This window comes from Balaenoptera ricei, chromosome 10 (assembly GCF_028023285.1).
Source record: "Balaenoptera ricei isolate mBalRic1 chromosome 10, mBalRic1.hap2, whole genome shotgun sequence".
Classification (NCBI taxonomy): domain Eukaryota; kingdom Metazoa; phylum Chordata; class Mammalia; order Artiodactyla; family Balaenopteridae; genus Balaenoptera; species Balaenoptera ricei.
In genome coordinates this window covers 12023448-12086472 of record NC_082648.1, presented here as the reverse complement: position 1 = coordinate 12086472, position 63025 = coordinate 12023448, and the positions used below count along the sequence as shown (strand labels likewise).

At 37.7% G+C, this 63025-nt stretch overlaps 4 protein-coding genes across 5 annotated transcripts; 3 read left to right on the top strand and 1 right to left on the bottom strand.

Annotated features, from left to right (window-relative positions):
* Window positions 1-17189: 17189 nt before the first annotated feature.
* Window positions 17190-28093, top strand: ART4 (ADP-ribosyltransferase 4 (inactive) (Dombrock blood group)). Of its 2 annotated transcripts, XM_059934501.1 has the most exons (4): window positions 17190-17489; window positions 19879-20587; window positions 21140-21191; window positions 27778-28093. In XM_059934501.1, the coding sequence occupies exons 1-4, from the start codon at window positions 17319-17321 to the stop codon at window positions 27860-27862; spliced, it is 1017 nt and encodes a 338-aa protein (XP_059790484.1). In that variant the 5' UTR covers window positions 17190-17318; the 3' UTR covers window positions 27863-28093. The 2 variants fall into 2 exon arrangements, with proteins under 2 accessions (XP_059790484.1, XP_059790485.1); XM_059934502.1 differs by lacking the exon at window positions 21140-21191.
* A 2957-nt stretch (window positions 28094-31050) lies between these two features.
* On the bottom strand, window positions 31051-45591 carry C10H12orf60 (chromosome 10 C12orf60 homolog). Its single transcript, XM_059935352.1, is given in 6 exon segments — window positions 31051-31992; window positions 37938-37983; window positions 41050-41136; window positions 41555-42256; window positions 43979-44121; window positions 45270-45591. A coding segment is annotated over 1 exon segment (732 nt). The 5' UTR covers window positions 31969-31992; window positions 37938-37983; window positions 41050-41136; window positions 41555-42256; window positions 43979-44121; window positions 45270-45591; the 3' UTR covers window positions 31051-31236.
* Window positions 35916-44275, top strand: SMCO3 (single-pass membrane protein with coiled-coil domains 3). Its single transcript, XM_059935353.1, has 2 exons — window positions 35916-35987; window positions 42813-44275. The coding sequence occupies exon 2, from the start codon at window positions 42829-42831 to the stop codon at window positions 43504-43506; it is 678 nt and encodes a 225-aa protein (XP_059791336.1). The 5' UTR covers window positions 35916-35987; window positions 42813-42828; the 3' UTR covers window positions 43507-44275.
* A 296-nt stretch (window positions 45592-45887) lies between the features above and the next one.
* WBP11 (WW domain binding protein 11) lies at window positions 45888-60354 on the top strand. Its single transcript, XM_059935351.1, has 12 exons — window positions 45888-46049; window positions 47788-47914; window positions 48436-48467; window positions 48906-48999; window positions 51850-52046; window positions 52964-53097; window positions 53313-53512; window positions 54105-54296; window positions 56285-56389; window positions 56804-57091; window positions 58014-58196; window positions 59369-60354. Exons 2-12 carry the CDS (start codon window positions 47851-47853, stop codon window positions 59800-59802), a joined length of 1923 nt encoding a protein of 640 aa, XP_059791334.1. The 5' UTR covers window positions 45888-46049; window positions 47788-47850; the 3' UTR covers window positions 59803-60354.
* The last annotated feature ends 2671 nt before the right edge of the window (window positions 60355-63025 follow it).

The window sequence follows — 63025 nt, the reverse complement described above, 5'->3', positions numbered from 1 at the left end:
ACAAACTAGGTCCCTTGGACAAAATCAAATAATTTAATTTCAGCTTTGCAAGAGGAGAAAATGAACCTGTGCTTCAAAAATATGTTCAGTGTTGGGTTTTTTTTTCCTTTGCACTCAGTGACCTGGAAGATGTAAAGAAGGTTTCAAGCCAAACCAAAATATTTCCATGGTTTTCCACAAGCTGAACTGGGGCTCTAAATGCTGCCATTTGAATGCTTCAAAGTCACAATTCAGGTTTGTGCACGCCTGGTATACACATACCTTAGAATTTTGAGCAATGACATGATTTATCACCTTCATATTAAAGACAAACAGATATTTCTTGCAGAGGCTAAATAAGATCTTGATGGACAAACTAGGTATTTAGATACTCAAGCTCTAGAATTAGCCCTACCTATACTACAGTTTTTCCAGTAAGCATATTTATAAGCCTCTAGGTTTCCAAGAACTTTTGTACCTCTCTGTACCTCTCTAAGCTTAATTGGGATTTATTTTCAGTATACCTCTTCACGTCCTCTTCCATCCCAGTCACTAGAACCAAAGAATGCCTAAATTAGAAGAGTAGACCCCCTCCTATGTTTGACCTTTCCTCCCACCATAATTTCAAGGGACCCACCACTCCCCTTTTGAAAACTCAGATATATATGTCCCTTAAATCCAAATGGCTGTCTTTATCCTGGCTCATTTTATAGCCCAGAGATGAGCTCTGGAAATCAAGAGCACTATGTCTAGAGGAGAATAAACAAACAAACAAAAAAGAGACTTTAAGCTATATGACCAACGTTTGAAGAAGTGACTGCTGTTTGGTTTGGAGCAGAGAAGGTATGTATTACATCTAGTACAAAGGTGAAGATACAGCATGTGGGAACAGAAAAGACTTATACGTTATCCTAAGGGTGGGACTATGAACAAAGGGTAAAAGAAGACAGGGAGAAAAATTTTTTTCAAAGAATGCAAAATCTAAGGGAAAAGTTCAAATTTGAAAACAGCTGTGGAGTAAGCTTCTCATCATGGGATATATTTAAACATGGGAATAACATCACTTGACAGGGACAAAGATAAGGAGACTCCTGAAGTGGATTGTCACTTAGACCAGATGAACCTTCAAACCTTAATATTTTATGATTTTTACCTGTTCTCAAAAAGGAAAGATATATGAAGTCAATACTTATCTCCATAAAACCAGCTGTTAGCCTTCATTTCGTGCAGAAAAGGGAGAGGATTATACAGTAGAAGATACAAAAAAACAGGCCAAAGGAAGTAAAGTACTCTAGGACAGATATTGAGCATGTGAAGTTAGTCAAATAAGGAAATGATTATAATTGAGCTATTAGATTGGTGACTAATCAGAGAAATAAAATTAAGTAACTATTTGGTATTGTATCTTGATTTGTATCTTGACTCTTCGTTAATATGCACAGATAACATGTCTGTGAGGTAGGCATATTTGGAGCTTGTATTTTATTTTTCGGATGACTGATTTAATTCTTTAGGTCTCGTTATAACCTCACCCTGGGTTGTGAATTAAATGTGGTCAAATGCAGGTGACAGTTAAGAGTTTGACAAGGAAGGAAAGAATTTCTATTATTCTCTAAGCATCTCGTGTCTCATAATCTTAAACGTAATTAAACTAATAAAAACATGTATAGCACATTTTATTTTGCTATGGTCCATGCCTTGTAGTAGAAATGAACCTGGGCTTAAAAACAGTAAACAGTAGATGTGGGTCTTATGCCTAGTCCTCACATATACTAGTTATGTGTAACTTAACAAGGTCACCTAGCCTATTTGACCCACACCTGGAAAAAAACGCTAATAATGTCTGTTCTACCTACTTTATGTCCTATTATTAGAATCAAATTGGATAATGAAAATTTTTAAACTGCTGAGTGCAAATTTAGTATATGAGTGGGAAAAACAAGCATAAAAAGAATTCTTGACCCAGGTTAGATATTTTTATAGACACTATTGCATGCTTCTCTATATAGAACTTGTAAAAATATATACTCATCAACCACTTTTTAGCAGATCATAAATCAGTTCCCTTTTTTAAAAAATTTCTAACTCCAGTCTTTAAAATGGGAGTTTTCTCTATACTATACACAAAAATATGAAAATGTACTAATTCACGTATCTCTGTGTTTTCTAATAATTTCAATATTTCTAACCTAAATCTGAGAATGAAAGACTCTTCAGCACACAAAGGACCAACTCAAGGTAAAATCCTAAAATAGTTTGGTTTTCGTCAGTGTCTCTCAATTCCCTTTTGTTTGCACTTCCTTACACACACACCCCTTACTTCTAGGTAAAGGGTGACCCTGTGTCAGCCCCTTTAACCTCACCCCAATCAAAAATCTCCCATCAGGAAATAATCTGTGGTCAGTCTTGTGTACCTTGACACATGAAAGTCAATGTATCATTCTCTACATAGATAATTGCTTTTTGAGACGTATCCCTATAGTCTGAAATCCTAGCTCTATTAATTTAGGAACTATCAGGCACACGTGAGCTGGTAGAGAAGATCATGGCTTAGTTGCCCAAATCTTCTTCCCCAGCTGGCTCTGAAACCTCACAATGCAAATCACTGAGAGAATTATAGTAAGCTGTCTCACTAGGCCAGTAAGTGAACAACGCCAACCCTGAACTTTTGGTGTGAGTAGCTGTTTTCCCAGCCATTAGTCACATAATGTCAATGTTTATGTAACTACAGTCAAAATCCAGAGACACCAGCTTGACCAAAACTTTCCTTCTCAATATTACAGTACAGTTCTGCTTTTGTACACAACTTACATGAATGTCAAACTGTGTGGTTATATTAAGTTGGCCGGAAAATTATGTTTTCCTTGACAGTAATTAGGGTTCTACCCATAGATCTTCCCTCCTGAAACAACATTTAAAGGCATATTTTTAAAATTAAGGGGAAAAAACTATTAATTAGGCAATGAAGCTGTATGCCAGGTACAGAAAACCTGTTATATCTCAGTTGAAATATTCTTATTGCTCCCTACATGGGAACAGTGATATAGTGTCTATCAATTAGCAGTTTTACAATTAAATATACTAAATATTTATACTATTTATTGAAACTACAAAGCATCTATTTGCAAAATGTACATATTTCTTCTATAAGAAAAAAAATAATAGTCCCTGAAACATTCATGGTTACTTAAGAAAAGAAAAGAGAACAATAATAAAATGTTGAGCAGTTGCAACTTAAAGGATTTATATTATTTAAAATTTAAAAGAACACTGAAGACCCCTCTTCTGATACTTAAATTTCTTTTGCCTCCACCCATCTCCCCAAGGTCTTTGCTAAGCAGTCAACTGATTAAATACAGCTGAAAACATGGGTATATGAAAAGTGAGGTCCATTTGTCAGAAAATTATTGTGCAGATAGATGATTTTGACTGGCTTGATCTGATGATTAGTCTATAGTGTTAAGAACAATAAAGATATCAATTTGTATCTAGACAACCTCCCTCTAAACAATAAAAATTGTAGTAATACAAGCTGTAGTAATAATTGCCATTCACTGAGCACTCCCTATATAATAGACACTGTCCCAAACACTTTACAAACTTTGTTCATTCTGTCCTAATAGTGACCATTTCAGGTGGATAGTATTAACTCCATTTTCCAAAAGTGTAAGCTAAGACTCAGAGAGGATAAGTTATTTGCTCAGTGTCATCAGATCAGAAAAAGTAGAATCAGTGTTGAAGCCCACATGTGCCTGTCTCTTAAACACTGTGTCCTTTGATCAGATGGGACTTGAATGAGATGATGAACTTAAACATCAAGACTACAGAACTGGCCAAGAGGTGTTAAAACTGTGTCCAGAATTCATCAAGACTAGGTCAGAGAATCCCAAACTCTGCCCATCAGGGTTTGTGAACTTGACAAACCCTGTGATGTTCAGAGAAGTAAGCTGAGTCAGAAAGGAGACTCTAGGTACCATATTTCATATGGACAAGAATCAAACAGAAAAATCTGCTAGTTAGGGAAAAAAACAGGCTTGTATCACCACTTCAGGAAAATAAGATTCAGAATGCAAAGGGTCATAAACTCAAGTCAGGAGAGTAAGGACAAAACACCTCTCCACTGCCCTCACCCCAACAAAGGATCTGGAAATAAGACATAACAGAAACTAGGAAGAAGGCTAAAAGTTCCTTTGATTACTTCAAACCTCAGATCCTTAGTAAACTTGAAATAATGATAATACTATTACCAAAAAGGGCAACTGAGGGAATTAAGTAAGATTAAACATATACAGAACTTGGCACAATATCTGGTTTATAGAAAGTATTCAGTAAATGTAGGTGGTGGTTTTGTTTTAGAGGGCCATGTTCAGCTTTCTTATTTAGTGCGTTTAGTGTAAATACTCATTGACTGAGAGTCAGAAGACCTGTTTTGAATCTTGTTTGCTTTGCTCTAGCTAAGCAACGTTGGGCAAGTTACATTACCTATCTGAGTCTCAACATGTTCATCTGTAAAAAAGGGACTAAAATACCTACTCACAAAATCATGGGGAGGATTAAGTAAGAATATATTAGAAAATGCTTAGCATGGTATTTGGCAAGCATAGTTTGCTTCATTCACACATACAAGAAAAAAATGTATTCAACAAAAGTAATTCATTGAGGGCCTATTCAGGTGACAGGCACTATTACAAGCCAAAGTGATAGATCGGTGAACAAAAGATATGGTTTCTGCCCTCATGAAGCTTACACTCTGAAAATGCTACTTGAGTATTTGTTTGATCTGAACTGCATATTAAATTAGGGTGGTAATATGATTTTCTAAGGATGATAGACCCATAGGCCTTTACTTATTAGTAGAAACTAGTGTGTGGACCAGGCTAAAAATAGCACTAAAGAGGAGCAGAAAACAAAATTTTTTATCGCTGTTCAAGACAGAGAAGAGTCAGCACAGAGTCATCCAAGCCATTAAAAACACAAAGCACACAACTTTTTTTTTTTTTAGAAAAAAAAATTCTTTAAGAACAACAATAGGGCTTCCCTGGTGGCGCAGTGATTGAGAATCTGCCTGCCAATGCAGGGGACACGGGTTCGAGCCCTGGTCTGGGAAGATCCCACATGCCACGGAGCGACTAGGCCCGTGAGCCACAACTACTGACCCTGCACGTCTGGAGCCCGTGCTCCGCAACAAGAGAGGCTGCGATAGTGAGAGGCCCGCGCACCGCGATGAAGAGTGGCCCCCGCTTGCCACAACTAGAGAAAGCTCTCACACAGAAACAAAGACCCAACACAGCCATAAATAAATAAATAAATAAATAAATAAATAAATAAATAAATAAATAAATAAAAGTTCACGTTAAAATATTTCAAAGTAAATTTAAATTCTAAAAAAACAAAAAATAAAAAAAAAAGAACAAAAATAACAACATACTGAGTAGAAATCTATTATTCAGAAAAGACGACAAAGACAGCAAACCCTTAAAACACTGTCCATTTCCTCCAAAGCATATACATGTAAGTAAAGGTATACTTAGCTCCTAACACATTTAGCTGTTAAATATATGGGAAACTTGGGGATCACTTGGGCTCACTTGGAAATTTCAAAGGCTCATCTAAAACAAAAGTTCCTCTCTCTACTCAGCTTCATGGAACCTATAAAATAATTTGACAATAAAATGATGTCAAATTCTAGAACAAATTAAATATATTAAAATGAATGAACTATAATTGTTATAGTGATGTGATCCATAGTAATAGCTACAAAATACATAAGAAAAAATAACAGGAATGGGAGGGCAATTATAGCAAAGCTTAAAAAGCTAGAAAAGTTTCAGGAGGACCCAGGAGAGAATTAAGCAAACCTGTGGCATAAGCTAAAAAATATGGAAACCATGAGACATCCAGTGTGTCAAGTGATTTGGGAGACAAAGAGAAGAAAAGGCAGAAGTGATGACAATCAAATCAAACCAATACATTTTTTAAAGTTAAATAGAGAATATTTGATGAGTACCTAAACCAAGTGGTGAGGGAAATTAGAGAATTAAGCCAGACAAACAAGATGATTAGCATGAAGAAATCTGCTTTAATAAACTTCATAGACCAGGTTCTAACGAAGTAGGTTTCAAGAGGTTCAGAGAAAAACGGACCCAAATATAGAGAGAGACTTCTAAGATGGCAGCTGAATTAAGAGGGTTGAGATGTGTTATATTTAGACTTCAAGAAAGCATTTGACAAACGTTTAGCATGTCTTTAACCTCTTCATCATAGTTACATTCTTGTCCTCACCTAATAGCTCCACCATCTGGATCATCTCTAAGTTTGTTTCTGGGGATTGCTTTGTCTCTTGACAATGGATTGTTTTTCTTGGTTTTATGTGTGTATGTCATAATTTTGGGTTGAATGCTAGACGCTAGGTGTAGAAAAAACAATGAAGACAGAGGTCAGTTGTATTTGTGTCCTGAATAGACACACATCCGTCAGGCTTTAATGTTGGGAATATGTCGCCGTAGTCAGTAGTTGAGCTGCATTTGAGTTTTGTTTTGGTCCAGTTGCCTTCAGTGTACCATAGACCTCGCATCCTCCAGGGGTGAGCTGCTGTTAGCCTGTGCTTCCTCTGGGGTCTGAGGTGCCTGAGGGGTTTCCTCAGCGTTTCTGTTCTGCTCTCAGTTTTGAGCAGGCCCCGTGAGCCTGCACTCCCGGGACCTGGGGATTGTCTCTCTCCGCAATCTTGCTCTGCCCCATGCAGTGATCAGCTGTGGTGTGCTACTTGCTGCTCAGCTCCTGGTGAGGTAGGGGAAGGGGTTCTCAATTCTGGTACAGCCTCACACTCAGGAGGACTCTTGCACCTGACCTCTGGGATGGGACTATCTCAGCACTCATACCCCCTCATCCCCCCACCAGGGCAGACCAGCTCTGCCTGGTATCTATGAGGGGGTTCTGGCATGGAGAGAGTTTCCAGCCCTTCCCAATGCTTGTAGACCTCTCTTTGTATCACCACAGGCTCCTGAGACAGACAGGTTTCCTTACCTGTCCACTAGAGGCAGATGGCTTTGCTTCAAATAAGAGAAGTTTTGTACCTGTTTTCATCACCAAGGGGGGCAATTTCTCTGTTCTTTTGTCCTGCCTCCAATCTTTTTCATGAACACCCAGTGGAGGCTTAGAAAAGAGCTTGAGAACGGTGCCTCTTCTATCCTGTGACCCTGGCTGTTTCATGGATTCCAGAAATTTTATGATTTTGTGGATGTCTGGGTTTTTTTTTCTCATTTTTATCATGGTGATGACATTCTTTTAAGGTTTCTTTACCCTAAGTGGAATGATTCAGACAGGGCTACAAATGTCTGAAGAGTGTAGGTAAATAGGTAACATATATTATTAAGCTAGTCTAAGACTGAAAGGTACAAATTATGGCTAAATGAAGAATGCATGACCCGCCTGAATTATTTAAGTCAAAAACATCTTTTGAATTCAACTGACAAGTTGCGATCCCTGGTTAAGGCATGGGCAGAATTAGGTGTGTTCAAACCTGGTTGAACAACTGGTTGATGCATCACTAAAAAGAACCTTAAAATGTATCATTTTTAACCTAAAAGGAGATTCCTATTGTTATGCCCAGGAATCTCTACTTAACCCTGTGCTATTTTTAATATTTTAATTAATGTTTTAATGAAGGTATGAAAAGAATGGTATTCCAGTTTTTGCATGAAACTAAACCAAGAGTTATTGCTGTAATACTTTGTATTAGAATCAGGATTTGTGAAGGCATTGACAAGTTAAAATAAAGGGGCTAAGGATGCATAAACGTAAGGTCCTAAAAGTGAGCTTGCACTCATAATGAATAGTGGCTTGTGGAAGACTGTCTGCTCCATAAATGTTTTTTATCAGCTAGCATCATTAAATAGATAAATAAATAAATAAATAAATAAATAAAAGTGAGCTTGCTAAATCTACTTCAAATTTACAGTTGCATAGGATCAGTGATATCTGACTTAATAATAGAAGTTCATGTCCGAATGACTCTATGATTTCTAATAGGTACAAATTCAGCAAGTGAAAAAAATGACATAGCTACACAAAAAAGCTGCTTCACCTTAGGTTGCATCAGTGAAAGAAAGCATTCAGAACAAAAGAAGCCTTTAGCCCCATTGATTAGATACATGCGTGGTGTCCTATTGCCATATTTCCAGGAGTCATTGACTTACTGGAATTTAGAAAGAGGAAGATGGCCAGGATGATAGTCTGAGGAACAGTTGAGTCAGAACGTTAAGTCTGGAAAGGGAAACCTGAAAGAACAGACAGCATCTTCAAATACTAGAAAAGAACAGAGGCAGTGGAGGGGGTGTGTGTGGGATTTGGCCCCCAGAGATGAGAAGTTATTTAAAACAATAGTGAATGGATTGGGATTAGATGAAACTGATGTAATAATATGTGTTATTTGATATGTTATTACATTTGGGGTAAGGTAGACAAACATTTTCCCCTCTAGTCAAACAAAAAACTAATGATTGAGAAATGTGGTGTATGTTTGTACCCTTCATTGTTAATGTAAGAAGATTTGTCACATGTCTTAGAGCAGGGGAAGAGCAAATTTCTGTTAGCATAAGGACAGAGTTATGAATTTTATAGAATAAGATTAATATTATGATTATGATATTAACTTTTCAAGTAGAAGATTGGAGTTTTTCAAAGAAAATTCATCTTTAAATTGGTGAAATAGATTTGATTTTAAATATTCATAGAACCTAGGAGGAAAATGGCTGTAGCATGGATGATTTTTTATTCTCATCATCATCCATGACAAAATAGCTTACTCTTCCCACCTCTCAAGGACCAGCAATGGACAGGAAACCCAGATTTCACCTCTCTGAGAAGGGATACCTGGGTGGAGGAGAAAGGCCATCGATTTTTAGTCGAGGACAAAAGCCTCAAATTTTTCCAGATGCAGTCAGGACTGAGTACTGGAAGTTAATTATATTTCTAGGGAGTGGTTTGTGATCCCAGAGTAATAGGAGACTGGATAAGAGCCCTTATCTTTGGTGGGGTTATACATTAAAAGAAAACTTCAGGAGGCAGACTTCTGAGCCATAGGAAGCATTTACTCACTGTGACCATCAGGACAAGAGTAAAGTTCATCCTCCCTGAATTACACCCTTCTGCCTTGAGTAGTAGAGACATGTCATATAGGAAATAAAAGGAAAGGGCCGACCACACAGGAAACAGATGTAAACTTGGTAAAAGCCCTCTGATTCATTGCACCTTAATGAACAGGTGTAAAGAAAAAATTATTGAATATAAAACTGTTATACCAAAAGAGAAGTATCTTAATTTCTAAGGAGTCTGGGAGCTAACGTGAGTGTGGAACTAAATTTACAACTACTAATCCATGGAATGCAGAGAGTTGCTATTGTAGGTCAGAAACCTCAGTCTACTTAGCAAATTTGATGTACATGAGAAACAAGCAGTACTTCAATCAAAACGCGTGCTAAAGTGGGGAATGTGCAGAAAATGAAGGAACACAGCTCAAGAGAAAACTTTATATCATGGAAAATACTTGCCCAAAATATCATGTTATCACACACATACATGTACACACACACACACACACACTTTGTAAACCCCTGTAGACAAAGAATGTCCTGCCATATCAGTAAACGAAGCATGTTGCCGCCATCAAGCCGTCAGCCTCTGCAGCCATCCCAGACGGTGCACCCTGAGGGGATTCAGGATGGAGAAAACAGGATTCTGGCCCTAGATAGTTAAGGTGCATATCAAAGGAACAATTTCAGTAAACCCAGACTCTTGCACCTTCCCACACATAGAAAAGCACTAAATTCATTAACTTGAGATATCTGGTTTTCTTTCATTAGCAGTAATATTTTGATGATCCGACTCCCTGGTGTTTTTTTTTTTTGGCAAAGGCTCCTATATATCCTGACTCTTCCCTTCACTCTTTGGAGTGGTCCCTCAGAGCAATCTGGGGAGACTGTCTCCTGGGCTTAAGTCCTCTGTAAGTCCGCCAAGTAAAACATAATTCTCAACTCTTAGGTTGTGCATTTTTTTTTTCAGTTAACAGCCCCAAACAGAAATGTCTGAAACCTCCCTGGAATGAAAGTGCTTAGCTTCTCCTGTCCCAGTGCCTGCTTGTTCCTTGCTCCTTCTCCTGATTCTGCCATCCTCAGTTTCCCACAGATGAACTCCCTCACGCCACCTCTGAAAAGCCCAGCACTGCTCTTTTCCCTACTGCCACACATGCTGCCTCCTATGGACCCCTTGGAGGGACCCAGGGCCCAGGGTCCTGGTGTTGGTTGCAGGTCCTCTCTGTTGCTACTCTGTCCATCCAGGAACTGCTCTCAAGAGTTATCTGGGATCATGGACCCTCCCTAGAAACAGAACTAACTTTCAGTACCTTCAATCCCAACTAGGTCTTCAAAATTTTGTACAAAATAAATACACTACAAGAATACGTTGTACAACACAGTATTTTATAACTATAAGTAAAATATAACCTTTAAAAATTATGAATCTCTATGTTGTACACCCGAAACATATAACATGGTACAGCAACTATATCTCAATTAAAAAAAGACACCCATTTCACTTTTATGGTTCTGGAGCTATTTCAGGAACTGGAAACAAAAGATGCTTCATAGCTCTTATCACTTAGGAAATTCCAAAGGTTTTAGGAGCTGTTTGCCAGTAACCATGGACCAGACCAAATATATATTTATTATAAATCACAGTATCACAGGAACGTACATGGCAGAAGTTACTCTGTCAAGAATGTTGAGAAGGAGATTCACACTGGGTGAAAGACGATTACAAAGTTCTTTCCCAACACTAAGGTCCTATGCTTTAAAAAAAAAAAAAAAAAAAAGTGTAAATGAGAAAGGTTAGATAACTTGCTTCATAATGAAGCAATTGAACAATTGTTATAAAATACATTGAAACTATGGATGCTAGTGTCTCCTGAGAACAGTACACCACTTCTGTGATTTCCCTGCCAAAACCGCATAACCTGAATCTAATCATCAGGAAATAACAGGCAAACCTCAATTGAGAGACATTCTACAAAATAACAAAATGCAAAATAACCATTTCAAAAATGTCAAGGTCAAAAAGCAAAATAAATACTGAGTAAATATTCCAGTTTATAGAGACCAAAAAGACTTGACAACTAAGTGCAAATTGTGATCGTGGAAAACAGCTATAAAGACCATTATAGGAACAGTTGATGAAATTTGTATATGGACTATGGATTACAGAATAGTATTGTACAAATGTTAAATTTCTTGATATTGGTAACTGTACTGTGGTTGTGTAAGTGAATGTCCTTGTCATTAGGAAATAAATTCTGAGGTATTTAAGGGTAAAGTGTGCAAAGGGGAGCAAAATAGTTCTCCCCAAAATGTGTCACTTTGGCATGTGGGTTATTTTGAACTGAAGGCAACCAAGACCAGGCAGACTGGAGGAAACATTTTACCTCTCTTCACTGCCTGAAAGAATTTAAATAGGGCCCTGACAGAAAGAGAGCTATCACCAGAGATAACTTTTTATCTCTTTGGCAGGGCAAACATCTAATTACCAAATATCTGCTCTTCTCATCTTCCTGTGATTTGCCCTCGTCCCCTTTGAAGCCCCAGGGCCATATCCCATTCCTTAGCCAGAATGGCATACAAGCCTCAATTACCTGACTGCCTTTGGATTTCATATTTTTTATGGGAATCCCACACATACAAAATTAAATTTGTTTTTCTCCTGTTACTTTGTCTTACATCAGTTTAATTTTCAGATGACCAGCCAAAGACCCTATAAGGGAGGAAGGGAAAAATTTCTGCCCCTACAGGTGTTAAATTAATTAAACAAGGAGGCCATGAGACTGAGGTGGTGCTAATACCTTGGCAGCCTATGCAAACAAGCCAAAACCTAAGTCTGTACTGGCCTCAAGGTGGAGAAATCAAAACCCAAGGACTACTCATCACAAACAGCCAATGAGGCTTTTCCAAATATGACAGATGCTAAGCTACAGCCAATCAATTTCCTTGCTTTACTTTCATCTTTTCTCTATATGTCTCTCCCCAGCTCCTCTCAGTGGAGCATTCCTAACCACTTCTGTTTGGCAACTGCCCAATTTGAGTGAGTTGATTTTTGCTCAAACTCCTAAAATTTTTTAATATGCCTCAGTTTATCGATTAACAAAGGGCATGATGTCTGCAAATTATTATCAAGTGGTTTAGAAAAAAAGAGAGAATGATAGAGCAAGTGGGGCAAAATATAATGTCAGCAATCGATGAATGTGGATAGTGTGAATGCAGTTTGTGTGCCTGACCCACAGTGAGGCCAGACAAACCAAAACATTAGAGTTTGGAGCAGAGAAAGGTTTATTGCAGGGCCTTGCAAGGAGAATGGCTCATGTCCTAAAAAACCCCAAACTCCTTGAAGAGTTTCAGCAAAGCCTTTTTAAAGGCCGGGTGAAGGAGGGGTGTTCCAGAGTATGTGATCAGCTCATGTACTGTTCTCTGATTGGTTGATGGTGAGTAACAGGGCAGTTAACCTTATCAATCCTTAGGTGCCAGTAGGTCTGGGGGCTACATTCTCAAGATCATCAAGTAGTTAATTTCTTCCATTTGGTGGTGGTTTTTAGCATCTGAAAAACTCAGGAAATATGCATGAGATACTCTTATCTGCATTCTTTAAAGAGGAGCTACAGCAGAAAATATGGGGCAGGGGTCTGTACCAGGAAGGCCCCATAGGGTCCTGCTCAGTTACAATAGGGCATGGGAGTTCCTTGAATATACATATGTTCCTTGTACAGAAACTTGCAATGTTTCTCTAAGTTTAAAATTTTATCTAACTAAAAAATTATAAAAAATATGAAATGATTGAAGGAGTTTTGCTCACTTCGATAAGAGTTTGAGGGTAAAGGAACAGATAAGTTAAAATGTTAAAACCATCCTGACTACCTAATTTTGAGACCATTATCAAACTACTTTCCTTTGGATAACAAGGACTTCTGGCAGTGCCTCCATTAAATTAACTCAGGTCCAAAGGCGTTCAGTAAGATCCAAACAAGGAATGCCAAGAGCCATTTCCAAACCTTGAGGCCAGTGGCAAAAGATACATGCCCCACCCACCTCCCTTCAAAGGCTCTCTAGTGACTACTTCAACCCATGCTCCGAAAGTAGCTTTAAAAAACTAGTCTAGAATGTTCAGAATGTATTCTAGAAAATCAGCAAAACATTTTCTTAAACAGCTGTTTATAAAAAATTTAATAGAAATTAACTTTCACTTTGTTAAACACCCTATGAGTTGTTGGTCTTCAAATATCTGAGTAGCCAACATGCTTTGAGCACCTGCTAAGTGTCAGTGGCATCAGGAAACTGAGGAAACTGCAGAGCAGAAAGGTAAAATACTTGCCTGGGTCAAATGTTAAGGAAGTGATAGAACACGGGATTGAGCGGAAGTATCTTTCTCAAGAACTCATGTTGTATTCATCAGTCAATCTGCTTCTGAGACAGTATAGTTCATGGCTCCATTCCATGATATTTTACATAGTATCTCAATTTCATTGCCAACACGACCCTGCAAGAGTGGCGTTGTCATCTTGGCTTTTATATATAAAGAAGTTGAGACGGAGAACTGACATTACTTATTCAGATTCACAAAAGCTGGGAAATCATGGAAGCAAAATACCAACACAGTTCTGTACAACTTCAAGACCCATATCCCTTTTACCCATCAAGACAGCAGATTGCATTTTGAAGAACTGGGCATCATTAAGAAAATGGTAACTGGGTGAACATCAAGCTCTAAATTAACTAATATTAAATTTTCTCATGGGAACTTTAATAAAATAGCCCTCAAGGCAAAAGATGATTTTTTTCAATGACTCTAAACATTGTCAGAAAACTTTATTTTAATCAAAAATATACACACACTCACACACCAGACCTGTGGCCTTTCCCTACCCAGATATTACTGTTGGTGTTCTCTTGCTTCCCTCCCTCTTTCCCTTCTTCTGTCTCAGTCTCTTTTCTCTGTTTCTGTCTCTCTGTCTCGCTCTTCCTCCCTCCCTCCTCCCTCCTCCTCCCCACCTTTAAATTCCAGCTGTACAAAAAGATTACAAAGGTTCCTGCTGCCCTCTAGTGGTCTTATTTTGGAAGCGGCAGTCACATTAGGAAAATCAACAAAACCTTCACAGACAATAATAATAAAATGACAGTTAACAAGGAAGTTCCCTGGCCGTCCAGTGGTTAGGATTGGGCGCTGTCACTGCCGAGGGCCCGCGTTCAGTCCCTGGTTGGGGAACTAAGATCCGGCAAGCCACGCGGCACGGCCAAAAAAAAAAAAATGACACTTACAGTCCTTTAGAATTTTTGGAGACAGTGGGCCAGGGAGGTAAGTGGAAACCGCCTGCGATCACTGACAAGTTATTTGCCCTCACAGAGTTTCAGCAAATACACCCATAAAGTGGAGGTTAAAATATCTCTTCCTTATAGTTGTATTGTGGGTTGAGATAACATACCAAAAGGTCTTGAAGCACAGTACACTCTCCAGAAAAGGTAATTATTATCACATTATTTATTTTTGACAACTCTACAAGGTTAAGGAAACTGAAGCTCAGCACAGCTTGCAGGGTGTTTTTTTTAACTTAACTCAGCTACCAACCTGTAGAACTAGACCCATAATCCAAGTTTTTGGACTCTAATTTTAGTTCTCTTCATGAAACCTCAGTATCCCAAATTAACAGTTGATAACAAGGAATCTTAAGAACTATTAAAATCTTAAAGGGATATTTTCATACACTACTCATGTTTTCAGTGAAGTCCAAAACTATATACATTTCATTGATAAGTGATCACATCTCTAAATTGTGTCTTAAAATTGCAAGAAGAAAAGCACACAAAGATTTATGTCCAAAACATGTTCATAAGTCATTGTTTGTAATAGTACAAAGTTGAAAACAGGCTAAATGTAATACATTTATTCAATAAACTTTGGTACAAATAAGAATGTTTTGGTACAAATAATAATGTTTTTATTTATTAAAAAATTTCTCAGTGCCAGGTGCTGTTAAAGGGTTATAAATGTATCAAAGCATTCAGAGAGGTAAGTACTATTATTATCTCCCCTTAACAAATTGAGGAGGGATTTCCCTGGTGGTTCAGTGGTTAAGACTCCGGGCTTCCACTGCAGGGGGCCCAGGTTCCATCCCTGGTCCGGGGACTAAGATCCTGCATGCTGCACGGTGAGACCAAAAAAACAAAACAAAACAAAAAACCGTATGAGGAAACTGAGGAACAGAGAAGCTAAGTACCTTACATGAGGTCAAACATCAAGTAGGAGAGCCAGGAATTGAACTGACATGTCTTTCTCAAGAGTCCGTGTCCTATTCACCAATCTGTTTTTGTGACAGTATAGTCCATGGATCCACCCCATATTTCACTGCATGGTAGCACTGATGGTAGAATATTGTACAGCCATAAAAAAACTTGTTTTCAGTAAGTATTAAGTTACATGTGGGCATGCTTACATTAAAACATTAAGGGAGGGGCTTCCCTGGTGGCGCAGTGGTTGAGAATCCGCCTGCCAATGCAGGGGACACAGGTTCGAGCCCTGGTCTGGGAAGATCCCACATGCCGCGGAGCAACTGGGCCCGTGAGCCACAACTACTGAGCCTGCGCGTCTGGAGCCTGTGCTCCGCAACAAGAGAGGCCGCGATAGTGAGAGGCCCGCGCACCGCGAGGAAGAGTGGCCCCCACTTGCTGCAACTAGAGAAAGCCCTCACACAGTAACAAAGACCCAACACAGCCAAAAAAAAAAAAACATTAAGGGAAATCAATTATACTTCAATTTTTTAAAAAGGGAAACATAAGATGTAGAAGAAAAAAATAAGGGAAAAAACAGCATGCAAAATTGCACGCATTATTTCAGTCCTAGAATGTGTGTGTGTGTGTGTGTAAAACCAAAATCTAAATCTAAATAGTACCTTTTTCCAGATGATGGGTTATTGGTAATTTTGTTTCCTCCTTTATATTTTTCTAGATATTCTGAACTTTTGTTATGAGACATAACTGCTGTGATTATCAGAAAATTTAGTTTAAAAATATTTACTGTTGCTGAAAAAAATACCAGAATTTCCAAGAACAAGATTTCATTTCCCTTCACAGTTAAATAATGAATCGGAAAGTGTAAGTGGGAAAGATTTTCAAGAAAAACAATTACCCCAAGCACTGGGAACAGAGGAAGGATGTTCAGACTAGAAAGGGAAGTGTCTAAGAGATAGTGTTTCATAGGACATTTATGCTGAATGAACACAGCACGCTGGAACCTGTTCTTGATCGATGTCACCTACTTTTGAGTGCTGTCGGCTGCTCAGAGGCTGTCTTCTGACAGTGGTCATTTGGATTCGCTACAGACTGAAACAGTGTGGATTGAGAATCTGATGCCTTTAGAAGAGAAAACATAGAAGATCTGTGATCTGAACAGGTATAATTTCTAGAATGGACGATTTCAAACGTGCAGTGGAAAAGCAGCAAAGAGAGCTTTCTTTTTGGCAGTAACCCTACTGTTTTGCTTCATGGCAGTCCCTTCTGGGCAGGGCCTATCAGCAGTACCAGATGAGCCCAACATAGGCCCACCTTGAGGTGGCATATTCCCAGGGACCTGCACAAGCCAATCATATCACTCAAAGGCTGCAGCTCAGGATAAGACCACTTGGCCCCAAACACCATACGGTTCATTCCTTTTCCTGCCGCCTTTTTTTTCTTTTATTTATTTATTTATTCATTTTTGGCTGCGTTGGGTCTTTGTTGCTGCATGTGGGTTTTCTCCAGTTGCAGAGAGCGGGGGCTACTCATTGTTGCGGTGTGCACGGGCTCTAGGCGTAGGGCTTCAGTAGTTGTGGTGCAGGGGCTTTGTTGCTCCGCGGCATGTGGGATCTTCCCTGACCAGGTCTCGAACCCGTGTCCCCTGCATTGGCAGGTGGATTCTTAATCACTGTGCCACCAAGGAAGCTCCTTCCTGCCTTCTTAAGAAAGTTAAGGCTAAGCTGGTGATCCTGACTCTTAACAAGACTTTGGAATTTCCCAGCATAGAGACTAGATCAGGATTTTTTTTAAGTTGGAGACTAATTTGAGTTCACTACAGAATCCCTTATTTGGTGCACAAGTCTGGCTATTCAACAGAGATTTCAGCTTTGCAAGTCAGTTGGAGTTGATTTCTTCCCTTGGAAACTGCTGGTTGGTGGTGGTCAACAGAAGTCTCAACATAGACATAGGCGAGGAAGGTTCTTGCTGAGACTCACCCCAAGAAAACCCCAAAGGAGCACCCTGAGAACTGATTTCAGGATGAAGCTGCAAGGGCGAAGAAGTGCTTTTAACACCAACAAATGCTGCCCTTTGACCAACAGATGCAGAAGGATTCTTCTCCCAAATACTGCAGCCCCCGAGGTGAGAATCTGGCTCCTAAGAGGGCAACTTCCTCTCCTGCTGCTGTGCTCAAGTCTGCAGAGACCCACGGTGAGTTACCACGGAGGAGGTGATCTCTTTATGATCAGGGCTGCAATGGAGCATTCTCCTGGTGCAACCTTTAGATGACCTTTAGTCCCTTGAGATATAATTTCACTTAGACATTTTAACTAACAAGTAATGCTGGCAAAGAGGGTTGAAAACGATTATTAAAAATAGTGGAGTTCTTTACAGTTTACAGATTTGGCATCACAGAAGCTAGAGGCATAGCATTTTTTTCTTGATTCTCCATAAAATTTAAGTAAAACATTGCTTCTGTAGGACAAAGCAAAATCAACCAAGTCTATTTGGCTTTATCCTGTATCATATGGATCAACTCAAAAGAGGCATTATAAAGTTCTATATAATGAAAAATAACCTAATGTTAAGAGAAAACAGTTTCAGTGAGCCCAGACTCTTGCATCTTCCCATAAATAGAACAGCACTAAATTCCTTAATTTTAATGTCTGGTTTTCTTTAATTAACAGTAATCTTTTCATGTTCCGAGTACCTGCCCTTTGTTACAAAACTCCTATATATCCTAGCTCCCCCCTCACCTCCTCAGAGCAGTTCTCTTGGGGTTACTTGAGATGCCATCTGCCGGGCTTGAAGTCCTAAAAATTCCCACCGAATAAAACATAACTCTCAACTTTAAAAAAAAAAAGAAAGAAAGAAAACAGAATACCCATTTGATATCTAGTAATAGATTAAAGTTTTGGAGTTTACAAGGTTTGATAGAAGATATTTTTTATTTTGTTTTGGCTTAAATAGATTCTGTAGAACTATTTGCAAATCTGCTATAAAGAATTATCAGTTAAAATCATTTAAGCAGTCTTAAAATTTTGTTCCAGTTTACACACAACTAGATGACTTCTCACCATAAATAACATAGTAAAAATACCAAATGGTATGCTTTGGGGTTCCAACTACAACACTGTTGACATTCACTGGATGGAATTTTATCTCTTAATATGTTCCTTAGTAAGTACTGTTCATTAGGAAAGCATCATTTCTTTGCCAAGAAGGAAACACCTTGAAATTTACATAACTGAAAAATATGGCTCTAATTATGGACGGATGATACGTAATGAACTTGTCTTCAAATCTCTAACTTTAATTTAATACGCACTGGGTATAAGTAATATTCCATTGGCTACCCATGAGAAAATGTCTTTTTCCCACTCCTGGTTTCTAAGAAGGACTTTACCAGGAACCCCACTGACCTCTGTCCAACCCTTTCCTCACATCGCTCCCCTGGAGGTGGACAGACGTTACTTGACTGGTAACGTCAGGAAGAATAACTGGATATGCTGTGTTTGCTCTTCTTCCTCCTGAGAATTAACCCAATGGCAAAAGGCATGAGTTCTGTGTTCCTCCCATGACAAGAATCTCACCTAGACAGGCTGCAATCCAATACTGCCTGCAGCTAAGTGGGCAAGTCAGCTCATTCTGGGGTTTACCCTTAACAAGCCCACCAGCCATCAGACCTAAAGATGGGTGCTCCAACGTGTTCTCATTCACTAGTAAAAATTATATTTTAGCCTTCATATTTCAAGTCCTGAGCAGAGGAGAGGGTTGTCATTTACTGGGGGGCCCCTTGGAGAACCCAACATTACTCATCACGTAAGTCTTTTCTTAAATCAAAGCCAAAGACTTAATATAGGTTTTAGGTATTCATAAAAGAGATATTCCTTATAACACCCGTGTGAGAATGTGAAGGGGTTAGGAGAGGAAACATAGTATAATTAAACTTTGATTATTAATTTTTTTCTTCAAAATACTCAATATGCAAAAAGACTGTTTTCACTGATACAAAAAGAGTCACTTCCTCCGTGGGGAGATGAGGATTTTTTGTGCTTTCAGTAATATTTGTCAAACCAAATTCAACATCTAGCATGGGTCACAGATACAGGAAGGACTGGATCAGTGTAATGGTTATGAGTGAAACTTACTTCAGCAAATACTGATATTGAGCAGACAGCTTGGTCTTATACAGTGTAGCAAATCTGCTACCACACCGTAAAAATTTAAAAAACAGAAACTTCAATTAAATAGAGTCGGGAGACCAGAAAGGGGAGCTCTCATGTAGCAGAGTCCAACAGGAAGAAGAAAAACACCTCTTCTTTCCTGGCAAGGACTGGGCGAATGTAAAGCCATGAACTCTTTGTTTACTATACCCTCCCATCTTCCTTTTCTTCTCTATGAAAGCATTCTTCTTCCCTTGCCCTGTAGGGACTTGTACATGGCGCACCGCAGTCACAGAGCCTGAATTGCAACTCTCTGCTGATCCTGAATAGACCTATCTTTGCTGCAGAAATACCTGGCACTCTATTCACTTCAGGTCAACAAGATTCACCATCGGATTTGAAAAATTAAAATCAAGATTTTTCTTTCCTTATAGGTCGCAGTTAAAATTGACTTTGACTTGGCACCAAGTTCCTTTGATGATCAGTACCAAGGCTGCAGCCAACAAGTCATGGAGGACCTGATTCAAGGGGATTATTTTACAAAAGAACTAGAATCTGGTAGGAATTACCACAGGGTCTGGCAACGTGCACACTTAACCTGGTTGAGACAAGGAAAAGCTCTCCCTGAGAACATGACTATTACACATGCTGTGGCCATCTTGGTTTATTCATCGAACGACAGTGTTCGTTCAGACTTCTCCAGAGCCATGGCCAGTGCTGCTGGGTCTCCCCAGCAATATAAACATTCATTCCATTTCAAGTATCTACACTACTACCTGACCACGGCAATCCAGCTGCTGAGGAAAGAGGTTGTCACAAGGAATGACTCTCCGTGTTATGAGGTGCACCATGAGGTGAAGGGCGTTTACTTGGAAGCCCCCATGGGTGCCACCATTCGCTTTGGCCAATTCCTCTCCACCTCTCTCCTGAGAGAAGAGGCACAGAAGTTTGGGGACCAAACTCTATTTACCATATTGACCTGCCTGGGGGCACCTGTACAAGACTTCTCTCTCAAGAAGGAGGTCCTGGTCCCTCCCTATGAGCTGTTTGAAGTTGTAAATACGAGCTACCACCCAAGAGGAAATTGGTTGCAATTGCGGTCAGCTGGGACCCAGAGCACGTATAACTGTCAGCTGCTAAAAGGTATTGTTATTGATCCAAATTGAATCCACTTTTACCAGGATTGCAGGCCACCATTTATTTTTTAATCTTTTCAAAGAAATATTTATTTATTAATTTTAATTTTTTCTTTTTCTTTTTTAAATTTTTATTGGAGTATAGTTGATTTACAATGTTGTGTTAGTTTCAGGTGTACAGCAAAGTGAATCAGTTATACATATACATATATCCACTCTTTTTTAGATTCTTTTCGCATATAGGTCATTATAGAGTATTGAGTAGAGTTCCCTGTGCTATACAGTAGGTCCTTATTAGTTAGCTATTTTATATATAGTAGGGTGTATACATCAATCCCAATCTCCCAATTTATCCCTCCCCCCATTTTCCCTCCTGGTAACCATAAATTTATTTTCTACATCACTATTCTTTTATAAAAGTTGTTTTTCTGAGTGAGCTTGGGGGGAAAAGGCCAAAAACATGGGTATTGGCCTTCAGTAACGGTGGAATTGGCAGATTAGAGAAAACTCACCTTGTTTCTTGGTTTCTCCTCTCTTCTTTCTCCTCACCTACCTGTAGGAAAATGTGCTTTGCAATGGCACGGATATACGGGGCATTCTAGACAGAGAGAGTAAGTATCTCTACTGGAAAAGGTAGTGCATAAAATATAGCATTTTACCTTCTCCCTCAAGCTCATTTTTTGTCATGGTCATTTCATGAACAAGAAGTGCTAAAAATAAAGCAGGAGGTGTGATTTATTCATCCACTCCTATCTATTAATCGTCTTCTCTGTTCCAGGAACTGGGATAGGAGGACCCAGGCGATACAAAATGAATAAAGCAAAATTACTATCCTAGGAGGATTTTTAGTCTAATGAGAAGTGGAAATATGAACAAATGTCTACACACAAGAGCACTAAGTATACACCAGATGTTTAAGCAATGGTTATGGTTGCTCGGTGAAGGAAGCTGCTCGTTCTCTCTGGGGAAAGTGAGAAGGCTTCACAATAGGAGACCACTTGGGACTTGAAGTAGGAATGGGGGTTTTCAGTGAAAAAAGAGAGAAAAAGTCATTTCAAGCAGAAAAAAGCATATATTGAATCACAGAGATTTCAAACAGCCTGGTATCTTCAGGGAAATTTTGAAATTCTGGATGGCTGGAATGTAGGGTGTGTAGGACAGAGGAAGAGGCCAAGAGTAGAAAGGAAGTAGGAGACTCATAGGGGCTGGAGAGTTCTGATGGGGCCAGATTGTTTAAAAAAAAAAACTCTTGTATTCCATGCCAAGGACTTTCAAACTTCATGCTGTAAGTCGTGAGAAACCATTAGAAGTCTGTAAGGAATGGAGTATCAATCAGATCAGTATTGTAGCAAGATCCTTGGTGACATTGTGAAAAATGAACCAAAGCAGGAGAAATGAGGGTTATCACAATAAAAATATGTGAGTCTCTTTTTAGAAAAACATGTGACTGATTCCATTTTATCCTTGTATGTTGCCAGCCACAGTCGTTTGACAGAGCAAATGCTGTGCAAATTCGGTAGCAAATGCTGTACCCTGTTTGATTCCGAAAGAGGAAGACTGTCCTTATCCACGTATGCATTCGTTTACACTCAAAGTCAACTGCAGCCCAGCTACAGGGTCTACCTTTGAAATATTCCCAAATCTTCCTCTACCCCATCATCACTGCTGCTGTTAATAATTCAGCCTGTCAGCATTTCTCAACACGTCAGGGCTGCAGTGTTGCAAATGTCCTCAAACTGGCATCCACACTGAGGTCAAGGTCCTGCTCACTCTGGCCTATCTGTAAGGCCAGAGACAGTCATTTCCATTAACTGATAAGTAACACTCTGCTTATTGCAACATCCTGGAGCAGTATTAGATTGATGCAAACATGAACAATGGGAGAAGGGAGGCGGCATGTTTTTCTTATCTGAGAGTCCTTCACTGGGAGGGAGTAAGGTCAGTGGTCTCCCCAGCCCTGTTTTTCTAGATGGGTGCTGTTGCCCACTTGCCTTCTGACCAATCACCTGGACTAACCGTTCACCTCAGCCTGGGGAATTCACAGGATCTAATTTCTCATGAAACTGGAATCCTCTCAGGAAACTGTTTCTTCTCCTTTCGATCTTTTCACCAGCAGAAGCCACAAACTATTCTATGTCCCCAAAAGTCCCTGTGAGCCAGTGACTTATGTTTCCTCCTCCGGTTCCCTTTTAATCTGACAGACGCAATATGTGAAAAGCAACATGAAGGCATTTAAAATGGGTCAACCAGGGACACTGCAGTTCTCCCAATGAAGAGACGGTAGATCAAAGAGCAGAGCTTCCCCAGTCCTTCAATGTATTTCAAAATTGCTTCCATTAAGCTGTAACTGAAGTTCTCAAGTTCAAAGAGTTCCTAGGAATCTGTGGCCTTCAAAGAGTCAAGAGGTCAAATTGGTAGCATAACACATTGACGGGAGTGAGTTGGCAAAAGAAAAATTGTTTAAGGCATTCTAAACTAATAGCTTTTTCTTCTAATTCTTCTCTCACCCCTCCCATGACCTATACTTGTTACCATAGAAACATGTTTTCAGGCCCATTGGAAGACTCAAAATATGTTATGTTAGTTATTTGTCCTTAAATGTTGCTTCTTTCAGCAAAATAATCTGTGCCAAAAATCTGTAGACACTCAAATACATGCTCTGTTCTGTATCATTGGACTCACAAAGAAGAGGGGTTTATTTGCGAAAATGTTTCACATAATTAAAATTCTTAAGCATGCTTCTAGAAAAAATGTAGTCAATTGTTTGTAGTCAGTGTGGTTTTACATGCTAATCTTGCCAGTTACTAGCAGTGAGAATACAGGCAAATGGCTGAGTCTCTCTGTGCCTCAGTTTCTTTATATATAAAATGGGAACAATTTTTAAAAATAAAACTTACCTTGTAAGATTCTGGTGAAGAGAAAACGAAAGAACGCATGCAAAAGCTCTTAGAACTGTATGTGACACATGTAAGTAAGTAATCAAAACTCTTTAGCTACTATTACTATTACCATTATAAGTCTTTATTTTATTAACCTACTGTTTCCTATTTTCTTTTACTCTGGGCTTCAGTTATCCCAAAGTAATTTTCCCAATTTGTGGCATCACACTTACCTTGAAGTAGCATGTCTGTCTCAGACGAATGGATGAAAGAATGAGTAATTGGATGAATCTGGAGACCACAGGGCATGATGGGTAGAGCAGAGATGGTGGAACCAGTGAGAGCTGGGCATATGTTAGTAGCTCTGTGGCCTTGTGCAAATGACAAATCTGAGCCTGTTTCTTCATTTATAATATGGGGGCAATACTTGCCTGGAGGGAATGTTGCGATAGCACTTGTTACCCACCCTCTCAAACACAATTGAAAAATTCTGGGAAAGTACTTTGCACATGGAGCCGGGATAATAGTTTAATAGCACAAATGTCTACTTCAGTAATATTGACAGTTAGAATAGAAAGAAAGGAAGAGACAGAAGAAATACATTTTTTTTGGCCATGCCATGCGGCTTGCGGGATCTTAGTTCCCCCACCAGGAATCGGACCCGGGACCCCTTCAGTGGAAGCATGGAGTCTTAACCACTGGACCACCAGGGAAGTCCCATAGACAACATTCTAAAAGAATAACACTCATCACTCTAAATTTTGACAGAAAGAGGTTATAGATAACATTTACCACCAAATAAGATTAACTAGATATACTGCAGTCACTTTTACCTTTTTTTTTTTTTGCTTTTTTCAAGAGATTGAATATGTATTTCTGAACAATCTAACTCACAGATTCAGACTTCATGAGATAAAAGGCATAATAATTATGCATTTCTCACCAGACTATATACCTAAGGCAGAGGTGACCAAATTCAGGTTATAATACACCAATAAAATGGTATTTGTATAGAAATTTAGTTTACAAAAGGCTTTCACACACATTATCTGTTTAATTCTTACAACCACCTGTACTTTGGGCTATTGACCCCCCTATAATGATGTGAGCACTGAGGATTAGAAAGGTTAAATGGTTTTTGTAAGATTATTCAAGCAGGCTATAAATAACAAAAGTGAGACCCTTTCCCATTTTTTCTGACAAAAAGTCCAGGACAATTTTCTCTGTAGGTCACTTTCAGGAGATTTATTTTGCCATTCAAAAATGTTATTGAGAACCTACAATTGGTTTCAATCTTCTGTGACTCTGACTATTGACATTATAAACACACTTCACATTCATATAAATATACAAATACGTTCACACAAATGTATATATAACAAGATAATAGTTGATCTTTTCACATTCATTTAACTAGTGTTTTTTATCTTAACCTATTTTATTACATTATTAAAGATTGATGGCCATGACCTACTGAATTGATGTCACAAACCATTAATGGGATCACAACCTCCAATTTGAAAAGTACTGTCCTAGGGACAGAGGGAATAAAAAGCATTGAATAGTCTAGAAGAAAAGTAAAGACAAATACAAAAGTAAAGTTAATGTGAGTTGTTCTGAAATGAGAAATTTTGTAGATTGTAATTCATTTAATTCACAGATTTTTTTCATTTATTCTCCTAAATATATTGTCTGCCTGTGTGAAAATAATAATAATAATGTGAGGTAGAAATGATAATGACCGTATGAGAGGTAGAGAAAACGTATCAAGAGAGTTAGGAAAGAAAAGTTACTTTAACCTGAGAAAATAAAATTGAAATAAGCTATTTTTAATATCCTAGTTATTATGAAGGGAGCTTAAGAGGTGGTTTTGAAGGGTGAGTATGATTACCACATAGTAATGTCTCTATATTTGTCTCTTACTTGAACATTAGCATAATCACAGTGAAGCAAAGTGAAGAGTAGTGGTGGTCATCCTAGTATTTCCAAAAACCTGGAGGTGCTCTCATTTTACAGATGAGAAAACTGAGGCCCAATGAAAGTAACAAAAATGATCACAGTCAAGCATCTAGGGGTAGAGCTTCAATACCAAAGCCAATTACACCCTCAAATCATAATCTTTCTGTTACATTGTTTCCTTGTCAATCAGTTGCTGACAACTCTTCAGTAGAATCTTATCCCATGAAAAAGTGAGAAAGGGTGGGGTTAGAGGTCTGTGTGATCTCTAGCCTCAATGAAGAGAAAACAAAACAGAAAATGCTTAAGAATCATTCTAAGGAGTGACCTGCTAAAGTGGTATTGATCGTTCCTAGGTCCCTGTGAGAATTCAGATAATACAATTTTAACACAAACTTTGACAAAAGCTTAGAAATAAGTATGCATTATTAATTTTTCTTATCTAAGAAAAGTGTGGTTTTGAAAATTACTGTTGGTAATTTTCCAAATAGAAATTCCAGGAAACTCAAGGGATCTTATATATTACGTGGAAGTAATGGAAAAGTATTTCCCCATCATCTGATCATCCTATCAAACAATATGGTCATCAAACAATTGAGGCAATCACAAAGTTGAATGATTTTCTACCTCAAATGTCTTTTCTATGCTAAATAATCAGCAAAGGCTGGTTGAAAAGGAGATTCCACTCTTTAGAGCATTTTTAAATTTTTATTTATTTATTTTATTTATTTTATTTTTGGCTGCATTGGGTCTTCGTTGCTGCACATGGGGCCCTCTCTAGTTGTGGCGAGCGGGGGCTACTCCTCACCGCGTGCACGGGCTTCTCATTGCAGTGGCTTCTCTTGTGGCGGAGCACAGGCTCTAGGCACGTGGGCTCAGTAGTTGTGACTCGTGGGCTCTAGAGCGCAGGCTAAGCAGCCGTGGCTCACGGGCTTAGCTGCTCCGCGGCACGTGGGATCCTCCTGGACCAGGGCTTGAACCCGTGTCCCCTGCATTGGCAGGCCGACTCCTAGCCACTGCACCACCAGGGAAGCCCTAGAGCATTTTTTAAAGGTTTACATCTTCCATCTCATTCTATATCCTTATCCCATTGTACTCCCAATTAGTAGTTATACCTGACAATAATTTTTTATATTTCAGTGTTTCTTCCATCAGCCACATCTTAGTGGCTGCTAACCTTTCCCATGAAGAGTGTGTACGTGTAGGCAGTATACACACACACACACACACACACACACCAAACAGGACTGTGTGAATTGTTTTTGCTCACCTTGTAATAAAAAAAATTTGATGAATGGACATGCAATATATGGAGAGATCATACAGTGGTTAAAAATACAGAGTTGAGCCAGACTACCTAAGTCTGATGGCTGCCTACACTACTTACTAGATGCGTGATGTTTGACAAGTTTCTTCACATCTCTGTGTCACAGTTTTATCAACTAAAAAATGAGGATAATGAGGATAAATGCCTCATAGTTTTTGTGTGGATTAAATGAGTTAATTTATAGCAAGTGCTTAAAATGATCCCAGCACAGAGTAAGCCTTTAATCAACGTTCACTTTCATAATGGTGATAAAGATGGTGATAATTAAGATGGGGATGATGGTAATGGTAATAATTCTGCTGCTGATGATGATAAAGATGGGAAATCCGGAGATCTCTACCCCCAACTTGCTGGGTACCTGAGGTACACCGCTTAACCTCTTGGTACCTGTTTTATCATCTGCAAAATAAGCAAGCTGTCAGAGAACTCTAAGAGAGAATATTTTTTTTAAAGTGGCTAGCTTCACACTATTTACAATAGCCAGGTCATGAAAGCAACCTAAATGCCCATCAACAGACGAATGGATAAAGAAGATGTGGTATATATATACAATGGAATATTACTCAGCCATAAAAAGGAACGAAATTGGGTCATTTGTAGACACGTGGATGGACCTAGAGACTGTCATACAGAGTGAAGTAAGTCAGAAAGAGAAAAACAAGTATCATATATTAAAGCATATATGTGGAATCTAGAAAAATGGTACAGATGAACTGGTTTGCAAGGCAGAAATACAGACACAGATGTAGAGAACAAACGTATGGACACCAAGGGGGGAAAGTGGCAGGGCGGGTGGGATGAACTGAGAGACTGGGACTGACATGTATACACTAATATGTATAAAATAGATAACTAATAAGAGCCTGCCGTATAAAAAATAAATTAATTTTTAAAAAATTGCTAGCTTCAAATATTTTTGTTAGGAATTTTCTAAGTTTAAAAAGTAAACCAAAGGAGAAATGAGGTGGTTTTTAAAAAAAAATCTCTGCTACCTAAAACATCTCTAACTCTTTTTATGTTTTTTTGTTTTCACAGCTTCCAGCAAAAAGTGCATCCCTACTCCCATAGTTATTGCTTCTCTCTCATTTTTGACCTGTGTCATCATCTCTTCCAAAAGTAGAGCATAAAGGAAGGTTGTGGTTTTTGCCTTCCCTGTACCCTTTTGCTTTATTCCAGTCAGGGCACCCTGAATACCCGTAAAGAATCATTCTGCCCAGCTATCAACTGATTCAGAGCTGGCTCAGTCCACTGCCTATGGGTAGACCTGTAGGTATATTTCTTCTTCATGGATACAGAGATTCATGTGGGGTAGAAAATGACTCAATCTGAGCCTGTGAGACATAATCAGGGTACTTTATTGGAATTGGGGCTGGGAGTGGGTTGGGGGCCATTTTTTTTTTTTTTTTTTTGAGTGGAGATTAGTGAAAGCAGAATATGAGCCTAGAATCGCTAGCAGCTATCTTGCCACTGAGAAGAGAGACCCTATCTTCCCAAGAATGGAGCTAACACAATGAAAGAAGAGCTGCGAAATGAAAAGAAAGTGAATCTTGGTGAGAGTCTATGTGCCCCTAAATCCAACTGTGCCTGAAACTAGATACCATGGGCTTTTTCATTACATAAATCAATAAATTATATCTTTGCTTCAATAATTTGAATTAAATTTTCTGTCTTAAACAATTGAAGGAGTGTTATGATGAATACAATGATTTTCCCTTATTTTTTATTTAATGATCCTAAATATTAGGAACAAATCAGAGACTCTTGAGTTAGAAAGCAAAGGACAAATTCATCAAATGAGAAAGTGTTGAGCCCCAGAGGCATACTTAAGGTGTGAAATTTCTTTAGAGATTTTTTTTCCCTGATGTCAAGCAATTTTATTATTTTTAAATTTTTCTTAGAGATTTTTATCATCATTCAAGACCAAACCAATGTAGTCTCAGATGGGAGGAAACATGGAAACCCAAGAAACAAAAGGGAAAGTTAATGAAAGATGTTAGTGGAATCTCATTGACTGCCAGTAATGGGGAGTTGCACACAGGTTTCTTCTAAAGTATTACAAAAGTTAAAATTTAAACTCATATGTTAAGTCACAGAGGACTTTATGGCAAATTAGATTTTAAGCCTTCATCACAAATTTAAGCACATGTGTTAGGAAAACAAGTGTATGTATGTGGAGATAAAGGAGAAAAAAAATCTAATTACCAAGGAAATATCAAAGATATATTAAGTCCCCATTATGTGCAAACAGTTAAAAAGAAGTATAAATCATCGAATTTCACAGCTGGGAATATTCTCCGACTCTTCTTTCAGGTAGTAGACAAGATAAGTGGGGTGATGGGGGATTGCTAGGTCTCTAAAGACCCTGCTAATTGGGCTAAATGGGGTGAAGGTGAGAGCTAGTTCCATACCTTTGAATTCTGAAAGGCCAGGCTACTTAGCTCCTCTGAGATTTAGATAAGAAGCAAGCATTTTTTTAAAGAGAAAATAGGATTTAAAATTTTAAACAAGAAAATGTTTAAATGAGGAAAAATCTTAGGTATTCTCAGAAAGGAAAATTCCAATAGAGAACTAGAGTTAACTGCTTTTAAAGTAGTAAATTCCATACTTCTTAAAAAGAAAAAAAACAAACTACAGCTATTAATTGCCTTTCTTGTTCGTAACAAAGTTCCTATTAGGTATCATGTGAAATATGGCAATCTTTTTTTTTTAACTAGAGTATAATCACTTTACAATGTTGTGTTAGTTTCTGCTGTACAATGAAGTGAATCAGCTATATGTATACATATATCCCTTCCCTCTTGGACCTCCCTCCCCACCCCATCCCACCCATCTAGGTCATCACAGAGCACCGAGCTGAGCTCCCTGTGCTATACAGCAGCTTCCCACTAGCTATCTATTTTACACATGGTAGTGTATATATGTCAATCCTAATCTCCCAATTCATCCCACCCTTCCCTTCCCTCCTGTGTCCACCCATCTGTTCTCTACGTCTGTGTCTCTATTCCTGCCCTGCAAATAGGTTCATTTGTACCATTTTCTAGATTCCACATATATGCGTTAATGATACGATACTTGTTTCTCTCTGACTTACTGCACTCTGTATGACAGACTCTAGGTCCATCACATCTCTACAAATGACCCAATTTCGTTCCTTTTGATGGCTGAGTAATATTCCATTGTATATATGTACCACATCTTCTTTATCCAGTCATCTGTTGATGGACACTTAGGTTGTTTCCACATCCTGGCTATCGTAAATAGTGCTGCAATGAACATTGGGGTACATGTGTCTTTTTGAATTATGGTTTTCTCAGGGTATATGCCCAGTAGTGGGATTGCTGGGTCAGATGGTAGTTTTAATTTTAGTTTTTTAAGGAACCTCCATACTGTTCTGCACAGTGGCTGTATCAATTTACATTCCCATTAACAGTGTAAGAGGGTTCCTTTTTCTCCACACCCTCTCCAGCATTTATTGTTTGTAGGTTTTTTATGATGGCCATTCTGACCAGTGTGACGTGATACCTCATTGTAGTTCTGATTTGCACTTCTCTAATAATTAGTGATGTTGAGCAACTTTTCATGTGCCTCTTGGCCATCTGTATGTCTTCCTTGGAGAAATGTCTATTTAGGTCTTCCGCCCATTTTTTGATTGGGTTGTTTGTTTTTGAAATATGGCAATCTTGAGAGCATACACTCATTTGCAATTCATGAGAGCTCAAGACTTTTTGGTAGGCAAATTGATTTGTCTAACTTTTTTCCCCAATACAAGCACATCTCAGAAATCCTACTTCTATTACAGTCAAGTAACAAGCACTAGGTCTTTTTTTGTGTAAAATGTTAGAGTATTTCCATTTTTCAACCTCTATTATCTCCTAATCATAAGACTTCGGTAGGAGACAAAGAATAACTCATCTGCTCTGGTTCTATTCACATAGGCAAGAAAATGCTATTACTCCTCATTCATTATTCTTATTTACTTCTGGATAAATCATATCAAAAGTATTTAGTGATGGTTTATGATAGGCAAGCCACTGAAGTGTACAGAAATTGGTATATGAGCAACAAAAATGCAAAAGTCTTGTTTCCTAGGCCTGAACCAGATTATTTAGTGATAGTGTACACATTTACCTGGAATTCGCACTGTAGGAACTAGAAATAGAATTACTAAGAGTGGGAATTAGTTGAGGGTTATTTCAATTATGCTTTAAGATGAAATACAATGTTTAGAAACATCCTGAAATATAATACCATACTTGATTTTTTTGAACAATATATTCTTTTCAGTAACTGCCATTTCAAGCAGGGTTTCTTTGACTATTTATTTTTTTTGAATAAAGCAAAACTTGAGGTAAATGCTTTGCCAGGTGACTACTCTTCAAACTCATGTCCCAACAGACCACATGTCTGGCATCCAAGGTCTTAGAAAGTCCTATAAAAACTCGCAGGATTTGAATTGGTTTTCTGACAGAAATGAGCACTACTGTTGCACTCCTACTAGTTCTTGGCTTTCTTAAACACAGAACACTTGGTTTCCATAGTTTTTGTGGCTTTTTGGAGGATCTCTAAGATTGCTCCCATAGTTTTGACAATTTGCTCCATCTGCTCTGCAGCTGACTCGATGGTATCCTTGGCATTCTCAGTGTTTAGTGCATCCTGTAACTTTTTCAAGGTGTCTATTGTAGTGGCTTTGGATGGACCAGGACTTGGGCTTTTCTCAGATGTGGTATCATCTGATTGCTCTTTGGTGTCTTTTCTATAGAAGTCACTTAACTGAAGATTCATGATGGGATATTTCATCAAGAGTGAAAGAGAAGATTCCAAACTCTCAAGGATGTTACCATTATTCAACACAGAGGCAATGACCGGTGTATGGACATTTTTGAACATTTCTTTGGCTGACTGTTGCAACTCCTTTACACTGCTACTCTTCTCAAGCATAGAGCACATAGCTGTTGCAATCTTGGAACATAAAGGTTCACTTTGCATTTTGTCCTGCTGTGCCACCACTGCAGATTGCATCTCCTTAAAAGTTTTGAGCATCTATTCAAAGACATCCTTAACATTACCATCTTCTTTCACAGCCGTCAAGAAGATTTGAGTGTTCATACTGCTGTTAAACAATTCAGTGAGTGCATTTGTGAAGGAAGCAAGATCTTGCATGTGAAAGAAGAAGGTTTTGGCAGCTTGAACGAGCCTCTCTTTATCCTTTTCTGACCCTGAAGACATTTCTTCAGCAGAAATGTTTCAGCACTGTAAAACAAGTAGTAATCCAAATGAAAACTAAAAGTATATTTGTCAACCATAAAGAGACTGAAAGTATAATCTGAACATGAGAAAAACTCTTATCAAAGGTTGGAAAGCTATACAAGCTTTAAAACAGAAATGATCTTGTGCTTTAATAAAAAATAATAAAAATAATTAAAACAGAGTAGAATTGGGGGGTTTCGTTAAATTTAAACTACATATCAAATATTGCATGCTAGATCCTGAATTGGATATGCTGACATATGGAGTGACAGTATTCACAGGTATTACCCTCAATACCCATCCAATCTAGTGAAAAAGATTGGATAAAACATTAAAAATTACATAGAGGTGCTCTGGTTTCAATTAAGATAGAGCAAGCACACTCCATCCAATCTTTCCTACTGATGACAACTAAAAATCACGGACAGAATATATAAACTATCAAGTAACTCTGAAAGGTGGATAACAGCAGACTGAGGAGGTAGAGAATGCAATATTCCAAAGAAGATCAAGGCCATCTAATGCAAACTCCCAATGTCTGTCCTGTCCTTTCTGTACTTTCATTACAACTCATCTTCTTCTGCAGTAGAGAAAAATGTTAATGTTTCTAACCAATGTTCACAATCCTCTTTTGGTATTTCCTCTAGAATTCTGCTCTATCAATCATCTCCCCTTTTCTCTTGTGCTGTGAACTGAAGTCCTCCCAAAATTCATGTGTTGACACCCTGATTTCCAGTATGACTGTAATTGGAGACAGGTCCTTTAGGAGGTAATTAAGGTTAATGAAGTAATAAGGGCAGGGCCCTGGTACGATAGGATTAGTGTCCTTGTAAGAGGAGACACCAGAGAGCTCCCTTCCTCACTCTCTCCACCTTGTGAGGATGCAGCAAGAAGGTGACTGCCTGCAAATCAGGAAGAGAGCCCTCACCAAAAACTGAATGGGCTGGTACTTTGATCTTATATTTCCCAGGCTCCAGAGCTGTGAGAAAATAAAACTTCTGTTGTCCAAGCCCCCAGTCTATGGTATTTTGTTATGGCAGCCCAAGCTGACTAATACATCTTGCATCCTCCATCGCTCCCTCTTTATTTTTCCTTCTCCTTTAACTACGTACATACTCAGTTCCCTACTCATTTGGTTAGGATTCCAGGCTTTCACTGCTGTGGCCTGTGTTCAGTCCCTGGTCAGGGAATTGAGATCCTGCAAGCCACATGGTGCAGCAAAAAAACAAAAACAAAAACAAAAAAAACTGCCCTATTCAGTTTAAAAAAAAAGTTTGACTCTGATTTCTCTTCAAGTAATGATTCCATCTCACTCCTTCCTTTAATTCTCAAATTTCTCAAGAGAGAGATTCTTTGTAATTTATTCTATCCCTCACTATTTTCCTGTAGGGCACCAATAACTTCTAACTATCAAATCTCTTGGCCTATTTCCAGGCCTTAACCATCTTGAGTTCTCTGCATTATTAAAATTGCTGAATACCTCTTCCTACTTCAAGATTTTTTCCTCTTGAGGGCTCCATGATGCTGTATAACTCTGGTCCTTCTATATCCTCTCTAAGCATTTATTTTTTTTATAGGTTTCTCTTCCTTATACCACCAATGCCTCTCCAGTCTCCTAAGTGCCGCAAGGCTGTGTTTTTGGCCCCCATTATACTGTACACTTTCTCCCTTCAAGATCTCATAACTACAAATGCCATCTGTATGCAGATGACTCCTAAACCTCATGGCGTAGGCTCAGCAATTCTCCCGATCTCCAGATCTACATTTCCACCTACCTACTGGTCATCTCCACATGGTGACTGCACCAATATATGCCATACAATTATCCAAAACTGCTCTCATCTCCTCAGAAAACACTTTCTCCTCATCATTGAGGCTCAAATCCCTTTTCCTTTTCTCTTCCCCATATTAAATCAGTCCCTAAAATTTGTCAACTCCCTTTGAACTTATTTCAATCCATCCCCTCCCTTCCATTCCCATAACTACCACTCCAGTTAACTCTCATCTAGACAACTTTAATGGTCTCACATTTGATCTCAATATTTTTGTCAAGGGGTCACAAACTGGCAATCCACAGGCAAAATCTAACCAGCAGATATGCTTTGTTTGACCTACCACAGTGTATTTTCAAAATGTTTATCAGTTGCAAATTTAAAAATTGAAACATAGAAATCTGGATTTCTACTGATTATTGAAAAAATGAAATTAACTGGTAGCATTAAGTCCTTTTTCTGAGTTGGAGAAATTTCCTAGAGCTGAGGTTGTCCCCTTTAGACTAGACATTCACCCTCTATACCCTATTGTCTTACACTAAGTGTTTCAATTACTTACATATCTTGTCCAGTTACTTTAGGCATTGGAGTTGGTAACCCATGCTTTATTGTCCATACCCACTAATCCAGCTTGTATAAACTGACTTTCCTGAAATCCAAACCTCCTAATATTATCCCATAACCAAAAACCTTCAATGGTTCAGTATTGCCTAGAGAATAAAATAAAATTTCCTAGCATGGCATCTAAGGCCATCAACAAACTGCTCTCAGTTTTCCACTACTTGCCTTCCCTTCACTGCTCCCACATATACTCTGTACCACCAGCATAGTGGATTAATTTTGTTCCCTGAAAATGCTCCACAGCTTTTTGTTCACAGTTTTCCCTTCACCTGCATCATCTCCTTCATACCCCACCTCCTTACACATCTATTGAAATCCTACTTATGCATCCATACATACTTCGGCTACACTGGCCACAAATACATTTTTCCCGTTTTTCCCATGTTCCTACATGGTGGGGCCCTAGGCTATGTCAAATGCAAAATGACCCAGAGGGACAAAAGTAAAATAATACCCCACTTGGTCCTTCTTTAGAACTATAGGGCAGCACCTTTAGATTTTACAGTACAAGTCTCCTAGCTGGCATCTTGGTTCCGAATCCTCTACCCACTCAATAACAACAGGAATTTTTGTTGTTAACATAAGAATAGCTATCATTTAGTAAGTTTTTGCCATAAAACAGGCACTGTGCCAAGTGTTTTACATTTATTATCTCATAGTCCTTTTATGCCAATCCATAAATTACAAACTAGTACTCACATGACATCTATAAAAAAAAAGTAGAGAGATTAAATTACTTTCCCAGGGTTACATGGCTCGTAAGTGGTACTCTGGGTACACAAAATAGGGACTGTACAATTCTAAAGCCCATGGTCTTTCCAGTAAGTTATACTGAGGCTGAGTGATTTTCTTGCTTCTGATGTGTCTTTCCTGTAGAGGAATCAGTGGGGATTAGGACAGAATCTAGAGAAAGAAGCATGGGAGACTCTGATCTAAGCATTAAGGGAAAGGAGTCAAGTTGATCTTTAAGGTTTTTATATTGTCAAGACAATTAACCAAGATAACAAGAGAGATAGTGATAAAGAGCAGAACTTCCAGCCAGGAAAGAAGAGCACACACACAAAAAACACATTTGGCTGAAAATATCTGTACCTATATCTCTTGAGAACTTAGACCAATCAGCAACAGGTACAAAATGCAACAGAAGCTAAAGGAAGTTTAATATCTGGAAAAGTTGACATGATGGGAACCCAAAATCTGAGAGCTTCAATCAAAGAGGCATCTTGTCTACTGAATTGAATTAGCTCAGTTGGATAGCACTTTTCAACAACAAAAAAGTCCATTAAAGAACAAAAATTTTAATGTTTTACCACTGCACTACTAATTACTTATAATTATTATAATAAATATTATAATTATTACTTATAATTAATATTACTTAATATATACCAAGTTTATATTAATATAGAAAATAAAAGAATTCTGAGAACTAAACCATGCAGAAACAGTCGATGAACCAGACAGGCAGAGGGACCCAGCAGAGACTAGCAAAGCCTGTAAGTCATCACATTCCATTAGAAACATCCAGTTGAAACCAGATGAAAAAGCACTGCAACAATACTCCCCAACAACTGCTGGGACCACTGAACTCAGAAACACGGCAAGGTAAGCAATATGGGTATTTCTATCAGTATTGATATAATACTCTGTTTCTCCATATTAAAGTGTGTTTGCAGTAACAGGTCAGACTTGAATCCTAGTCATAACTATAATAAAGCAACAAAACAACTTTTTTTAAGCGGATCCCATGACATGTTCCTGGTGATCATTTATGTCTCTGAAGACACCAAGAAAGAAGAAAATTAACAGCTTATATAATTAAGTCAGAGGGGATGATAAACTCGTAAAGACATCAATTTTAGAAAAGAATAAGGATGAAATGACCCCTGTGTGAATGTGTGTTGTTTACATGGAATGTAACATTTTCTTTTATGTCTTTAACATTAATTTAAGCATTCAGTATCTGTGAAAATATGAATGTGTGATCCAATTCTAGTTAATGTATAGTGCTATGCTCCTTCATAAGTTATATTACATTTAAATATCACTGGGCCTTTGCTGTGTGTCTCCAAATAGACTGTTATCTTCTTGAGGGCAAGGAACATTGTCTACTCAAGACATATGGCAGAGGTTTCTCAAGTGAACATTTGATAAATGCTGGTGAATGACCTCGATATTCTGCTTTCTGGTAGGAAATATTCTTTTAAAGACTTATATCAGAGTGTCATCACACCATGATCAACCTTGTTTTTTTTTAATGAAAGGCCATGGTTTTGATTTAAATTAAAGAAGGAAGCTCAGAACTAGTTAGTAGCTGTTATTTTCTCCTGAAAAGCTTCTGACTTTACCCATACCCTATACCCACACTCCCAGATAAGTGAACCTTGCAGGATAGCTGGACCCAATATGGGTAGTGAGGACAAGAGACACATTGGAGAAAGGTAAAACCTTAGAGACCACTAATGACCAAACATCAGAAGCTTGGACAGGGTCATGGTTTTTCTTTTTTCTTTCTTTCTTTCTGTTTTTAATTGTTATTATGGGAAAAGTTCAAACATACACAGAAGTAAAGACAATAATATAATAAACTCCCACACCCCCATAACCCAGCTTCAAAAATTATCAAAACAAGTTTGATCTTATTACCTCTATGAAGCTACTCCAATCTGCCTTCTAGATTATTTGGAAGCAAACCTCAGTATCATTTCATCATTAAATTTTTCAGGATGTATTTCCACAAAAGCAAGAACTCTTCAAAATTTGACCTTATGCTCCTCAAACCAATAATATTTAACAGAATTGTCTTTGACTTTGAAACACACCCAGTGTCCTGCTGTAAAAATTTATTTTTGATGTCAGTGTAAAAGTTTTTGGAATGCATTTGCAATACATATCAAAAGTAATATAAATTTTTATTCCTATTGATTAAATAAATTGTATATTTATATAATCTGAATTTCCTCTGGAAATTTATACTGAGGAAATAATCCAGATAATTGAAGAGGGAAAAAAGAACTATGTGTATTAAAATACTTATATTAAGACAGTGAAACAATTAAGAATTTATTAAATTATGGTAAAGATATATGAAATACTTTATGAAATATAAATATAAATATGTATATTTTATATAACCAATAAAATAATTATAAAACTAGAAATAGGGGAAAGTGTTTAAGTAAATTAATATAAGATGAAATTTTATTTCTTATTATTACAACTTGGTAAAAATACTTATGCATTTAAATAAACTTTGGAAAGGAATAATAAAAGAAAAACAAGATGGTAGGTTTATAGGTGTTTTTCCTCCTACATATTAAAGTGTTTATATATTATTGCTATAAACTTTTATTTTAAAATACTTTGTTTTATCAAATCTTTTAATTTCATCATGTTATAATTCTACCGTCTATCAATGCACAATCACCTGTCACTTTCTCCATGAATCTTCCTCTAATGACCTCCATATTAAATTTTCTCTTTAAATTCCTATAGCACTTGACAGTCAATGCAGTACTGTTATTCACAAAAGTATCCTGAGAAAATTTTACTTACATATGTGATCATCAATACATTTTTATTTTGCAAGGTGGTTCCTTTCCTGAAAAACGAAAAGAACTGTATAGCATCACTAAATAAACTTTAACTTTTAGATACAATCATCAGTGTATTTCTCCTATTTCTTATATGCTCTTTAATCATGAGTGTTTACTTCTTATTTCAACAAAATTGATGAGTTAGGTCCAATAAGAATCCATCTGAAGCTAGTCTTTGTTTCCAAGTTCCTAAGATGAGCAGATCAAGTATCAGTGCTTCCAGATTTGTTTACTTCCTTTTTTAAATAAAATAACAAGCCAAAATACGTGTGATTTCCGAACTTTGTTTTAGCAAAAGAACTCTCTCATCACACAAACTTTTCCCACCCACAGCCCAAATAGAGCAGCAAAGAAAGCATAGCTGCTTCAGCAAAGGGTGGGGTGAAACTGGCGTGCCAGAGACCGAGCGCTCCACCTGCTGGCTGGCAATTCCCCATCAGGCTGCCCCAGGGCTCTTTGGAACTTATTTCATGAACCACTACAATAAAATGCTCAAATAGCAGCACAAACTCCACTCTACAGAAGTGGATGGGAACTGCCCATCACTATCAGGTTATAACAAATAGTGTAAGAGTTCACATCTGCCATACAAAAGATGCAGGTGATCAGAGCTGGATTAAGTACACCACTTAGCTACCTGCTGATGCCCATCTTAAAAGTCATTTTTTAAAATGACTTTAACATGATTTTAAAAGATTGAACATTAAAGTCAATATTTAAAAGATCAGCCCTGAAAATGCAATAAGATAGAGGACAGTATATGGCCCAGAACTCCTCTCAGGTACAAGTACTATATATCACTGGTGAGACATCACTTGAGGCATGCCTAAGTAACAACTGTGATCTTTAAGAAGGGTGACTCCAACTAATTGCAGACTGTTTTGTTTTGTTGAGACAAGTAAGCAATTCAAGCATCAGAACTAAATTGTCATGGGCAATAGTTGAAATGCTGCACATTGCCAACTAAGATTTTTCATGTGGTGTATAACCTCTCCTCTAAGTATCAAGCACATAGTTAAGAGTGTCAGTTGGAAAGGTTACAAATTGTTAACCCTCCCTAGATGACGGACTGTCTCCACATGGCCCCAGTGTAAATATTATTAAAGTATGAGTTCTTTTGTTTTGCTTTTCGTTTTCTTAATTTTTATTGGAGTCTAGTTGATTCACAATGTTGTGTTAGTTTCTGCTGTACAGCAAAGTGAATCGGTTATATGTATACATATATCCAGTCTTTTTTAGATCCTTTATCCATACAGGTTATTACAGAGTACTGAGCAGAGTTCCCTGTACCATACAGTAGATGCTTATTAGTTATCTACTTTATATATAGTAGTGTATATATGTCCATCCCAATCTCCCAGTTTATCCCTCCCCCCTTCCCCCGCTTTCCCCTGGTAACCATAAGATTGTTTTCTACATCTGTGGCTCTACTTCTGTTTTGTAAATAAGTTCATTTGTACCATTTTTTTAGATTCCACATATAAGTGATATCATACGATATTTGTCTTTCTCTGTCTTACTTCAAAGTGTGAGTTCTTTAAAATTTGAATTTGCACAAGGCAAGCACCACCTCTATCTATAATTTTGTACGACGTAGTGCCTTCAACTTGACGTTGTAGTTTTAAATCTGTCTTAACTTCCTAACTAGATTAGAAATTTCACAAAAGCAGGGACCATGTCTCTTTCATTTCTTTATACTCTACAGAGCCTAGCATACTACCTTATAACAGTAAAGTACTACTCTCCATTAGGTAAATTGCTACTGAATTATTAAATTACTTCCTTCATCGGGCTCTTCAAATTTCACTTGTCCCAAACATAATTAATTGGTTTCACCTTCAAACCCCACCTCTCCCCCACCTAATTCTCTAGCATTTATCTCACTGTTGGGATGGAAGTAATTTTAAACTGTATTCAGTACTGGGGCAGGTATGGTGGCAGGGCTGCCGAAGATCTCTTTGCATAAGGAACCCTCAGTCCCCTTCCCCAAGGAAGAAATAAAGAAGGTAAGCCTGACTCAGAAAGATTAGTCTTTTTTCATTAGATGTGAAAAATAATTCTGAGCACATCATGATATCTCTTACTCAGACTTGTTACTGGCACAAAATTATGGATATCTGCAACCTAGGAAGAAGGGTGTAAAAGAGCATGTGCAAGGGCTTGAGTATGTAAAGGAAAGGAAATACTACTTTTGTAGTTGAAAAAGTACTGTATCTGATTTCTGGTAAGACTGAAACTTTTCATCAATTAATTACTACTATTTCTTCTTTTACTGTCTGTTCAGAGTTGTCTGCATGTTTACCTATTAGATTATGACTGTTTTCTGTATTGATAACAAGACTAGTTAGAAACCAATACTTTTTAATATTTCCTGCATTTTAACCAGTTTGCTTTCAGTCCTTCTTACGTGGTCATCTTTGTTAGTCAAATTTTTGTGACTTTTTCCCATTGGTTTTAAGCTTATAAAGCCCTCCATATACATTTGAAAATTATGTTTTCTTCTAGCTATTTTATCATTTGATCTTTTTTACATATGTTACATGGATATTTTTAAATTAATGTTTAATACCCCACAAGCTAGCCCATTATGCCAGGATCATTTATGGAATACTAATTTCTATTGATTTGAGATTCTACATTTATTATATGTTAAGTCAAATATATAGAAGGATCTTCTTTGGGGACTATTTTGTTCCATGATTCCACCTACTCTTGCACCTATACGATACTTGTTAATATTGTGTTTTTATACTGTTTTAATGTTTGAGAAGGAAAAAAGTCCCAACATTACTTTTCCTGAAAAAAGTAAGTAGTCTCACCTATTTAGTCTTTCAGATGTATTTTATGATTAATTTGTCAAGTTGTGTTAAAACAATGAATTAATTGGGAAGGAACTGACCACTTGGAAGCATTCAACCTCCCATCAAGGAGAAAGCTTCATCTCTCCATGTGTTTATCCTGAGGTAAATAGAACCACACATCTTTTGTAAAAGCTATGCCTTCAGATAATGGCATATGACAGCTTTTAGAGAAATTTCCCACTTTTTCAGGGTAAGAAAGACTCCTCTCACCTAAATATCTGAACGGGGATGTAGTTGGTGATCTTCTAAATTCAAAGTCAGAAACTGGAGTTTTCACTGCATGATAAGATCTGAAAACTAGAAACCAAAAAAGAAAACAGTTTAACGTAAAATTTCTAGGAGAAAAAAGCAAAAATCAGAGTCCCAATTTGTGGTTATCAAATTGCAGTTTGCAACCCAATGGTGAGTTTGAGGAATATTTAATAGCCCTTTAACAAACAATTTCTTTAAACGGAATTGAGATATATTCTAATTTGTGCACATTTGTATCTGTCGTGTGTGTGTGTTTGTGTGTGTGTGTGTGTACTGTATCTAAATCAAAGATAAAAATGAATTTCTGACCATGATACAATTTATTCCACCAGGGGTACCAGTACATTTTCCTAAAATTAAGAGCAAAAATTATTATGTTCCTAATCCATTTTCAAAAATTTTCCCCTTTCCATTTCCAAACTGTATCTTTATAACTTGGAGGATAGGTTATGTTCATGTTTACCTTCTTGAGAGAAAACATCTTCATTCCTTCCCCCCATGCTTCTGAGTTCCAAATATCTAGGCTACGAACAATGGTCCTAGAAAGATAGGGCCCAGATTAATTAGGATGTTGTTTACACAAAGAGAGGATGTGCCAGATCCCACACAGGTATAAAGGACTCCATTTTCTCCTTCTTTTCTCCCAAGAATTCAAATGAAATATCCACGTGTCAGGCGCATCGTCAGGCTACTCCAGCTGTGCATACTCAGGGACATCGTTCTCACCAGCTTCAAACTTTCACCCAAATTCACTCGGAAGGGTGTTGCTTATTCCTTCTTATTCCTTCTTTCTCTGAGCCCAAAGTACAGACACAAGCAGGCTTATTCTATTCATTCTGTGATGTACCCTTGTTACTTATTCCCTAATACATTTGTGAAATGACATTATCTTCTTTCTGAGGCTAACTCTAGCGTATCTGAATAATGGTCAAGTGTAATATAGACAATTCTAAATAATTTAATTTATAAACTTTCCCAATGGAGAACCAGAGAGATAGTCAGAACTGCCCTGTCCCTTCCATGATGCCCACTGTCTCTCCAAGTGAGATTGTAATCTAAGGAATCTTGAAAATAAACTGTTATCACGAGGATTTTTTGGTAAACATTCTAATGTTATATGTGTTGCCTTTGGATGCCTCTTAGGTTTGGAGAGCAAATAATTGACCTGTAAAGACATAAAGAGTGTTTTGAATATTGTAAATTAAGATAACAGAGTATACAAACAAAATTAGCAATTATTGCCCTGTAAACTCAGAGATCTTAATATTCTTCTAACTCTACTAATTTAATTCCAAATATTAGAAAAATCAATCTGGTTGGTCTATTCAATGTGGTGACTAGAGGTTGAGGAAATTAAGGAGCACTGGTAATCAAGAGCTAACCATTTCAAATATGTTATTAAATATTACTTGGAAATAATCATTTATTAATAATCAGATGCTAGATAAACACAAATCTTTCCTATCTAGGATCTCCCCCCCTCCACAAGATCTAATGCCATAATTAATGCATCAACAAGTTGTATTATGTTACCCATATTTTCATACACTGACTCCAAGTTTCAAAAAATTGTTTTGAAGAACTTGTTGAGTTTTCTGAGAAATTCCTTAGATAGCATACTACATTGCTATTCATAAAGTAAAAGATTTCCTGGTCAAATCTATACATCCAGCAGATATTTTTCAAGATTTCTAGTAAAGATTTATTATTGTATTTTTCAGAGATCATATTTGAAATATGGCTCAAAGTGACTTCCTCTACCCAGAGAACCCAAAAAGGCGGCAAGAAGTAAATCGTCTTCACCAGGAGCTCCTTGACTGCTTATCTGACAGCTTCCATGCCACCAACAAGCTGACTGGGGTTTTAAATACGCACTTAGGGTGCAGGCTGGCCTCCATTGAAATGAAAAGAGATGCGACCATCAAAGAAAACTGTGATATCATCATCCAAGCCATGATGAAGATCCAAAAAGAATTGCAAAAGGTTGATGAAGCACTAAAAGATAAACTAGAGCCCACCCTTTATAGAAAACTTCAGGATATTAAGGAAAAAGAAACCGAGAAAATTGCAATAGTACAAAAGGTTATTTCAGTCATCCTGGGAGAAGCTACTTCTGCTGCCAGCGCAGTGGCTGTTAAACTCGTGGGCTCAAACATCACAACTGGCATAATTAACAAGTTGGTCACTGTGTTAGCTCAAATTGGTGCTTCTCTCCTTGGTAGCATAGGAGTTGCTGTTCTTGGCCTTGGCATAGATATGATCTTCCGTGCCATCCTGGGAGCAGTGGAGAAAACACAGCTTCAAGAAGCCATCAAAAGTTATGAGAAGCATCTGGTGGAATTCAAGTCAGCCTCAGAAAAATATCATCATGCCATTATTGAGGTCACCAACACAGTGAAACACCAAATGAAATAAACAGTTACTTTATCTGCCTCTGGAATATTTTTCTGCTTCTTTCTCAATAATAGTGTTTTGCTACTTCGATTAGGCTCATTTTCCATAAGCTTCCAAATAGACATAAATACCATAAACAACTCAGAAAGAGGACTCAAAAGATGCTAAAACTAGATGACTCTAGAGAGTCTTCTATCAACGATGAATGCCTGGATCAGTTGGTGCTAGACCCTGTGAGTAAAAGAGTACATCCTGGTATGTCTTCTCACTGTGCTCTACGGATCAACATTAGGGTGAATGTTATTGTAGAGCAGCAGGTGTAGGGGTTACCTTTTTCTTTTCTAATTCCCAGTCAAAATCCTTCAAATCTGCATTGAATGCACAGACTTTCACTTCTACCACTAGCTCAGACATCATTTAGTTCTAAGAGACATACTTAGTAACTTCTGCCCACATGCAAACACTGAGCCTTCCAATGGAATAGAAATACTACCGTAATTTTGACCATCAGTTTAAATCCAATTTTCTGTAAGTTGGAAGAGACTGAAATAAGGTTTGTAACAATTTACATCAACGATGAAAGGAGGTAATCGTTCTGTAAACTTCTACTAATTACACACTGTAATCTGGATGGACCTGTAAGAGAGAAAAGTTAAAACTATAAAAGATAAAAGTTGTTTCTATAGTTGCAATCAACCCTGACCAACTGTGGTGTGATGATTAAATATCCCTCAAGTGAATGTCTGAACATTTTGGAACATTTTAAAAACAAGCAAACAAGCAAATCCCAGGTATATAAGTGAATTTAGTATGCAGGAGAAGAAACTGCTACTTACTCTTTTAAGAATTGTCATTTAAAGGAAAGTTGTAATTTATTACTTTATGCGTTTTAAAAAAAAGTGAAATTTTACTTTCAATACTAGCAGAAAGGAGGAAGCTTCCCTTGCTATATAAAACTTTAGGTGATCCATTTCATTAATTATCTAATTTCAGGAAAATCCCAAGGCTACGGACGCCTAATGGTTCAGTTGAATTTCTGAAGATGCCAAGTGTTTGTTTTTCTAAATCCTTCACCAACCAATTACTCCCCATTGAGACTCCTATGTTCTACTTACAAAATTATTTTAAAAGTCATTCATGCAAGAATGTTCATTACAGTTGATTCTTGCATCCAAGTACAAGAAATGTCTTTAAATTTTAAAAGCTCAACATATCTTAAAAATTAAAAAGCTACATGAAATACTATAGTTTTTCAAATGTAGTCTTTTCTTTACCTTCTGTCATTGCTTTTATAAATTAGTTGCAAAATGTCACAATTTAGTTCATCTTCAAAATTAAATTTTATTTTGTATTTATTACCTGATTCATAAACTTATATCTTGTTACTGCTCTTGTGGACTCAGAATTCAGTCTAAAACCAAATCAAGAATTTTCTCAAACAAAGGTTAGTTTAGGTAAGGGATCAATCTTATAGGTTAAGCCCACATTTAAATATTTTCTAAAAATTAATACGTATCTCCCTCAAGATATTGGAATATTTATAACTGATAGTAAGAATTGGCCTATATCTAACATTTTCCTATAAGTGATAGTACTGATATTTTTTTAATGTTTAAACTCACCTTTAAGGGGAAAAGATATGGGAGGAGTCTTAAAGAGCAGATGAAAGATAAGGAAAGGACGAAGATTAGAGCTAAGGGAATAATCTCCTTTGTATGGTGACATCATAAAGGATTTTTGGTGGGTGAAAAGACCAGAAAGTAAAAGAGCCAATATAAACCAACCTCCACACTCGTAAATTTAAAACTGATTGTACAAATATCCCCATATTTCCTCTTCAAAAACACGAATCCTGTAGATTAGCACTCTGGGGCTCTAATACGGGCACTGAGTTGCTTAGGTCTACAAATATTCTTTGTGTAAAAACAACTACTTAACTTCCAGGCGCACGGCACGCTAACGAAGTGCATCATTCGGGGATTCGTTTTCAAATGGAAACTCCCGAAAGATCGCACGCGCTTACGTCATGAAGGGGAAAAAAACCCTACAAAACACAATTCAAGGTAACGGACACAGCGCTAAACATTTCCCTATCAGATATCCGCAGGCCTCGGGCGTCTCAATAAATAGAGCTCCCGGAAGTTAGGTCAGAATGCCTGCGGCGAGGTAGGACAGTGGTCCCATCAGCCAGTCATATATCCGACCCGCTTCATTTTCATATTCTTATTGGGCTAGATAAGTGTCAATCAACATGAAGCTCTTGTACTGCGTAGTGAAGGCGGGCTTTTAGCCTATAACCAACCAATTCGGTACGGTATTGTAGCGGAAGAGACTCTGGTCCTGGAGTTCTTGGTTACTCTCTATGGTTCCAGGGCGAAGAAACGCCGAGATCTTCGGCCCGTAGGGACAGGAAGTGACGTAAGGATGGCGGAGGGGCGCGAGGTTTCAAGATGGCGGTGTCTGGGGGGCTGACTGAGAGGCAGAGGTGAAGGCCCCTACGAAGTCAAAGAGGCCGAAAATCGTCCCCTCCCCGCTTCTCACAGTCCCAGGAGCCCAGCAGAAGTGTGAGTGTGCGGGACCGTTCCACTCCGTTTTTTCATCTTTCCCGTCTCTTCCCGGGGCCCGCGCGGTTGCCTCGGGGGCACCAGGCCCTTCCGCCCTGCTCTTGCTCTCAGCATTTGGGGTCTCCGCGATCGCGGACTAGGGGATCCCCTGGGGCGGCGCGGCGTCCAGCGGTCAAGCGGCTGACTTCGCCCGGGTCGGTCAGCGCCACCTTCTGACGTTGCCCGGTTGGTTGCCTTAGGCTTGATGTCCTGTACCTCGAGTCAGGGTCAGCCGTCGCTGTGGTTTTGGCAGTTGCTAATGCTGTTGGCTCCGATGGTGGACCTGGGCTCCGTCCCTTTGTAGCCTCTTTGACTGTTGAGAGTTCCCCTGAACAGCCCCGTGACCCGATTTCCCTGTCGCCTCTGCTTTGAGACAGAAAAGTAGTCTGTGCAGACTAAGGCTCCAGTGTCTTCTGTAAAAATTTTCTGTACTTCGTATCTATTCTAGGTTTCAGGTGTGGGAGAGGAGGGTTAAAAACACGGGCCTGAGGGTAATTGAAAGAGGGAGGCAGAAAAGATCCAGGCTATCAAAGATGTAAGAGCTTCTATTTGTGCTAATTTTGCTTGATTCCGCTTCCTTCTCCCCCACTCCCGGTTTTTCTGAGAAGGAAACCCTTGACAGGGCAAATCAGTTGCCACTGGAACAGCTTGGAAGCTTTTAGCAGAAAGCAAGGCAGTTGAACAGTTGCTGAAAGAGGCATTAACCAATAAACTTGCCTGACAAAATCTTCATGAAGGAAAGGTGTAATTCTGTGGTCTGCTAAAAAATCTACCTCATGATCTTACCTTTCCCACCCTTGAAAAGTGTCTGCTTTCAAAAGGAAGGAAATTTATCACCCTTTATTACTGGAAAGAGCAAGTATCAAAAAGCTAAACCTCATTCATTTGGAATAACAGGAAGAAGGGATATAATAGTGTCTTCGGTTAATTAAAATGTTGATTTATAAAATAGTTTCCCTCAAACACAGTTATCCCTTTCGGTTACCTTAAAAAATACAAATCAGAGTCAAGTAGGCATTATTAATAAAATATCTTAATGTTGATGCTTTTAGAAGATCTCTCATATGATATCAATACTTTATTTTGAATATTTGTGTTTTTAGTTATGGTTTAAGCTTCTGCTTGAGAGTCAGGAATTGCATCTGAATTAGAACTAAATCTGAATTAAATAGGCTTAAATTAATGAGTTTTTACTGTCTTAGAGATGGTGGGAATACATGCCAAGAAACCATGGAGAGAGGCAAGGGTGAGCTATTTGTCGTTGAGCCCAGATCATTACCCTGTTGCCTTTTTATTCCTTTTTCACCCTACATGTAAATAAAGGGAGGATATAGGAAAAGAACTAATGGCTTCTCATCTACATGGTTTATGTCATATTGTCGAAGCATTTTTTGATTGATTTTTTTCAATTGACGAGTAAATGCTGTGATCCATAGAAGAAAGTTAATTGACGACTTAATGATATTCATAGTGGTCTTCAGACCCATTACCGTTATAAATAATAATAGGAATCTAATTTTTTGTGGTTAGAGAAGTTGAGGCTGTCTTTCCTGCACACTAAAGTCAAAATTAGGGAAAGAACAAGGTCTTAATAATCAAAGTTTCTTTTCAGAGATTGGTAGGAAGAAAATTTTATAAATATAAAAAGGAAGAAATTCTGTAAATCTAGGAAAAATAAGCTATTTTTTTGTCTTTGCAGGTTTTTAGGTTTTGTTTTTGTTTTGTTTTTTAAACAAGCAAGTAAACCACACAAATTGTCAACATGGGACGGAGATCTACATCATCCACCAAGAGTGGAAAATTTATGAACCCCACAGACCAAGCCAGTAAGTGTCCATTAATGTGGAATGATGAAGAAGAGGGGTGGTAAAAACTGTAAGCTTTAGGGAGTCTATTTTATTATTTCTTAATTATAAGATCAGCAGTGTTAGGAGGTGTCAGTTGTATCAAGTTATCTAGTGTTCTAGTGGGCACATGATTAAAACTTTTAAGCATGAAAAAAAAATTAGTACCCGTGTTTCTAATTTGATTGATTTGCAAAGTAGAATTGGCATTTCTCTTTGTATTTGGAATTTTGAACAAATTGTTTTGCAAATTCTTATTTAGTATTTTATGGCATCTTTTCAGATTCATAGTTATTTTTTAAGGAACTTTAAAATGTCTTGAGACATTTTTGGTTGACATAATTGGAAGGGTGCTATTGGCATCTAGTGGGTGGAGGCAGGAATGCTGCTAAATATCCTGCAGTGCACGGGGCAACCTCCGACAGTAATCTGTATTAAATTGGAGAAAATGCTGACGTTCAGGATTTTAAAGTTTTATATTCTTTCTCTCTCCCTCTCTTAAGGAAAAGAAGCTCGGAAGAGAGAATTAAAGAAGGTACGATTTCAGAAGCATCCTATTAGATATAAATGTAGTTTGACACATCTTGTTATTTGAGATGAGTGGATTTAGAAAACATTTCCAATTATTTGCCAGAAAAGATATTTTATGCTTCTCATAACAAACCGTAAGATTTACTAAGCCAAAATACTATACTTAGAACCTGAACTGAAATAATTTTGTGGATGAGCTCATGATGGTTACTGTAACATGGTTTATTTGATTACCCTTCCCAGTGACTTAAATAAATACTTCAAAAGATAATTCTCTTTTGCTACTTATTATAACATACTGCTTTGTTAGAAGCCACTGAGTTAATGAATGGAAGTAAATGTGATGATAAATAGCTTTGTACATCCATTTTCTTGATTATTGAAACGAAAACTCAGGAGTGTTCAGCTTCTTTAAATTCTGCTCTTTTTTCATTTTTCTAAGAACAAAAAACAGCGCATGATGGTACGAGCTGCAGTTTTAAAGATGAAGGATCCCAAACAAATTATCCGGGACATGGAAAAATTGGATGAAATGGGTAAGAATTTATAAAAGGCTGGATTTTACAAGAGGGATAATAGTCTGATACATAGAGGCAGGCAGGTAATGAGTGAAACAGCACAGACACAAGAAATATAGAAAAGCTTATGGCATGTGATGCTTAGATTTAGTTTTAGTGTTAGAAGAACAATGGGGTGAGGGGCTATTACAAACTGGAAAGCTCATCTAGCATAAGAGGGAAGCCAATATTTAGCTTTAGCTAATTGTTTTTTATAAGTTAACAAAAGCCCAGTTTGGCCTGCTCATTTTTTTAAGAGAATACTAAGTCTGGATTTTGAAATCACCTTGGGGTTTTTTTGTTTTGTATTTTAATATTGGCAACTACCATGTAAATCTAAATATTGGGCCACCGTGAATATAAGTCAATTTCCCATCTTTTCCAATGAGAAGATGCAAAGATAATTGACCACTTAGTAAGGATATAGAAGAAATCAAATACTTAAAATCAAATTTTAAAAACTATCATATTAGGATTTCTTCCTTTTTCACACTTTACAGCATGATTTTATCCAGTCTCATCATGTGCATCTTCAATATCAGTGATTTGTCATACCTGGAATCACATGAAATAGCTGCATGTTGTCTTTTCTTGTATATGAGTTGCTTGAGAATCATCTGTGATGCTGCCATTGGAAGTTTAATCCTAACTCACAAAAAACTTTCTTTAGTTTAACCAAAACCTCTTCAAAATAGAATGCAGTTTTACCAAGTTCCAAAGATCCTATAACATATTTAATTAACCTTTACTTCCTTATTTATATAATTTATACTTGCAGGTATGTGAGGAAAAAAATCCTAGAAAGTATTTTTAACAGAACATTATACGATTAAGTAAAAGTAGGAGTCAGAATGGTGCAAAGTGGCTTTAGGTAGTTATAATTAATACAGAGGACGAGTCACAAAATGGATTCCATATTCAGCCCATTCTCTTAACTTTAGAACATGGAGTTTTTCATTTTCCTTTTTTTTTAGTAGCTTTCAAACATCCAAAAATGAAATAGTCTAGTTAACTCCATGCTTTTCAGTTGTCAAATTTTTGCTAATTCTGTCTTCTGCCCCCTGCCTTTTTTTTTTTTTTTAAATTGCATGTTAAAGTGATCTTTACAAGTTTTGTTTACAAACAAGGTTTCCAAACAAGTTTGGTGGTTTGCCTAAAAAACAGAGATAGTGAGTAAAAGAGATACAGTGGAACTTCTCAATGATGCATTAAATGGGGTTCAAAAAAAATCCAGTTATATGGAGTTATGGTATTACAAGCTTTCTGAAATAATGTGGCAGAGGCTCTGCAGCCAGCCTGGGCAAGAGTTCTGGGTCAGGCTCTATCATCTCACATCTTTCCCAGTTGAGCTATAACTGATTCCACTTGTTGCCTGTTCTAAATATTGGTAGGGACAATTCCTAGCCCTAGGATGTCAGGATATTACCTATTGAATGACCCCAAATTGTATAGTAATAACTGAGGTTTATTGAGCTCTTACCTTGCTACATACCAGGCTTTTTCCCCACGTTTTCATTTAATCTTCATGACAACTGTTTTGGGTAGGTGTATTGTCCCTATTTTACAGATGAGGAAACTCAGGCACAGAGATGTTATGTACCTTTCTCAAGGTTACACTGTTAGGAAGTGGCAGAGCTGGGATTTAAAGTCAAGCATTTAGCACTTTCATTAATCACACTAGGAATAGTGTGGTTTGAGGCCATACTTCCAGTTTTGAATAAGTCATCAAGGTTAATAGTTAATAGGATTTAAGAAAGACGATAATTAAGCTTGTGATTCTTTTAAGAAAAAGGAGGAAGGACCACTATTCATCAGAGCTCTAATTACAATTTATAAAATTCAGTACAAACTAAGCAGAAAAAAGTATACCTTAACTCCCATAATTGGGAAATCCTGGAGGGAAGCTTGTCTCAAAAACCCAGATATCATTAGCAAGACTGTCCATCTGTCTGACCACTCTGTCAGCATACTGCTAGTGAATTTCTTGGTATAGAAGGTGGAGTATGTGTGTGGAATTAGTGGTGGTTGAGAGATGAGGCCATAGACTGCTCTAGTTTTACTTCAGTCCTGCTTGTGATAGCTTCTCTCTCCCATATTTAAAATCTCAGAGGAGGATCTGGTCCCAGTTTGGATCGTATGCCGATTAATCTCTGAGTCAGTTACTGGCAGTGGGGATGGAGGGAGGCAGGTATGGTTGACTAGGCAGGCCTGAGAGTCCTGTGCTAATCTCTCTTAGTCCCTTTTGGGGACCTGAAATTAAGCCCCATGTTGAACACATGGGAGAGAAAGGCTTATATGGTAGCTAGACAAGGAACACTAACCCATATAAAAGTAATAGTTGAGTGGTAAGCCAGACACCACTGGATATTTTATTTGTGGTCTCATTTGATCATCAGAGCTTGATTGTGAAGTAGTTGATGTCTCCATTTTCCAGATGAAGAACCTGAAGATCAGAGAATTCAAGTAAAATGCCAGAGATCTCAGAATTAAATGACAGAGCCAGTGTAGTATGTAAACCCAGGTGTGTCTGACTGAAGCTTCACTATATCAGGTTGTTAGCATAGAGAAGTGAAAACTGATTTTTATTACAATGATGATAAAGTCATTTAGCTGACATTTCTTAGAAAAGAAAGTAAAATTAATGGCCTTCTTAAAGTGGTGGAATTTTAATAAATAGTGCATTTCCTTTGACAAGAATATATCTGATGTCTACATCCATTTGAAAAGTTTTAACATATAAGGAGATTTTTATTAAATGATATAGCCTATTGATACCTAGACACAGTGACTTTTTTGTATTTAATTTCATAATCTGCTCTTTTCTCTCAGAGTTTAACCCAGTGCAACAGCCACAGTTAAATGAGAAAGTGCTGAAAGACAAGCGTAAAAAGCTACGTGAAACCTTTGAACGTATTTTACGACTCTATGAGAAAGAGAATCCAGATATTTACAAAGAATTGAGAAAGCTAGAAGTAGAATATGAACAGAAGAGGGCTCAACTTAGCCAATATTTTGATGCTGTCAAGGTAATCAAGTTTCTTTTCAGAGCTAAACTAAAATTTTATGTTTAGATCTGCTCTTAAAGTTGTTCATGGGAGACCTGATCATGTTGAACCTCCTCCTCTTGGCAGTTTCTTGTCAACTAAACATACACCTACCCCATTAGCCAGCAAATATAAATCTGTGTATTTATACAAGAGAAATTGATCTACCTGCCAATACAGTAATAGCTGAAGAGTGGAAACAGCCCAGATGTCCATTAAGAAGATAATGGATAAACTGTTATATATTCATAAAATTGAATACTACTCAATGGTAAAAAGGAATGATCAACTGATACTCAAAACAACATGAGATTTAAACAAATTTTTTTAATGGATAAATCTCAAAAACATGCGATCCTTTCTTCATGGTTATGATTCCATTTGTATGAACACCAGGCAAAACTAATTTATGGAGGAAAGATTTTGTATCAGTGGTTGCCTTGGGACAGTGTTAGGGATTGATTGGGAGGGAGTATGAGGTATATGCATTTGTCAAAACTCATTGGATTTGTACATTTCATTGTAAATTTTGCCTCAAGATAAAAATGTAAAAAAAAAAAAAAAATGGTATAATTTTGGTAAAGTAGGTAGTATGGGTCCCATTTTACAGATAAGGAAGCTAAGGTAACTTGCTTAAGTCATACAGCTCATATGTGACAGAAATTCAGCAACGGCAGACTAATTTTAGAGCCCACGCTCTACCACTGAATATATATTATTCCGAAGTTTCAGTTGATTGGCAGTCTTTAGAAATGTTGACTTGCAGCTTTGTATTCTTGTTTTCCATGATATTTATGTTAGGTGGAAAGCAAATCCAGGTTATGAAACAGCTGATGTTGAATTTTTAGTGTTGAGTTTGGGGATTACTCTTATCTATTGAAAGATTCTCTCTGTTTCAGAATGCTCAGCATGTGGAAGTGGAGAGTATTCCTTTGCCAGATATGCCGCATGCTCCTTCCAACATCTTGATCCAGGACATTCCACTTCCTGGCGCCCAGCCACCCTCCATCCTTAAGAAGACCTCAGCCTATGGGTAAGGAAGTGGTAACAGAGTCAAATAGCGTATAGTAAAAGCGTCTCTTGACTGTCCTGTGCCAAAATTAATGCAGTGGGAAATAAAGGACAGTGGGGATGTAAGCAGTTCCTCATTTGATTGGATATGAAATGAGAAATCCTTTGAAAATTGTTTAGAAGAGGAAGTAGAAACCTCATGACTGTTAATGTGATTACTGTTAATTTTCTTTACAGACCTCCAACTCGGGCAGTTTCTATACTTCCTCTTCTTGGACATGGTGTTCCACGTCTGCCCCCTGGCAGGAAACCTCCTGGTCCTCCCCCTGGTCCACCTCCTCCTCAAGTCTTGCAAATGTATGGCCGTAAAGTGGGCTTTGCCCTGGATCTTCCCCCTCGTAGGCGAGATGAAGACATGTTATATAGTCCCGAACTTGGTGAGGAGTTCCTTTTGCTCTTAGAACGTTTCCACTGTCATTTTCCATGTTGACTGTTTAACCATCTTGTTCAGCACCCTCAGAGCTTGGGGAATAAATGACGGCATGTACGCACCAACAGATGCATAAATCATAGCAGCTACCCAAGTAAAAGCAGCGTGCACAGGAAGGATGGAAGTGTTTGTTGTGTTTTAAATTAGGCTTCTTGAAGATGTCACTCTCTTACCATCAGTTCCTTAAGACTTGGATAACTTGGATACCCGTTTCCCTTTTAGCTTTATCATTATCAGACTAGAGCATCATTGTATACACTCACAATGATTGTGTATGTGCATGTCTGTATATAACCTTCTAAGTAGAATTTGTTTTCAAATTTGAACCTTTTAAAGAAAAATCTTACATTATCAAAAAGAATTTAAAACGATTGTCAAGTGAAAATATTGTCAGACTGTATGAATAGGTGAGATCATACATAGAAATTTTTAAAGCAAATTATTTTGAGTTAAATAGCCTGATTTTCTGTATTTTGGGGTACCATGTAGTGGAGGATCCACATATATAACTTGTTCCCGGTTTCCTCCTCCCTTTTCAGCTCAACGGGGTCATGATGATGATATTTCCAGCACCAGTGAAGATGACGGCTATCCTGAAGACATGGATCAAGATAAGCATGACGACAGTACTGATGACAGCGACACTGACAGATCAGATGGAGAAAGTGAAGGGGATGAATTTGTGCACCGTGATGATAATGAGAGAGAAAACAATGAAGAAAAGAAGTCAGGTATGTGCAGGTGAAAATTCCATGGTATTGATCAATAAGAAGCACACAAGCTGAAGGTCCTGATTTAATAATGGATCTGTGAAGGTAATTGTGAGGTCCTTGAAAGGAGGGATCAATGCTTTATTCATCTTTATATTTCTAAAATCTCAAAGTTGTTGACACATAGTAAGTACTAGAGGGATAATTATGAGGGGAAAAAAAAATCTAAACAGTATATGTAATTAAAAAAAAAAAGCCTAGGTGGTAAAGTCCACTTTTGGGGAAAAGATAGCTATTCTTACCTATTCAACAGCATAAAGATGTCCTGTCATGGATATGTATAGGAAAGAGAGGAGAATAACCACATAATTATATCAAGAAAACCACGTGGTTGTTTTTAATGAGTCTGTTTAAATATCTGCATTCAAAGCCCTTTAAATTTTCTGTGCTTGTGGTATCTTACGTGAATGAGAACCATAGTTAACATAAAGGTACACCTGTGAGTGGAGTCATGATTTAATGGAAACATGTCATACTTATAATAATGTGTGTTATGTGTTTGTTTGATTATGATAAATTCAGACTGAGTTACATATACTTTTAGAAAGTAGCTATGGCATTCATCAAGAAAATTTACAAAATGTATAGTTTGTCACATTTCAGTAGTCTTGGAGCTTCTTTGGTAATTGTTTTTGCAGGCTGCAACACAGTATATATTAGTAATACTACTGATATTAGTATTGATAATGATGATAAATTTTTCTCCTGATATTTCTTAAGAATCATGATTGCAAACCAGAAAGCTAGAGTAAAGGGGTGGATAGAGAGAGCTGGTAATGAAAAATGATAGAGGACACTTTAGGTAGGACCTAGTACTTTAAAATATCAATAGAAAGTTGCTAGAGCCACAGCAGTTCTTTTTTTCTCTAGACTGCGATCATTTGCCTCATTTTCCTTTTTTTCAGCCAACTAGTTAGTTTTTTTTGTTTTTTTTTTTTACTAGTTAGTTTTTCTTATATATATTCATCAGTGCACATGTGCTGGAAATGGTTATCCTAACTATAATTTGACATTCAGCTAATAATTGAGTTTCTACTATATGCAAGGCATTTTTCTAGACACTAAGTATGCAGAGTAAATAATACTGAAGCCCTGCCCACGTAGAACTTCTATCCTGCTGTAAATGTTTACCATCTAAGAATAAGAATGCTCCTAATACTGCACCATTTAACATGTTTAGGTGTCTAGTGGAGAGCCCTTGTCAGGTTAAGAAGTTTCCTTCTAGTCTAAGTTTGCTAAGAGTTTTTATTATAAATACTTCTTAAGTATCTGTTGGGATGTTATTATTTTTCTTTCAGTTGTTTATTGTAATGAATTACATTCATGGCTTTTCTAATGTTAAACCATTTTGCATTTCTGGGACCAATGCTGCATGTTTATGATGTATTTTTCTTTTAAAACACTATTGAATTCAATTTGCTTGTATTTTATGTTGGCCAGCAGGTTAGTTTTGGTATTAGGGTTATGCTAGCTTCAAGTTGTGGGTAGCATTCCATCTTTTCCTGTGCCCTTTTACAGTAAATTTCTGTAACTTAACGTTTGGCTGAATTTTCTTGTAAGATTATTTGGGCCAGGTGCCTTTGAGGGGCTTGATCTTTGACTACCATTTTAAGTTTTTATGTTCTGGTCTTATCACTTCTTTGACCAATTGTAAGTAATTTATATTTTTCTAGAAAAATATCTATTATTTTAATCTGGGTGTTGATTTTATTGGCATAAAGATGTTAATAGTATTCTTTAAATTTTTTAAATTTGTAACTTTGAAATCACTGTAGCATATATTTACCACCAGTTGGCATTTGATTTACTATCTTTAATATGGCTATGTCTCTCTGCCAAGTAGTGGGAAGCAATTATATCTAGTACTTTATAGCGTTTGTCTTATAGTAAGCATATACTGAATTTTGTTGATCCCAATCCACTCCACTCTCCCTTCTCTGACCCTTTAGGTCTGAGTGTACGATTTGCAGATATGCCTGGGAAGTCAAGGAAGAAGAAGAAGAAGAACATGAAGGAGCTGACTCCTCTTCAAGCCATGATGCTTCGAATGGCAGGTAAGGCAGGGAAAGAACAGTGAATCACCTTTTGGTATTTCCTCCTGCCAGTTGCTTTACATATATTTTCCTATTTAATATGTCAGCAATCAAGTAATAAATCCTTGTTTTTCAAAAGTCAAGGTTTGGAGACATTAAGGTCAGCTGCCCAAAGTTACATGACTAGTAAGTAGTTGGACTGGCATTTAAGTCCAGGTCTGTCTTGTTCTAAAACTTGGGCTCATTCCCCTCTGCTACACTAGCATGGATAAGTAGAATACGATTTTATTCTTGCGTTATCTAAGTATTTTACTGAAGAAGACTTGATTGTTAATTTTAAGAAAGCATTTATTGAGCATGTGTTTCAGGCATCGCTGTTTTACAGGCTGTAAGAAATGAATCAACTCCATGTGCCTGGTTTCAAATTTCTTTCAGGTCAGGAAATCCCTGAGGAGGGACGAGAAGTAGAGGAATTTTCAGAAGACGATGATGAAGATTCTGATGATTCTGAAGCAGAAAAGCAGTCACAGAAACAGCATAAGGAGGAATCTCTTTCTGATGGCACATCTGCTTCTTCCCAGCAGCAGGGGCCTCCGCAGTCTGTTCCTCCCTCTCAGATACAAGCACCTCCCATGCCAGGACCACCTCCTCTTGGACCACCACCTGCTCCACCTTTACGGCCACCTGGACCACCTACAGGCCTTCCTCCTGGACCACCTCCAGGTAAGCACTTACACGTTGGAAATAAATAAGTCTAAATGTGGTTAAAATGAAGTTATTTCAAAAAATATGCATCATTAGTGTGGATGATTTCTTGTTTCCTCCTAGTGTAATTTCCTAAGAAATCAAGATTCTCAAAGGATAAGCACAACTTGCTCATTCCTACAACATTGTTTGCAAGTCATAGTACTTCTGACAGCCATCTTTTTCTCCAAAGCTCTTCCTTTTTCAGAGTTAGTTCTGATTTTAGTTGGCAGAAACCTGGAGTATGTAACTGGGGGTTTCTTTAGTATTACTTTTTAATATGACAAGTTGACCCAGTTGTGAGTTGGTAGCAAGCAAGACCAGAGCACAGTAAATACTGTTGCGTATCCTTCTTTGGTTGGGAGTTTTTGGATGTCAGTGTAATCATTAGAGACAGAGTCATCAGTGTTAATCACGTCGTTGGCTTAAAAGTATAAAAAAGTTTATTTACAATTTGAAACAACATGTAAAACTTGTTGGCTAATTATGATTTTAGTCCTTCATCCTGTAGTCAGCCAATTAAATCTTCAGTTGAGTTCATCCTCTTCTGATTGGTGCAAAGCAAAATTACCTTTCTTATGACATTCTCAGTGGTCTTTGTCTGTATATCTTAATGAGTTTCAGGGGATCCTTAAAGCACCCTGCTCTGTATTCCATTTTCAGCTTATATTGGAACCATTTAAGAAGTCTCATCCTCATATATTTCCAGCCCAGCAGAGCTGTGATTGAGAATGCATTTTGTCGGTGCTGGGAAATAAAGAGAAATAGTCCATAATAAATGTTGAAGTTACCTGATTTCAGGTTAAAGTGATAAGTTAAACTAAATCTCAGTCACCTTATACCACGGTTACTACTTCGAATATATTTGTTTGACATTAACTAATCACTTTTCTCTTTTTAGGAGCTCCTCCATTCCTGAGACCACCCGGAATGCCAGGACTCCGAGGGCCTTTACCCCGACTTTTACCTCCAGGACCACCACCAGGTCGACCCCCTGGCCCTCCCCCCGGTCCACCTCCAGGTCTGCCTCCTGGCCCTCCTCCTCGGGGACCCCCACCCAGGCTACCTCCCCCTGCACCTCCAGGTGAGGCATTGATTTCTATGACAAAAACTTGTCTACTATATATCTCATTTGCTCTAAGACATTTTCACGTTTCAATATCCTGAAATCAAGGGGTATCTTAAAATGGTGTTTTTTATTTGCTTTTGGCTTAGATTGAAGTTGAGTTCTTCCAGATGGTATTTGCCTTTGATTCTACCTATCACATGAGGGACTTTTTCCAGCCAGAGAACACTTTGGATTCAGTTCTTCATTTAAGACTTTTATTTTTAGGACTACACTTAGAATTGTGAAGTCATGCCATACATCTGCATGAGTGTCAACTTAGTTTACAATCACAAGGGAGATTTTTTTTTCCGTTCTCTTTACCCAGTATCAAGGTTAGATATGCAAATTTCCTTGTGATCTTCTTAGATGTGACAGGTATGTATGGTGTACTACACTGACTGTCTCAGTTTAATGTGAAGGTCTCCTTTTAAGCTCCTCATCTTGGACTTGGACTTTTTTTTTCTCTCTCAGTGGTATTTGGAATAATTATGAGTCTGTATAAGCAATAGCATCTTAGGTTTGATGAAATTTGGTACTTGTATACTCACAATCTTAGAAGAGGCATTTGGAGAAATTAAATCTGCACTTCCTGGTAAATAATTATGGTATGTCTGAGCCAACAATAAGACGTGAATTCTTTTCCAGTAATGGTGACATTTTGTGATTAGATTTTCTCATCCCAGGGTTAAAATTATATTTCCTATCCATTGAGTTACCTTTTGAGGGGGAGGAGTGTTGTGCAAATCAGTAAATAACGGATGGGAATCAAATCCCCAACCTTCGTTCTGATAGCATCTGCGGTCTACAGGTAGAATAGAATCTTGGGCTGTCAAATTTCAGATTTGACAATTTGAGATCATATTTGAAACCAGTTGATATTGTTAATTTTACTTTATAGTTTAAAGGAGTACCTTATTGAGAGAAGAAAAAACATAAGTACAGGGATACAAACAGAAGGTGAATACTGTTTTAAAAAAGATATTCTTTACTATCAGAATATATTCCTGAGTTTCAAATAGCAAACAACATGATTTATTTTCTATAAATTGTCCATTTAAAAAAATTGTCAACCTATGATTTTAACACCCTTAATAGTAGTTAAATTTTATTCTTGGGGTATTCATCTGCCCGTTTTCTCCTTCATTTAGGTATCCCTCCACCTCGTCCTGGCATGATGCGCCCACCTTTGGTGCCTCCACTTGGACCTGCCCCACCTGGGCTTTTCCCACCAGCTCCTTTGCCGAACCCAGGGGTTTTAAGTGCTCCACCCAACTTGATTCAGCGACCCAAGGCGGATGATACAAGCGCAGCCACCATTGAGAAGAAAGCCACAGCTACCATCAGTGCCAAGCCACAGATCACTAATCCCAAGGCGGAGATTACTCGATTTGTGCCCACCGCACTGAGGGTACGTCGGGAGAATAAAGGGGCTACTGCTACTCCCCAGAGAAAGTCAGAGGATGATTCTGCTGTGCCTCTCGCCAAAGCAGCCCCCAAATCCGGTCCATCTGTTCCCGTCTCAGTACAAACTAAGGATGATGTTTATGAAGCGTTCATGAAAGAGATGGAAGGGCTGCTGTGACAGCTTTTGATGCTAGAACAGGCTTCTCTTCACGTCAGTGGTTCATGGAGCCACTTTCACTGTCAGGGTATTTTTAATTTCAGTTCAAGGAATATCCTAAAGTTTAGCCTTGTTCAGAATTTACTGCATATAAAAGAGGGTATTTCATTCAAAATAGATTGGTTATTGAAGCAGTGCTGCTAACATCCATCCCCTTTCATACCACCATTTTCATCCCACTTCTTCCCCTACTCCAATTCCTCGGAAACTTGTCATCAAGGGGATCTTTGTTACTTATCTCTTTTGATTCTCTTCTTGTGTGCTGTGGGCACTGGAGTAGAGATTTCTAAAACACCAGTTTATTTCACCCCATCTTGCCTTTCATGTTTGAGTTATTTTTAATATTTTCTTGTAAATATTTTGTAATATTGTAGTGAAATGGATCACAATGTCATTTCCTAATACAAAGCAAGATATGTGGGAAGAAAATGTACAATTCTTTGATTAAAATTATTTCCCACTGACCTAAACTTTAAGTGTTTCATGGAATAAATAAATAAATGTTCCAAGATATCCTCTGTGTCACTGATAATGTATAAACATAATATCTGTTTTATGGGCAGAAAAGAAGCAAGTATTTAAAACTTGGGTTTAAGGAACTACCATTTCTGGTATGGAATGAGAATTTTATTGAAAATGTGGTTAACACGTTAAGTTTTAAATTTTAAAGGATGAAGAAGAGATCATTATTTTCCTTTAGGTTTATTATATATTGGCTTTGGAGAAATTGAGAGGGTTTATATATTGTTAAAAAGATGAGTCTTCTTCTCAAAGATTACTTTCTTCTCCAGAGCTCTGTGAACTGATACTAGTGAATGGCAAAAGGTTCTTTTAAATCATTTCTAAACTATCAGATAGCCAGAAAAGGCTGCTACTTTTTCGTTTTTGAATTTGTCATTTATATGAGCCTTTATTATTAGAAGCATAGAAAATGAATGAGAATGCTTAACACTTTTAATTTGCATTGATACTTTCTTTACAAAGTGTTGTAATAACTAATACCTATCCAGTAATCCTGGGGAGGTATTTTCCCCATTTTACAGAGGAAGGTATTGGAACTAAAGGGCTTGTGTGATTTATCCAGGCACCATAGTGTGTATTTCATACACAAAGACACACACCATATGTATACACACAGTGAGACAATCTATGCATTGCATTTAGGCTAGACATACCTGGTCTTACTTTCGCATTGTATCATTTTTTCTTTTTTCTTTTTTGTCCAGTTAGTATCCACCCCAGTTTTTTGCTTTTATTGATTTTAGCTTCTAATATATAGTGTCAATTCTTCTGTTTATTTTTTTTTGACATCATTATTGGAGTATAATTGCTTCACAATGTTGTGCTAGTTTCCGCTGTATAACAAAGTGAATCAGCCATACGCATACATATATCCCCATATCCCCTCCCCCTTGCATCTCCCTCCCACCCTCCCTATCCCACCCCTCTAGGTGGTCACAAAGCACCGAGCTGATCTCCCTGTGCTATGCAGCTGCTTCCCACTAGCGATCTGTTTTACATTTGGTAGTGTGTATATGTCAATGCTACTCTCTCACTTCGTCCCAGCTTACCCTTCCCACGCCCCATGTCCTCAACTCCATTCTTTACGTCTGCATCTTTTTTCCTGTTTTGCCCCTAGGTTCATGAGAACCTTTTGTGTTTTTTTTTAGATTCCATATATATGTGTTAGCATACGGTATTTGTTTTTCTCTTTCTGACTTACTTCACTCTGTATGACAGACTAGGTCCATCCACCTCCCTCCAAGTGACTCAATTTCGTTTCTTTTTATGGCTGAATAATATTCTACTGTATATATGTGCCACATCTTTATCCATTCATCTGTTGATGGACACAGGTTGCTTCCATGTCCTGGCTATTGTAAATAGTGCTGCAATGAACATTGTGGTACATGACTCTTTGAATTATGGTTTTCTCACGGAATATGCCCAGTAGTGGGATTGCTGGGTCATATGGTAGTTCTATTTTTAGTTTTTTAAGGAATCTCCATATGTTCTCCATAGTGGCTGTATCAATTTACATTCCCACCAACAATGCAAGAGGTTTCCCTTTTCTCCACACCCTCTCCAGCATTAAGTGTAGATTTTTTGGTGATGGGCATTCTGACCAGTGTGAGGTGGTACCTCATTGTGGTTTTGATTTGCATTTCTCTAATGATTAGTGATGTTGAGCATCCTTTCATGTGTTTGTTGGCAATCTGTACGTCTTCTTTGGAGAAATGTCTATGTAGGTCTTCTGCCCATTTTTGGATTGGGTTGTTTGTTTTTTTGATATTGAGCCGCATGAGCTGCTTGTATATTTTGGAGATTAATCCTTTGTCAGTTGCTTCATCTGCAAATATTTTCTCCCATTCTGAGGGTTGTCTTTTCATCGTGTTTATGGTTTCCTTTGTTGTGTAAAAGCTTTTAAGTTTTAGGTCCCATATGCTTATTTTTGTTTTTATTTCCATTTCTCTAGGAGGTGGGTCAAAAAAAATCTTGCTGCGATTTATGTCAAAGTGTGTTCTGCCTATGTTTTCCACTAAGAGTTTTATAGTGTCTGGCCTTACATTTAGGTCTTTAATCCATTTTGAATTTATTTTTGTGTGCGGTGTTAGGAAGTGTTCTAATTCCATTCTTTTACATGTAGCTGTCCAGTTTTCCCAGCACCACTTACTGAAGAGGATCTCTTTTCTCCATTGTATACTTTTGCCTCTTTGATCAAAGATAAGGTGACCATATGTGCATGGGTTTATCTCTGGGCTTTCTATCCTGTTCCATTGATCTATATTTCTGTTTTTGTGCCAGTACCATACTGTTTTGATTACTGTAGCTTTGTAGTATAGTCTGAAGTCCAGGAGCCTGATTCCTCCAGCTCCGTTTTTCTTTCTCAAGATTGCTTTGGCTATTCAGGGTCTTTTGTGTTTCCATACAAATGGTGAAATTTTTTGTTCTAGTTCTGTGAAAAATGCCATTGGTAGTTTGATAGGAATTTCACTGAATCTATAGATTGCTTGGGTAGTATAGTCATTTTCACAATGTTGATTCTTCCAATCCAAGAACCTAGTATATCTCTCCATCTGTTTGTATCATCTTTAATTTCTTTCATCAGTGTCTTATACTTTTCTGCATACAGGTTTTTTGTCTCCTTAGGTTTATTCCTAGGTATTTTATTCTTTTTGTTGCA

Coding starts and splice junctions, on each gene's coding strand:
- WBP11 (XM_059935351.1), top strand. CDS start 47,851: ATGGGACGGAGATCTACATCATCCACCAAGAGTGGAAAATTTATGAAC. Junction 54,297..56,284: donor CAATGAAGAAAAGAAGTCAG/GTATGTGCAGGT, acceptor CTGACCCTTTAG/GTCTGAGTGTACGATTTGCA. Junction 56,390..56,803: donor CATGATGCTTCGAATGGCAG/GTAAGGCAGGGA, acceptor AATTTCTTTCAG/GTCAGGAAATCCCTGAGGAG.
- SMCO3 (XM_059935353.1), top strand. CDS start 42,829: ATGGCTCAAAGTGACTTCCTCTACCCAGAGAACCCAAAAAGGCGGCAA.
- ART4 (XM_059934501.1), top strand. CDS start 17,319: ATGAAGCTGCAAGGGCGAAGAAGTGCTTTTAACACCAACAAATGCTGC. Junction 17,490..19,878: donor CAAGTCTGCAGAGACCCACG/GTGAGTTACCAC, acceptor CTTTCCTTATAG/GTCGCAGTTAAAATTGACTT. Junction 21,192..27,777: donor GGGCATTCTAGACAGAGAGA/GTAAGTATCTCT, acceptor TTGTTTTCACAG/CTTCCAGCAAAAAGTGCATC.